The sequence below is a fragment of the Carassius auratus genome, unplaced genomic scaffold (genome assembly GCF_003368295.1).
Source record: "Carassius auratus strain Wakin unplaced genomic scaffold, ASM336829v1 scaf_tig00009852, whole genome shotgun sequence".
NCBI classification, from domain to species: Eukaryota; Metazoa; Chordata; class Actinopteri; order Cypriniformes; family Cyprinidae; genus Carassius; species Carassius auratus.
The window spans coordinates 431-72,519 of record NW_020524082.1 but is presented as its reverse complement, the minus strand read 5'-3'; the positions used below and the strand labels follow the sequence as shown (position 1 = coordinate 72,519).

Sequence of the window (72,089 nt, the reverse complement as noted above, 5' to 3'; positions counted from 1 at the left end):
TCTAACCCTAACTCTAACCCTCTAACCTAACCCTAACTCTAACCCTAACCCTAACCTAACCCTAACCCCTAACCCTAACTCTAACCCTAACCCTAACCCTAACCTAACCCTAACCTAACCCTAACCCTAACTCTAACCCTAACCCTAACTCTACTCTAACCCTAACCTAACCCTAAACCTAACCCTAACCCTAACCCTAACCCTAACCCTAACCCTAACCCTAACCCTAACCTAAACCTAACCTAACCCTAAACCTAACCTAACCCTAACCCTACCTAACCCTAAACCTAACCCTAACCCTAACCCTAACCCTAACCCTAACCCTAACCCTAAACTCTAACCCTAACCCTAACCCTAACTCTAACCCTAACCCTAACCTAACCTAACCCTAACCTAACCTAACCCTAACCTAACTCTAACCCTAACCCTAACCCTAACTCTAACCCTAACCCTAACCCTAACTCTAACTCTAACTCTAACTCTAACCCTAACCCTAACCCTAACCCTAACTCTCCTCTAACTCTAACCCTAACCCTAACCCTAACCTAACCCTAACCTAACCTAACCTAACCTTCTAACTCTAACCCTAACTCTAACCCTAACTCTAACCCTAACTCTAACCCTCTAACCCTAACCCTAACCTAACCCTAACTCTAACCCTAACCCTACCCTAACCCTAACCCTAACCCTAACTCTAACCCTAACTCTAACCCTAACCCTAACCCCTAACCTCTAACCCCTAACCCTAACCCTAACCCTAACCCTACCCTAACCCTAACCCTAACCCTAACCTAACCCTAAACCTAACCCCTCACCACATCTAAACCTTAACCTACCATCGGTTTTTCTTCACACACCCCCTGAGAAAAACAGCCCGTGTGGGCTGTAGCCCGGGTTTGGGATTTTTTACAGAGCCTAAAAAAAATATTTTAGACTGGCGTTGGCTTTCTGTGGGGAAGTGTTGGCTGTTGTGTGTGATTTGGGGGTGTGCTTGTGACTCTTGGCGGCCGGTGGGACTCAGGACCGTGCACAACCGTTTTCGAATCCTTCGGGATTCGGATTCTGGATTTTCCTTCACCTAACTCTAACCCTAACCCTAACCCTAACTCTAACCCTAACCTAACCTAACCCTAACCCTAACCCTAACCTAACCTAACCCTAACCCTAACTCTAATCCTAACTCTAACCCTAACCTAACCCTAACTCTAACCCTAACCTCTAACCTAACTCTAACCCTAACCCTAACCCTCCACCGGACCTTGGACGTTTCATTCCTCTAACCTAACCCTAACCCTAACTCTAACCCTAACCCTAACCCTAACCCTAACCCTAACCCTAACTCGCTGGCCAGGAACAAGTTCAGTCAAGAACTTCACATTCATAAAATCTTGCTGGGTCTAAATCGAGCCGTGGACATACCCACGCACAAAAACCTAACCTATGGACCATATATCTTCTGAACTGGCACTTAATAAATCCAACCCAGTACTGAAAATTAACTCCTAAGGAGGGATGTATACATGATAGATTTTCAATGGAATGTGATGCTGGGCCAGGATTACTGGATTGTGACCTTTTCGGGTTGCGGTCTGGTTCGCTGGCCTAGAACAAGTTTAACCAAGAACTTCGCATTCCTAGATCCGTTTGGATCCAAATCTAGCCTCGTTGCATACCCACGCCCAAAAACCTAACCACTGTAGCCCTGTTGGCCAGACGTCTTTTGGCCTGGCTCCTTATAAAACTAGCCTAATAACAAACACTGCCCTAAAACTTAACCTCTTTGGACCTGGGGACATGTAACTGAGTTGTATCCCACCAGAAATTAAATCTGGTTTCTATACGCTGCCCTACATCCTACATTTTGTAGTCATATGGGCCAGATTTTTTATTTCTTCCACTCTTGTGCCTAGGCCTGATGCCCAGTAGGCATTTCCCAGACAGGATTTGATCAACAGCCTTGGTGGTATAATCTAACAAGCGTGGGCCCGTGCATCTCTCCTCAGTCTCCCTATTCCAAACCGGCCTAGACGAGGGGCTAGGTTGGGGGGAGCTGTTGTATTTTTCAAAATCTAACCCTAACCACACCAAAATGGATCATGACGCACCAAAAAGTGCCGATATTTAGTGTTAGAACGTGTGTGTGTGCAGACACGCCCCCTCAGAAACAGTATAAATAAGACTGAGTGACTGGAACCTTTCATTTTGTGTTCGAGCTAGCCTGAAGAAGGAAAATAAATTCCGAAACGTCGCGATAAGGCTTGAACAGTCCACTTTAAGGCCTCCATCAGTGTGGTGTATGATGTAGAGAGCCACAGAAATTTTCTAGAAGGTTCCAAAAATTGTTTTCTCCATCCAGACGATGTTGAGATCTCTTGAAGTCACAGAAACGTATTCCTCCATCCAAAACGATGTCGAGTTGTGTATAGTTAAATTACTGATTACTCTCTTGGGGGTTTAGAACGATTTCCTCCATCCATACAGATGTCGAGTTTTTTCAAAGATGTACTGCACCACACAACACCTAACCTTAACACCCATTTTGTTGTGCAAACCTAGTGGAAATAACCACAAATATTTTAGCCCCATTTTGGATTTTTTTGCATTGACTCATGGACTCGGTCTGGCTTGGATCGGTCTTTAGTGGTCAGTGGACGGATGGACCGTGCACAACCAGGTTCAGACCTCAGGTCTGGACCTTGGACGTTTCATTCCCCTAACCCTAACCGGCCAGAAGGAGTATTGAAGGACTGCGCATTACCAGAGCTGGACTGTGCTTCAGCTCTTGGATTTTTTCTAATCCTAACTAACCCTAGCGATGAAACCAAGTGCAACCGACTGGGCGTCCTCTAATTAGTATAGACACCAAATTTCAGACCTCTAACTGCAAAACAACTGGGGGTGTAATACCATATCTCAGCACCTGGTGGCGCTAGAGCTACCAAACGATCGGGCGCCATCTAAATAGTATATATTCCGAATTTCAGCCCTCTAGGACCTATAGAAACGAAGTGCACCCCACCCTATAGGGGGGTGCAATTTCGCATTTTACCCTATATACCTAACCCTAACTCTAACCTAACCTAACCTAACCCTAACCTAACCTAACCCTAACTAACCCTAACCCTAACCCTAACTCTAACCTAACCCTAACCTAACCCTAACTCTAACCCTAACCCTAACTCTAACCTAACCTAACTCTAACCCTAACCCTAACCCTAACCTAACCCTAACCCTAACCCTAACTCTAACCCTAACTAACCCTAACCCTAACCCTAACCCTAACTCTAGACCTAAGGGAAAGAGCCCTGAGTTCTCTAACCCCATTTTTGGATTTTTTGCGTCAACAGAGAGATATTTTTGGGCCCCTGGAAGTCGAGAGGTGGTGTCCGGGATAGTGGTCAGTGGACGGATGGACCGTGCACAACCAGGTTCAGACCTCAGGTCTGGACCTTGGACGTTTCATTCCTCTAACCTAACCCTAACCCTAACTCTAACCCTAACCCTAACCCTAACCCTAACCCTAACCCTAACTCGCTGGCCAGGAACAAGTTCAGTCAAGAACTTCACATTCATAAAATCTTGCTGGGTCTAAATCGAGCCGTGGACATACCCACGCACAAAAACCTAACCTATGGACCATATATCTTCTGAACTGGCACTTAATAAATCCAACCCAGTACTGAAAATTAACTCCTAAGGAGGGATGTATACATGATAGATTTTCAATGGAATGTGATGCTGGGCCAGGATTACTGGATTGTGACCTTTTCGGGTTGCGGTCTGGTTCGCTGGCCTAGAACAAGTTTAACCAAGAACTTCGCATTCCTAGATCCGTTTGGATCCAAATCTAGCCTCGTTGCATACCCACGCCCAAAAACCTAACCACTGTAGCCCTGTTGGCCAGACGTCTTTTGGCCTGGCTCCTTATAAAACTAGCCTAATAACAAACACTGCCCTAAAACTTAACCTCTTTGGACCTGGGGACATGTAACTGAGTTGTATCCCACCAGAAATTAAATCTGGTTTCTATACGCTGCCCTACATCCTACATTTTGTAGTCATATGGGCCAGATTTTTTATTTCTTCCACTCTTGTGCCTAGGCCTGATGCCCAGTAGGCATTTCCCAGACAGGATTTGATCAACAGCCTTGGTGGTATAATCTAACAAGCGTGGGCCCGTGCATCTCTCCTCAGTCTCCCTATTCCAAACCGGCCTAGACGAGGGCTAGGTTGGGGGGAGCTGTTGTATTTTTCAAAATCTAACCCTAACCACACCAAAATGGATCATGACGCACCAAAAAGTGCCGATATTTAGTGTTAGAACGTGTGTGTGTGCAGACACGCCCCCTCAGAAACAGTATAAATAAGACTGAGTGACTGGAACCTTTCATTTTGTGTTCGAGCTAGCCTGAAGAAGGAAAATAAATTCCGAAACGTCGCGATAAGGCTTGAACAGTCCACTTTAAGGCCTCCATCAGTGTGGTGTATGATGTAGAGAGCCACAGAAATTTTCTAGAAGGTTCCAAAAATTGTTTTCTCCATCCAGACGATGTTGAGATCTCTTGAAGTCACAGAAACGTATTCCTCCATCCAAAACGATGTCGAGTTGTGTATAGTTAAATTACTGATTACTCTCTTGGGGGTTTAGAACGATTTCCTCCATCCATACAGATGTCGAGTTTTTTCAAAGATGTACTGCACCACACAACACCTAACCTTAACACCCATTTTGTTGTGCAAACCTAGTGGAAATAACCACAAATATTTTAGCCCCATTTTGGATTTTTTTGCATTGACTCATGGACTCGGTCTGGCTTGGATCGGTCTTTAGTGGTCAGTGGACGGATGGACCGTGCACAACCAGGTTCAGACCTCAGGTCTGGACCTTGGACGTTTCATTCCCCTAACCCTAACCGGCCAGAAGGAGTATTGAAGGACTGCGCATTACCAGAGCTGGACTGTGCTTCAGCTCTTGGATTTTTTCTAATCCTAACTAACCCTAGCGATGAAACCAAGTGCAACCGACTGGGCGTCCTCTAATTAGTATAGACACCAAATTTCAGACCTCTAACTGCAAAACAACTGGGGGTGTAATACCATATCTCAGCACCTGGTGGCGCTAGAGCTACCAAACGATCGGGCGCCATCTAAATAGTATATATTCCGAATTTCAGCCCTCTAGGACCTATAGAAACGAAGTGCACCCCACCCTATAGGGGGGTGCAATTTCGCATTTTACCCTATATACATACATACATACATACATACATACATACATACCTAACCCTAACCCTAACCCTAATCTGGAACAAGTTCAGTCAAGAACTTTGTGTTCTCATATCTACTTATCTAGATTGAGTGCTGGAACAATTATGAACCCAGCCAATTCAACTTGAGCACTGTGAAACTTAAGGGTGAATGAATTCACAGCCTAAATTTAACCATCACAGACCCAGCGTTTAAAAACATAACTTTCACTTTTTTAGGCCCAAGACAAGACCAGCACCTAAACCGGAGATGATCTCACGTGATATGGTATAGTCTGACAAGCAGTTTTGTAGTCGAGACCAGCTCATTCGAGTCCGAGTCCAGAGAGGGTCGAGTCCGAGTCAAGACCGAGTTCAGAAAGGGTCGAGTCCGAGTCAAGACCGAGTTCAGAAAGGGTCGAGTCCGAGTCAAGACCGAGACCAGAGAGATTGGGTCTGAGACAAGACCTAAAGAAATCTTCAAGAGTATGTCAAATGTTTGGTGGAAACAATAAAGGTTAAAATGGCCACATAGTATGTGGTGTAAAGGTAATTTTATTAGTATTATGAAGTGTTACTTGTCAATATTAAGTGCTCATTTTCACATAACATCGTTGTACCACTATACACATCCATATAACCTTTCTAGTACACATAATATTACTGTACGACTCTATATTGTAATTCTATATAACCTTTCTAGTACAAGTAACATTGCTGTACCACTATACCTGTAAATGTTCAACTGTAACAGCTTTTACATAACTTTTAACCTTGAAGCTTAACTAATGACTGCTAATATCCTTACAATGTCTTGGATTATGTGCACTTTAGATGTTGTGAAGATTACAGATGGGCATAATTACTTTTCAAAAAAATAAGTGAGGAGACCATCCAGCTACCCAACCAAGCACGATGTGGTCTCATGATCAATCCACCCCGACTAAAAACACTCTCTACTGGTGCAGAGGAAGCGGGGACTGACAACAGTTACCATTTTATCACTTTCTGTAACAGCAACGGATAATCTAATGCTAATTTCCCTGGATGGTGCGTTTTAATGCAGGGTAAAATACACACTAGTCGAAGTTTTTTTTAGTTACGGAGGCAGGAGGGTAACTTAAGGCCGGTGACACACTGGCTGCGTAGCGTCTCTACTGCGTGCCAGAAACGTGGTGGCTGCTTCGCGTTTTCTGTGTCTTTACACACCAGAAGCGTGCCTGCACGCGGCGCTTGGCGCGCTGCAGCGGCTGTAGGTGACATAGAGGGAGGCCGCCAAAAAACCAGGCTCTTTATTTTTTTTTATTACAATATCAAATTTATTTTTTTATTTTTTTACACACCTACTGATAAGACACCGTCAACAGTATTGACGGCATAGAGTATGTTTGACAGGTGCAATATTTGAAAATCGATCATTATTAATTTATTTTTAAAATTACATTTATATCTGAATTTATGTCAACCTATAGACTTTCAAATATCAAAATGTCATGAATTAATATGTATTTGTGTACAAAATGACATATATACATATTTTCCTAGTATATTTTGCCTGGAAACGCTTCCCACATGCACGCGTGTCGCGTGAAAAATAGGCGTCGGTTCTATTTCTAGCATGCGCGCGTTTTCCGCGCGTCTCACGCAGGCAGTCTGCAAGATCTAACCTGTTAACATGGGAGCCGAATTAAAAACAGACACGCCACGCAGCTGAGGCGCTTGCGCCACGCATCCAGTGTGTTGCTGGCCTAACGTCTCACGTTGGGGGGGGGGGTTATAAGCAGCAAGAAAACCAGAATCAAACGATGTAACAAATGCTGCTTTAACCTTTTAACTTTTCATTTGCTCTTTCTTTGGACCAGGACCATTGTCCGACCCACTGATTTTCAGTTATGAGCGCAACTCCTCTGTGGAGCTCAGGTGCTCTGTGGTTTCGGGATCATTGTTGACGTTCAGCTGGGATAGAGGGGGCTCCACTCTGCATAATGACACCAAGTACCAGCTGATGGAGGACTACAGCACTATCACTTTCACCCTCACAATACGCAACCTACAGAAGTCCGACTGTGGGAGCTACAAATGCAGAGTATCAAACCCGGTATCTGTGAAGGAAAGGTCTTATGACTTGTCCAGTGGTAAGTGTCTGGTTTTTAGTAGCGGTATGCGGTTAACCGAATAAAAAAAAAAAAAGAAAAGAAAAGAAAACGACACCGAATTGGAGCCTTAAAGGACAAGTTCGGTATTTTACACCTAAAGCCCTGTTTACAGATCGTATCTGATGAAATAGAACGGTTAAGATTAAAATTTGGACACATGCTCCTGTCCCGGGAATTTAAGGTTTATCTCGCTTCCCCCCCAACCCCCACAATGGTTGTATAGGTGCACTGCTAAATTCCTTCCTAAAACACATTAAACTTTCGTTTACAAAGTCGTGAAACTCACCGAGTGGTCAGGGGTGTTCACTGGTATGCACACTCAAAAATCACTGAAAAAGATGCATTCCAGCAGGTGTTTTACCATTAGTTGTAAAACTGTGGAGCTATTTTTCCAAAAGCGTCACACCTGTGATTCTTCCGTTGAGAGCTTGAATAATAGACACTCCAGCCCAGTTGGTGGCGATAATGCACCTTTGCCAATTGCAAGCAAACCACGGGCATATACACAGAAGAAGAAGAAGATTGCTGTCTTCAGCTGTGTTCACACTACAAGCGACTACACACGTTACCATTCATTTCCATGGGTATAGCTGGCGTTTTCCGGTGACACGCGCAATCGCGGCCGTTGGCGACTGGACGGGGCGTGTCTGGCGACGCGACAAATTGAGATCTTTTTAACTTTATGCAAATGAAGAGCGACTTTCGCGAGCGACAACCAATAGGAGTGAAGACAGTGGAGCGCGCGTGATCCGTCAGTCTTCAGTGCTGCTGACTCTGTCCGAGGCAAGTTGAATGAGAAGCTCATTTTAGCACCCAGAAACTGTCCGATAATTTATGATATCTGTTTACATACAGTGGTATTTGGCGTGCTGACTCCGAGCCTGAATGGTTTCATGAGCCCAGATAGACCGATATTTACCCGTTTGCTGCAGTTAAATAGCCGCGATGGCAAAGAGCACTCGCTGTTTCTCGTTCATCTTTAATATTATGCATTATATGTACTGATTCAATTTATCTTTAGACGTTTCCTTCCAAAATATCTGTTTGTAGCAGCATGAAAACGGATTTGTTGTCTACAGTCACTCACAAACATTACTAGGCAACCAGTAGTGGGAACGCCCACTAGCGACCTCACCACCAGCCACTGGCGACCTTAGTGTGTACGTACCTTTCATTGAAAGCATTGAAAGCAAGTTACGTTTCCCGCGGCGGAGTAATACTGTACCTCACATAGACTGTAAAAAGTCCTCACACAGCGAATCCAATACAACTCAATGGAGTTGGCCAAAAACTACGATAAAACCAGTTGGAATGCATCTTTTTCAGCGATTTTTTCAGCGAGCATACCAGTGAACATCCCTGACCACTCCGTGAGTTTCACGTCTTTGTAAATGAAAGTTTAATGTGTTTTAGGAAGGAATTTAGCAGTGCACCTAGACAGCCATTGTGGGGGTGGGTTAGAGAACTTTTCAGTGTACAAAACTTTTCGAACCAGTGTTTACACTTAGTACTGCATGTTCACAGGGGGTACAGAACAACACAGACTGAGGCGACTGTTGGTTTGAATAGAACAGCACCTGCAGGAGTTCCTGGCAAAAGAGAGACTAAACCCTGAAAACCCGATCCGTTCATTCAGTAGCCCTTATTTCTTCCCTTCTTCCCTGCTGACTAATCAACACACCAAGTTCTGCAGCCATTCCTCAATCGCAAAAGTCAGCCCTCAGTGTTGTTCTCTCAAAAAAATACTAATCGAATACGCAAAATTCCGTTTCCAAAGGGTTCAAAATTTAAAAACTCGACAACCGTAAAAAAAACGGACATCGGTGCTACTTACCCAGGACTTGCAGGAGGATGGTTCTTGTCTTGGTTACAGCGCCCTGCACTGCCAAGGTGTAGTTGCCTTCGTCACTGTACTGTAAGACCTTAATGAGCACTGATGCATTGGGGGGGGGAAACTGAATCCGGTTCTTGTACATGGGACTGATGTTGGCTTCCGCACTTCCAATGACATAATCCAGAATAGCCGCGCTGGTCTTACGGCTGGAGAATTGCCAGTTTAAATGTCCACTCGTTTCCAAACCACTGAATCCGGGAACAATTACAGAAGACTGCCCCTCTCCATACACCAGAAATTCACCTGCTTTGCACAGTGCTGTGAATAAAACTAAAGAAAAAGTCTGAAAAGTGCATGATCAACAAAGACAACGAGGAACAAGGAACTGGCAAGGCAAACAGGCACCAACTTTATTTAGGTATTTTACAGGTTTGTCTTTCTGCCCAAATTTCAAAATGGTTAGCGGACTCATTTTGGAAACATGAGACTCGAGCTGATGTTAGAAGGGTTTATTTTAGTAATCTATAAATTGAACTTGCGATTGACGGTTTCTTTTCCTGTCACTTTAAGAATCTGCTTCGAAACAGCTGTCAGCACTAATGTAGTTATCAGACGACATTAAAATATCCCCCCTTGGATTCCCTTATGTAGCTTTTTAGACTGGATAAAGCACTGAAATAAATAAATAAGAAAATCTGACTCCTTTTTAACAACCAGGTCAGCTAAACCAGACTAAACCTTCCTCTCCTACCTGCCCAACGAGGTCAGCTAAACCAGACTAAGCCTTCCTCTCCTACTTGCCCAACGAGGTCAGCTAAACTAGACTAAACCTTCCTCTCCTACTTGCCCAATGAGGTCAGCTAAACCAGACTAAACCTTCCTCTCCTACTTGCCAAATGAGGTCAGCTAAACCAGACTAAACCAGACGCAGCCGGTAGTTTCACTGTGCGCTGTGTGCACTCTGGGATTAGTGCAAGGGGAGAATAAAAGAACAAGATTGTTTTCTTCTGATGTAGGCTTATTAATTAATGTTTTGTACTTAATTACTGAAAGGAGAAATTTGAATTCGGAAAAGTAACAATCTATTAACAATAACCACCGAGAAGGTTCAGAAAAAAAAAAAGATGCTCCAGTTCAAATTAGTTATTAATTAAAACTATAGCGTCTTTTTCATGCAAACAGTTGAAGACTCTCAAACTGTGGCGGGCAGAGGATTGATATGAAACAGGTAATCAATTCCGTATATCTATGATGTGTACAGGAGGCCTGCAGATTTTCCGTTTTAACCTTTGTATGGAATGTGAGTTGTTACAAAACACCCGAGTCATGAGACTCACTCACTGAGACCAGAACAGAGGAGCAAAGTCTCACACTAAAGTCTGTCCCACCAAATTTAGAGTAGAGATGACATTAGAAACTCTAATTCATTTATTTACTACTTTAATTAATAAAAATGAGGTGGTTTCAAAATCTAGATCAAGCTTAAAGGGCAGACAGAACACTAAGAGTTAAAGCCGGAAGATAAAACCCCTTATTATAGCTGAAGACACACATTTACATTCCATCACGGTATTTTTGTGTTTGTTATCATGTTCAATAGGTGTGCAGCTATAAGTCGATACTACCATATTACTTCAGTTATGGACTGAAATTACTAATAAGAGATGAGTTCTTAGTGTGTTCCTTGTTAATTCTAATTCCCATTCTAATGTTCCTCTCTTGCTGACAATGGATTATGCCATTATATGTGATAATTCCTTGATCTCTTGCAATTACCCTATTCTGATTGACATCTGTAAAAGAGGTTTATCTGGCATCAAACCTGTTAGCCAGAAAAACTGCCTTTCCCTTGGCACTGGAAGGAAAACTCCTGGTGAGAGAGCAATAAGTAGTTAAATCCAGAAACCTATTATACTTATTATAGTTAATATTCTTTTTTTTTGTTGTTTAGTTTTTTTTACCATGTTCAAGGCGTGTTACAAAAACTTTAACATTCTTTTAAAAATCTGTGGACTTGGAGAAACGAGCCATAATAACACGTAAGAAAACGAGGGATATTAGAGAGACTATTTTCTCGATCTGATCGGCTCAATCTGCGCGAGGTTGCAAAAAAAAACAAAAAACAGTGCAACGTGTGGTGATCTAACTTATGTGAGCTAATGATGTGTGTGGACACACCGAGCCTTATGAGACAAGTCTTTTTTTGTTTGGATGCTCCGAGATGGACTGTAAAGTATTTTGGAAGCGTAAACACAACGGGCGTGGGCCTCCTGGCAGGAATTATAAACCCCTGATCTACAGCCACAGAATGGAAAAAAAAACACTGACTTTATTTAAGTTCTATTCTAAATTACTGTGCCAGAATAAAATCAGCAGAAATGTTCCATATCCGGTCACATAGCACAACCTGGAAGCTGGCAGTTTCTCAACGTATAAACGCTGCACCCCCCCCCACCTCCTATTAAGGTAAAAGTTTTATTTTTTTAATGATCTTAAAATAAGTAGTGTCAATCATAAATAAAACAGTGTATGAAGGTGTTTGCTGCGAGGCTGTTCCCGTGCACCCAGTGACTGTCGGGATAAGCTCCGACCCACCGTGACCCTGTACTGGATGAAGCGCTTACGAGAAGTGAGTGAGTGATGCTCGTTTTCCCTCCAGATTTAGAGTTTTTTCCCCCTTGCTCAGGTAACAATTTAACAAAGGTTTTTTTAAAGGTAAATCTGGAGTTTTTTTCTTAATTAAAAATGCTCAAATTTAAGATGAATTAAACCCCTCCCAAACATTCCCTTTACAAATATATGGCAGACGTAGTGGTAGAAGTATGACGCGCCAATATGGGAAAAAACGCTTCAATCCCAGCTGAAGATCCACTGGGCGGGGGGGGGGGGGGGGGATTAACCTGCGGGCACGGGTTGTCTCTGTCTAGTTCTTTACTGCACATCGCATTGGCTCATCCGTACAAGCAGAAATACACTCAAGCTTGAGAAGCTGAAGATGCTTTCAAAGGAGAATGAAAATCTTATCCGTTATATTTGATTTAATGATCAAATTGTGATTATTAATTTTGTTCATGATACCGCTGGAATAAAAAATCCTGTTTATTTTTAACATTCTTACTGTAGTCCGGTTGTGCAGAGCCTAGTTTCACAAATACAGGCCTTCGCCACATGGTAACAGGCCTAAGCCTTTACCACAACAATGGGGTATGGTACACTTAACTCACATACTCAAAGACTCAACATTCTGCCAAATTTACCCTCATTATCATGTTGATTTAAAAAAAACAATTGCGGGTTATGAAGAAATCCATCTATTATCAATAAGCGCTTAATCCTTTACAAGGTTGCGGTGAGCCGGAGCCTAACCCAACAGACACAGGGCGCAAGGCGAGACTACACGCTGGACGGGACACCAGTCCATCACACACACAAACAGGGCAATTTAGAGTAACCAATCAACCTGAACAGCATGTCTTTGGACAATGAACTTTGTTACAGCCAATCACAGGTATGCTTATTTGCATATTATTGAAATTTGTTAAATACAGTAGGGAATGCTGACTACTACTAGACACTGAGTCACAGCCCTCGGGTCTGACAGTAATGCTGCTCCCTAATAGATCATCACTGGCATCGAAGAACAAGTGCACGGCTAAATCTGTTCATAACTACGCGACCGGGATATATGCGGAACATGCCTTGTAATGTCCGAGACAGATTGAAACCGCGGACAAGTATTTAACAAAGTCAGTACCAGTGTACGGTTTCCATTCCTACCAACGTTTAGAAAGTTTCAGTGAAATAATAAAAGTTATGGTAACCATCACCTTTTCAGACAATGGTAGATCTCGAACTCTCTCTATATTATTGAATAAGCCAACATTCACCTGATTACTCTACAACTAAATGAGCAGCTAATGTTATTCAGACAGGCTATTTACATCTTAACTTGTGTCATCTTTCAAGAGGGCGTCTAAAACAATTAAACGTACCTAAGAGGTTAGTTACAATGTCCATGTTCGGCATGCAGTGATTAAAGACATTCAATGTCGCTTTCAAAAAAAAAAAGTAATAATTTTTTAAAGCACTTTAAATTATATACTGCGACACAGCCCATGTTTCATGACTCAGCTGTGCAGCATTGCAATGTAAACGATTTGTACAATAAATGTTGTTTGTATCCCCAGACAAGTGTAAGGTACACCCTGTTTCATTAGTATCTGTTGAAGTACGTCACTTGCCCCGTTATAAAGTTGACTTGTGCTCATGTTTTGGGCTTTTCGCTTGAATTATAATACCCCGCAAGAACGTTTCCAGCAATATTGCGAAAGTAAGGGGGAATGAGTGACTCGACAACCGTTTAAAATAGTCCAAAAGAAACGTGTAAGATAAACACACATTATTATCATCACATACAATGCTGCTGCTGTTGTTATTGAACAGGTACCTGTGAGTGCTGAGAGCACGAATAACCGGATCCCACGCTTGTAGCACTCCTCAGCCATGATGAGGGTGTGTGCTGGAGCAGTGGTAGCTGATCATCTAAGATACTTCAATTAGAGAGCTAGAGATACTAAGAGTTTAATGACGTGAGTCTGCGGCGCGCATACACTGTCCGAGCAACGCAAACTGCTTGCCCGCCGCAGAGCCTGCGCATCAGATTCTAAAAGGGTTACTGCGCAGGAGCAGACCTGTCCTAAAAACAATGGAAGAGCGCCACCAGTGCAAGAGGGCGTAGAGAACCACATGCAGGATTAGTGAACGTGGTAGCGCCACCTAGGATTAGTACAATAATTGCTTCTTTCCAAATTTTTGGTAATTTTCCTTTTTTCCATATTATATTATAAATTTCCAATAATTTCAATTTCATTTGTTTCCCTATCTGCTTTAGCATTATATAACATACTTGATCTTTTCCTGGACTTGTCATACCAGTTTTTGCTAATGCACGTTCTAACTCAAACAAAGAAAAAAACCATATCCATAGTACTTTTAATATTAACTTCCTCACATCCTCCCTCTTCCATTTCATTTTTCCTCCTAGTTGCTTCTCTCCTTTCTCTTCTTTCTTCTGATAAATTATCCGTACTATGGATTTTAACAAATGTTTTAACAAGTACTTCTACTTTCTCCTTATTTGTTATAGCTAATTCATCTCCTACTTTTAACACTGGAAAATTCCATTCTCTCCTTATTCCTTTTCATTTTTCTTATCATTCCCCAAACATTACTTATTGGAGTAGTTCTCCCAATCTTTCCACAAAAATTTCTCCAACTTTCCCTTTTTTGCTTTTTTAACAACTCTTCTCACCTCCGCTTGCAACTTTTTATATTTTAGTAAATTTTCCACATAATGGGTTTTCCTTAATATTTTTAAGCTTTTATTTCTTGCTTTAATTGCTTTTCACAGATTTCAGACCACCATGGTACATTTTTGCTCTCCCTTATATTTCTTTTAGTTTTTGGTATTGTCAACTCTGCAGCCTCAATCATCACACTTCTAAAAACTTCTTCTATTTCCTCTACTTTATTTGATATCATTACTTTTGAACTCCATTCTTCACAAATATTTCTAAAAAGATCCCATTTAGCTCTTTTAAAAATCCACCTCCCTTCCCTTCCTTCCTTTATCATCCCTCTAGTCTCAAACATTTTTGTTAGAATTAGACAGTGATCACTTCCTATTGTATCTTCTAGTACCTCCCACTCACTTATTCCTGCCAACTCACTAGATACTAATGTTATGTCTAATGCTGACATTTTACCTGTATATACATTAATTCGAGTTCCTCTCCCATCATTAATGCATACCAAATTTGCCTCCTCCATAATTTGTTCCATTATTTCCCCATTCATATCTGTTTAATCACCGCTGTTTTTCCACTGTCTTACATTAATAATATTAAGATGTTCTGGACACTCACTATACATACATTTCACAGTGAGCCAAAAGAGGGGTTGTACTACATACTACAAAAATCTGTCAAACTTTTTAAAGACTTAACAAAAAAATATAGGAAGGTTTTACAAGAGCAAAACTTCATAATCAGGAAACAATTGCATAAAATCATGAATTTTTTTGGTCATCATCTGTCTTTTTCGTGTTCGTAAGGTCTGCTTGACGGCCGACCTCCCAAAAGCTGTCCGCGCTCCGTCCACACAGACCCTGACGTCACACGTAAACTTTTTAGGAGTAACGCGAATGCAGCCAGTATCGCTGACAGAACTCTACAGCTGTCCCGCCCCGTACCTACGAGCTCGCCGAATCCCAGGCATGTAAGCAAACACAACCTGCATGTCTAGGACTGGGCGATCATGGCTTGACTGGCAGCACACATTTGGCGCACAACATTGCAACAACTCCCGCCAGAACATTACAGAACAAGATGTACAACAACACAGATTTAACTCTTTACATGCGCGACCCCAGGATCGCTACAATATTTTGTGTAGTTAGTGCGGGAATGGTGGCATACATTGAGTGTATCGCCATGCGGTTGGATGGTCAGCAGTACAAAACAATTCAGCAATATATTATCATAATATTACTGATAACCGTCATTTTTCAAACAGTTCGCAAAAAAAAAAACACTTTGGGCTCTATACTCAAAAGTGTCGGTATTATAGTGGTGTGGAAAATATTTTTCCAAAATTTGTTTTTTACCACTTTATCGGAAAATCGACGCGATACTCAAATGAAATCCACTGAAATAAGGAAATTTGGTGAGCCCACATTGTACCGAAGGATTTAAGGATGAATCAATTAGGATTCCATCAGTGAAAACAAAGTGTATAATTGACATTCAGGCCAGGTTTAAGGCCAAGAACCGTAAGAAAATGCATTTTGATTGGTCCAGCTCTGCAGGAGGCTAACGTCACATAGAGAAGGGGGAGCACGGAGAGAGGATTTTAATGTTGCGATATATGGAGATACCTAAACCTGCTATAACCTTTTTTATTTTTATTTTCACTTCCAAACAGCGTATAGCAGTCACCTCATCTGCTAGTTTATATCCTGTTCAGTGTGTAGATTTTAGGAAATATTCATTGTATCTTTAGGTTTTATTATTTTTTTTATATCAGACGTCAGCTAACTCCTCAGCGGTTGTCTGTGTTGTACAGTATTGTCATTGATAATAATAATAATGATAATAATACATTTAGTGCATTCTTATAACTCACTGCTTTTTGATCAAGTTGCTTCGGCATGGGAAGCCCAGAACACAATGTAGGCTGGTTCTGGTTCCCAAGGTTGTTTCTGCAAGGCAATGCGAACCGGTCTTTCAGCCTTATTATTATTATTATTATTATTAGTAGTATTAGTAGTAGTCGTAGTCGTAGTATGCGACATAACAGTTACATGTTATATTGATATTTATTCATTCATTGTTCATTATGTTGAATACACTTTTGCAGTGGTGTTTTTCTTGTCACACTAGCATGAGTGGTGTAATAAACCCCCCATCCCCTTTCTTCACCCTACCCTTCCAAAGAAAATTTGAAAGGCAATGTACTTGAATGTGCACTTATTTATGATTATAGCCCACATAGGCTACAGTTAATATGGCCAACCACAGACCGAATGTACTGAAGCACAATTCTTGATTGATTTTCTTGTTAAAACATATTTATTAAAGTAAATGCTGCATTTATTCTTTTTGGTAAAAGCCATCTGAAATCTTCTTGTTGTTTATGTGCTGTGGGCTCATGGTGCAAAAGCTGAACTAGAGCAATACCAATGGCAACAGCGGCAGCATCACCCATCATGCCATAACACCAGCGCATCCATGTTTTACGCTGACGAAATGGCAGTTCCTATGGTGAACGCTAAGCTTATATGCTTTAAGGGCAGACCAGAACTGTCGGTAAATATTCACTGTAAAAAATCTCCTTAAACACTACTAAAACTTTTGTGTATCACTTTGAGCTCCTACATGACCAGTTAATGAGGTGATAACAAGCCAAACAGTCAGAATTTTGCCAATATTCGGTATTTGTTACGCCTGTGGTATCTCTTTCCTTAAAGTGTGGGAAGGTGTGCAAATACTCCTTAAGCGTTCATTAAACGTTCCTTATTAAGAAATGTTGGAACCAACACTTTTGCGTATAGCGCCCACTGAGAGTAAAACAAATTAAAACAATTTGTAAATTATTAAAAATTCCAAGTGTGTCTTCAGATAGATTCAAGCTGATTTTCAAAGTAAAAACTAGAACTTTGTAATGATTTTGAAGGCCTGATTAATGTAAATCAATAACTATTTCGATATTTAAAATGTTATATAGGTGGCTACACAATGTATTTGAAATAAATTACTTGAAAGCTGCTTTTTCGAGTGACCCAAAAAAATGTTTTTTTGTCAGTTACATTTAAGCAAAGTTCTTTTTTTGTCTAGGATATCAGACTGATTGTGTTTCTGAAATAATTATGCCTGGAAACGGGCATTTCATATTCAAATTCCAAAATGTTAAGATGGTATGTTACACCAGTACAGTAACAACGTTATACTTAAACAGAATAATAATAATAATAATAATAATAATAATAATAATAATAGGTTACAGGGAAGTCTTGGTTGGAGAAATTGTTATTTAAAATGCTGTGGTGCGAGTGCAGTCATTGTTTTACAAACACTTTTTGATAAGCGCTGTACAAATTTAAGGAGACAGCAATCATTTTGTGTGTGAGTGTGTGTGTGTGTGTGTGTGTGTGTGTGAGAGAGAGAGATTTGTGTTTTGATTGCTGAGTGAGATCCCCGATGGGTGATAAGTACGCAAGTGCCACGTCAGATCTCGTTCCTCCTTTTGCAGATGTGCATTTTGTGACACATTTTGCCAACTGGATGACCATCACATATTATATAAGGCTACCATCAGTATCTTTTTCTGAAGGCGAAGAATCGACACTCTGCTTCGGCCGTTATGCGTAACTTCAAATGACTATCGTTTTCAACGATTCATCCCTATATCGCTTCATCGCTCGCTCCTTCCTTCCTCCAATCTCTTATCTCTCCCTATATCCACTCTCGCCCTCTGTGATCCTCTTCTGCAGGCTAACTTGTTGTGCCTTCCTTCCAAACGAGCAAGATGGGCTGAATGGCCTCCTCTCGTTTGTAAACTTTCCTATGTTCTTACTGCTAGTGCTCGCTCCTTTTCCTCTTCTGCCCCCCTCCCCCAATAGTGGAACCAGCTGCCAGAGACAATCAGGCCTACAACATGCCTCACCACATTCTGGATCTTCCTCAAAACTGATTACATTCAATTTGGAGATGCAGCAAAACTTCTCTTCCACCTTTTTGATCCGTCTTCATATATTATTTCTTTATTTTGAATCTCCAATGTTCAATGTGGTTGAATTTGCTAAGCAATGTTGATTTTCGTTGTTGTTGTTTATTACATTAGTAGTAGGGGAGAGTGGGGTGATTTGTGCCGGGGGGGGGGGGGTGGGGGATGGGGGATGGGGGGAGTAGGGGGGAGTAGTTGCACCCCTTGTTCTGGAAAACCATAGAATAATTTGTGACCACATCAAAAAAAAGCAAAATGAAAAGCAATCAATTTTACTCATCCTCCAAAGAAGAGAGATACATGGCATGAGAGTTAAGCACATTTTAGTGCAAAAAACTGTTTTTTCCCTTTCAAAGTAAATTTTCTATGATTAAGGTTTTTTGATTGTAGTGTCTGAAAAATTATAGACAAGTTTGAAAACATTTCACACATGTTTTAGTGCTTTAGTAGGCTACACAATGAGTCTATACAGTTAGCATGATGTTAGCTCTTAACTGCTGGATCATGCTAATTGTTCAAACTTGTGGGTCGGGGGCAGTGTTGTGGGTGTTGTGGGTAACTCTACCCACTCTAGAGTACTCTAATTACTTTTTTCCTGAAATGTGTAACTTAACGCGTTAGTTTCGTGCGGAAGTAATCAGTAATTTCGTTATTTTTTTAAAAGTAATCCGTTATTTTAAGGAAAGGAAAATCCCGACTGCAGCCTGCTTTTTGTCAGACAGTAGGCCTAGGTCTACTGTGCCACCTGCGGATGTATCAGCAGAGCCGAAGCTCTGTGATCGTAAAGTCAATGGCTGTGATACGTCTGTGCCCTGCCCCTGACCCTGTGTGTGTGTGTTTTTTTTTTTTTCGAACTCCCGTCTAGATGGCAGAGAGGACAGCGTTTCGTTTATGGAAGTACGCACATTATTTTCAATTTGTCAACGAAAAAGAAAAGAACATAACGGTAAAATGCAAACTCTGTGAGTGACACTTTAGTAATAATTAGTTCGGCTATTAAGCGATTTGTCATTTGCATGTGTGGCAGTGAAGGATTTAATTTGGTCGGTTTGTTATCATTTTTGTTTGACAGGCAGCTGTTAATTTCTGTTAGATCGTTGGCTGGCTGGTTGTTCATCATTTCTAAATGGATTTAAATCTGCAAGCCTGTTTAAGGTTGTGTTTACACGTAAGCATACTTGTACTTTGATAACTGCATTATTTAAAGTTAAAGAAAAATCAGGAGTTATCTTCTGGTGCTCATAATATACAGTAGCCTAGGCTACCCAGGCTGGGTAGGTGCGAATTTTGATTAATAATATGTTCTGTGATAATAAATAAATAAAACGCCATGTGGAATAGCCTATTGCTGACTGTCTTTCCTGTTATTGTTATCCTGCAGTGTTAATTAAGTCGGATGACTGACGTTATTCATTGTCGGGAGTCACGACTTTTAGGTGCATTTAAAGGGGCTGGGGGCTGTGTCTGTCATGTGTGAGCCGCTGCGAACTGCTTTTAATTTTTGGTAACGCATGAGTACTCTAACGCGTTACTTTTATGAATAGGTAACGCTGTATCATAACTGATTACTTTTAATTGATGGTAACGTTGTAACCTAACTAACTACTTTCCAAAGTAACTATACCCAACACTGGTCGGGGGTGATTTGTTCCAAAGGGCATGGGGTAAGTTGTGCAAGATCCAGACCACCTGGAGACCTACATACTCACAGGGGATAATCCTGAGAAGTGAGGAGATGGGCATGCCTATTCAGTGGTTGACTTAGGCCTGTCTGCTATTTGTTTAATTTAGCGAACACTGATTTCAGTTTTGAGTTTGCACTATGTTATTAAAGAGAAGTTTTATTCAGTTTTTAAGTGGCCTAAGTCACAATAGGATGTTTAGAAATTAGCCTAGTCACTTTATTCTTATGTTACATAATTGACAGCAGCGTTCTGTCAACAGGCATCTATTGCCAAAGTCTTTATTGAATGAAATGATTCACAAATATCATATATTGTGTTGTTATGGTGCTCTAAATGGTTGCTAGGGTGTAGCTTGATAGCTTCACAATGATCCTGAGAGACTGATTGGTCGTCTGAGTAAAATGAGCCCGCCCCCTTGTCTCTATGACACTGTGATCCAGAGTTATGTTCAATACAAAATCCCTATGCAATTGACCATAGCAGGAAAAACGCATGCTATGGTATTCCAGGCTGACAATATCTAATAAACATTAAATTAGTCATTTTGTATTGAATTAGTCTTGCTTTCATATAGCATTACGGTTCATAACATTAAAATGTTCTGTTTTACTTCAGAAAGCACTGGCACAATTTACCCCAAATATATTCCCCCAAAGGCACAACTTACCCCGCACCAGGGGCAAGTTGTGCCATTAGACCACTTTTTTCCCAAAGGCTATATTTCTGAAACAATTTATTTCAGATCCAAAGTTATTATTCTCAGGGATGCACAATACATAGATATGTATTTTGCCTATTACACATCCAATTGAAACACATCAAATCATATCAATACAAAACATCAAATTCTCAAAGATGAATCTAAAAGTAAAATATGCATACCTGACCTTAGAAAATACATAGTATGAAGTGAAGAGACACACAACACACTACGGGCTTTCTGGCTACAGAAAACGCCCTGATCCTCTTGCTGCAATCGTTTAAATACCTCAGACCAAGACAACATCCCCCGAAATGGAGACAGGAACTAACAATTGGAATTTGCATTAACTCAGGTCCCAAGCCTGGGTGGTTTTACAACTCAATGGGAACAGGGAGTAATTTACATGGAGGGCCCTAGGAAAGGGCACTCCCATCACAGTAATCAAGATATCTCTTGACTCTTCAGATCTGTATTATCTTCTAATCTACTTTTGTGAGAGTGAGACCATTGTACCAGTTGCACTGAGACATTTCCAATGATACTAGACATGAGTGTTAGTTCACTTGCATTGACATTTTCATGTAATCATTTTGAGCAGACTGAGTAGAAGGAAGAATGGGTGAAGGGATTTAAAATGAAACAAATGGCCGGAAGGGTAGGAGGTCTCCTGCTCCTCCACTCTGTGGGGTGTCTCAAAGATGCCCGTGTATGTTTGTATTGTCTGTTTCTCAGGAGATCAAAGTATCTCAGGTTCTTTCGTCCTTACATCTGCTTAAAAGTAACGAAACGAAATGATCTTACCAGGGCTGTTGCCGCGCTCTCTTATTGCGACATCATATGTTAATGCAGCGGTAGAGTTACACTCACAGGACACTTCACTTATTCGCAAAAGTTAATTATTTGCTCGTGCTTTAAAGCTTTGCCGGGTAAATATTTCATTGGCGTACTGTTCTGACATGATGTACAATTTCTGAGTGCGTGCACACTGTCAAACAGCGCCAAACTGAACTTTATATTTTGTGTCTGATTTGTGTTGGGTCAGACCATCTGCTAGCGATGGGGAGGTCAAGACTGGGAGAACTTACATGGAGCTACATGGAAAAATATGCACCAAACAAGCCACTTTGAAAGTTTGCTGTTATCATGCATACAAAAGTTAGGTGACCCTTCCCCGCTAGACTAAATTTTTTTGGATGACCCTCCCCTCAACAAAAAATAAAAGGCATGACCCTCCCCTATTTTCCTCCCGTGGTCCATTCCATAAATACCGGTCCCTTAGTTATTTTTCTTAATTTTTCTTAAACTTTAATAAAGTTACCGCATCTTATGCCGCGTTCCAGGCAACCTGTAACCCGTGTTTTTCCGACCTTATACCCGTGAAAGTGCACTGGAACGGCAGTCACCCGTGAACTCGTACAAGATCGATGTACTCCCAGTTACGAGCTCTGACGTCTGAGCCCGCGAAACCATACAAAACAACAAGTTTCTGCAGGCGGTACACGGTAGTTTGGCGTGACTGGCCTGGAAGGCTACAAAGTCGTGAGTCGTGAAGTGATTTACGTGCTCAAAAACCTGCCTGGAACGCAGCAATACTCCCTTGCCTTTCTCTCTACTTGCCCAAATATGGATAACAAACCTGTGCACCCCCATGTGCAGGGCTGATATTCCATGTGGCGTAAACGACTGTTAAGTGTCGTTCTGGGGTCTCTATTTTCCCTATTACCTGACGACCCTGCCACATATGCAATGTTTAATATAGCAGGAGTGTACTGACTAATGTTAGTAGATGGCACCACAGCTGTAAAAACATATATCAGAACCCACAAGTTAAAAAAATGCACCACACATTAAGCAGTGCATTTCACATTATCTTATTTCCCTGAAAAGCAACATCCATGACTCACTTTGATTTATTTTTGCTTTGGTCTTTATTTTTATTGACAAAGCTATTAATAGAAAGACAAATGTATTAAGAAGGACTACTGTATTCCTTTCAAATGGCTACACTGTTGTCCACATTTTTGGGGTTCAGATAGGTGTAGGGAAGCTCCAGCTTCTTGTTCCGCTTTTCGATGAGATCGGACAACTCCCTCAGATCCTTTTGAAAATCTTCAATGAGCTTGCAGGGGACCTCCTCATCATACAGATTTTCTGGGAAATGTCCCAGAGGGTACTACGGACAGGGTATCAAGATTGTAATCGTAAATAACATGTTGATAAGAAACATGTATATGACAATGTTTAACACACTTTGTATGACCGCACACTAATAATCTGTAATAGCCCACTGCAACACTATGCTTACAGTTTGCTAAATCTCCTTTGTAATGTAACACTCAAGTAATGCAAACTAGAGGAATGAAAGCAGTGTAAGTAAGCCATTGTCATCCAGAGTAAAATGATGGCATATGCAAGAACACCATTCAGATTTTTCACTTTTTCACAGGAAAATTTAATTGCAGTCTTTTAACATGTTCCCTGATGGTGTAAAAACTCACATGGTCTGCAGAGTCCTGGCTCAGCAGTGTCAGGACAGCCATCCCATTCACCGTCGTGCTCACATCAGGTAGGGTCTCCAGTATTGTGTCCTCAGTGGTCTGGCCTTTCTCCTTGGGAGGGGGCTTTCTGAGGGCAGTGGGGTAGTTAGGCATCCAGCCACCAAAGTCAAACTGGGGGGAAAGGATTGGTGGAAAATGTGGTATGTAAGCCAAATATTCATAAAGAATAACAAGAGCACATAATTAACATTACTTAGGCCATGGGAAGTGGATATGGACAGGGATTTTTTTTGTTGTCATGGGCTACTTGCTCTAGGGCAGTGGTTCTAAAACTTTTTTTAGTCATGCCCCCCTTAAACACTGAACAAATCTTGTGACAAGTCAACAGTCTTAAGAAAAACAATTGAGTGGAATTGGTGTTCGGTGCTGCTTTATCAATGCAGAGTGCCAACCACTATTCACTAATATTTCTATTTTTCTGCTGATCTCCTTCACCCACTCTGCAGTGTCCATGCACCCCACACTTTAGAGAACCACTGCCCTAGGGGGTTAAAGCTTCTTGAGGAAATGTTACTAACAGAAAACAGTTTAAAGCAGAGTCTCCAAATATGGGTTTGTGAAAGGTTGTTGACATTTGAGCTCAATAGCAAATCAAATGAAACATCCCCTTCAGGCTGCTTAAGCTTGATTGGCTGGGATTGTTTATGGCTCGGTCCAAACCACTATGTTTGTTTCCCGTTCACAGATCCAGGACAACAGAGGGTTTTTTGAGCTCTGAATGTCACTGTAAGTTGCAGTAGAGATTAAACAAGATCTAAGTGCAGCAGTCTTTCTTCACATAACAGAATGTCATGAACAGGAACAAGCTCAGGAGCAGAACAACCAACTAAATAAGACATTAGACCTGACAACTGGATAGGACAAAACATGGCTTAAGTACACCACAAACAGAGGAATTGATGAGACTAATTAACAAGACCCACCTGAACTAAGGACTAATCAAATTTATAACCAAGGAGACAAACAGGCAGGGAACGAGGAAGACTGAAGTAATTAAAGGCAGGTGCACACTGTGCGATTTATAATAGTCCTTTACGGTTGTTGCTTGTCAGGTGTTGTAAATGTCAATCATCAGGGCAATTCTAGTGTCTGGCCGGATGTGCGCTCGTTTATGCCCGCTGAGTTCATCCTTGAAACCAATCATCACTAGATGGGGAGTTTCCTTTGTCCGAGTGTCCACCTCGCATAAGCATCGTTCGTCAAAGGCGGAAGGGTATGAGCTGGTTAGTGACTGGGTAAGGATGGCGGGCTCGTGGTATGAGGATGAGGAAATGGATAGGGAGGAATTGGTGGCGGTAGGAGAAGAAAAAGGCACAATGAAGCGTATAGAAACAAAACTAACAAAGTTAGAAAAGGGGTGCACTGCAAGCATTGGGACAGTTTGCAGCCGAGTGTGAAGCGGCTGGGATGAGAATCAGCACCTCCAAGTCCGAGGCCATGGTTCTCAATCGGAAAAGGGTGGCTTGCCCGCTTCAGGTTGATGGAGAGTTCCTGCCTCAAGTGGAGAAGTATCTTGGGGTCTTGAGATTTCTTTCTTCTGCTGAACAGAAAGGAATATATTAGATGAATGTCAGTAACCAGACTGTTTTTGGTACCATTGACTTCCATAGTATATATATTTTTTCCTACTATGGTACCAAAAACAGTCTGGTTACTGACATTCATCTAAATATATTCCTTTCTGTTCAGCAGAAGAAAGAAATTCATACAGGTTTGAAACAACATGAGGGTGAGTAAATGATGACAGAATTTTCATTTTAGAGTGGAGTATCCCTTTAACTCACAATTAATCGCACATTTTTAATCGCACATAATAAAGTTGTTGTTGCTTGTCAGACTGTACCAACATGATCCTCGCTGTAAGCCATGTCACACTGTATGATCTCAGTTGTCATAAATATCAGACTGTACGACAATCAAGACGTGTTAAAAACGGATGAATGTAAGAAAACTCGTCAGGAGTTTTTCATCAATCAATGACACGTTCGGTGACAGTGAGCTGCGTTACACGGAGGATTGAACAACTACAAAGAAATCTTTAACGTTAATTTTGGTCATGACTTGTCTTGAAAAACAAAGACAATTTGACGGTCGTCGTTGGAGAAGTCACTGCAGGACTGAGAGGCAAATCTTCTGACACTGCCAGAATACCATCAGAGGTCAAATGTGATCGCAACAGTCATTAATGGAATAGTGCCAAAGATAGAGAATAGAGCAAGACCAGAAAAGCAGGACAACAGAAGAGCGAGAAAGATCCAACAACTGAGGAAGGAGATCAAAACCTTGAGGAAGCAATTCAAATAGGCAAGCACAGTGAAAAAGGAAGGAAAGAGCTGACAGCCAGCCTCCGCGAGTAGCTTATCAGAACAAGAAGAGCTGAAAGGGTCAAGCAGAGGCAGAAGAAGCAGGAAGGTGCAAGAGCCCAGTTTATAAAGGACCCCTACCACTTCACAAAATCACTTCTGGGGAGGCGAGGTCTGGGACTCTAACAAGTTCCAAAGAGGAGTCGGAGCAGTCAGTAGAGGAGGCATTTAGTGATCCTACAAGAGACAAAGCTCTTGGAGGAAATCATGGGCTTATTAACATCGACCCACCTACCACATCCCTCAGCACAGAGTGTCCATCATGGAGCGAGGTGCAAGAGATAGTCAAGCATGCAAGATCATCTTCTGCTCCAGGTCGCAGCGGTATACCGTACAAAGTATACAAAAAATGCCCTAAGCTCCTCCGAAGGCTATGGACGCTTATGCGGGTAATTTGGTTCAAGGGAACCATTCCAACAAGCTGGAGAAGGGTGGAAGGGTGCTTTGTCCCCAAAGAACAGGGATCCACACAGATCAGCCAGTTACGAACTATCTCCCTATTTAGTGTGGAGGGACAGATTTTCTTTGCTGTGCTTGCAAAGAGAATGAGCACTTACATGACCCAGAATGGATATATTAACACCTCTATCCAGAAGGGTGGTGTAGAAGGGTTCTCCGGGAGCTTGGAGCATAAAGGGGTCCTCAGCCAACTCATCCAAGAAGCAAAGGAGAAGAAAGGCAGCCTAACAGTAGTCTGGCTTGAGTTTACAAATGCATATGGGTCGATCCCCCATAGCTTGATCCAAGTTGCTTTGGACTACTACCCCATCCCATATAACATCCAGGGCATGAACACCAGTTACCTGAGAGACATCAAGCTACGATTGTATACAACAAAGTGGCAGCCAGTGGAGAAGGGGATAGTGACAGGATACACAATCTCTCCCATCTTGTTCATCATGGGAATGAACCTGATCATCTCTGCAGCGAGCACAAAGTCAAGAGGGCCAAAGACCGCAGCAGGATGTCAACAGCCAGCAATCAGGGCATTTATGGATGACCTTACAGTGATAACACCAACTCACGAGCAGGCAAGATGGGTCCTGGAAGAACTGGATCGTATGGCCACGTGGGCAAAAATGGTCTTCAAGCCCAAGAAATCAAGGAGACTGGTGATCCAAAAGGGCAAAACAACTGGAAGGTTCAAGCTACTTGTTCAAGGGGAAGTGATCCCGAACATCCAGGGGAACCCAATTAAAAGCCTTGGAAAGTGGTATGATGATTCCCTGTCAGATCGGAACAGCATCTCCAGCACCAGAAAACTTGATATCTAGCTTGGTAGAATATCAGATATCTTGCTTGATAGTGTCCTTGCAGATAGAAAGCTTGATATCTAATAGCACTAGTTAGAAGAAGCAATTTGAACTGCAGGAGAGATCGCCAGTCTGTGAGTGTTTTTGAATTTTCTGAGTAGATTTAACGTGTGTCTTTGTTGCTAAGAAACTTATTTTGATTACTGTGTTTGTACTCTGGTAAAAGTGCGAGATCACGTGACCCTTTGTTGTTTGTGTGTGTGTCGAGACTTGGGTTTCACGTGGCTAATTAGGGCATGGCCTGCTGTATTCAAGAAACGAGGCATTAGGCGTGTATAAATAGGTTAAGGCACCGCGGCAGCGGTCGTGGCAGCTGTAGTGTGAAGCCCTCATCGTGTGAAGCCTGAAGAGGGTAAAGACCAACGACTCTACCTGTGCGATTCCACCGAGCAAGGACACCTACAAGGCACTTGAGTATTCTTTTCTTGTTATTTGTTTTATCTCTGTTTCCTCTTTCACCATGTGTTTTATAATCCCTACTATTACTAACATGCGTAGATCTAACGTCACACATCGGAGACGGTACAATCCTTGCAACCTGCGTACCCTCCCGATGTCTTCTAGTGCTATTTTCTCTTTTCCTATTGGTCTCTGGAATTGCCAATCTGCGGTAAACAAAGCTGATTTCATCACATCTATTTCTAGTCATTCAGGTCTCAAACTTTTGACCCTCACTGAGACCTGGATCAGACCAGAAGACACTGCCACACCGGCTGCGCTCTCCACTAACTTCACTTTCTCACACACTCCTCGTCTGACTGGGAGGGGTGGAAGTACTGGTCTCATCATCTCAAATGACTGGAAATTTAATCACTTACCACCCATGTGTAACAATAGCTCATTTGAATCACATTCTATTTCCATCACTATTCCTATTAACCCCTTACTAGTAACCCCCCTTTTTTGGCATGGAGACCGAAATTACATACCCAAAATAAAAAGGTTTCTGCTCATGATTCTTTCTGACTAGATACATAATCAACCTTTGTTCACAAAGCTGACACTTTAAAGTTTACTGTTCAGGAATCAGAATCACTCAGACTGTTATGATAATAGAGATATATAAGCTCAAACATAAAAACAAAAATAAAAATATTAAAAACATATGTTTTAAATGTATTTTAAAAAATTTTGATGTAGGAAATGAGTTTGAAAACACAGTGTAGCTAAGGCCACAAGTCTTCCAAGACTTCATAAAAAATTTCATAATCGAATCTGTAAAACTGTGAATTTTATGAAATATTTTCTAAGGCCATGTCATGTGTGTTTTTAGAGAAGGCTAATCAGATTGATTTATGGCCCTTGTCATCTCTGTAAGATCTCACATGTAAACTCTCCTGTGCTCTTTGTGTATGTTTCACTGTTGAAAACTGCCCGAATCATGATTGTATCGTTCTCACCAAACGGTTCTTTCACACCTCCGCCAAGTATGACACATTATCCGCATTATTCTTTTATCATTATTCTTTTGTTTTTATTCCACCTTTATTAGCCTTGATTGTGGTTTTTCAGGCTTTACAAAGCAACAAAGCAGCGATCTCACTTCAGTCTCTCTTTGCATTTAGCCCTTATTTATCAAAAGTCTTACTATAAAAATACAACAAAACATTTTCTTACGACCTTACGTGAATTATTGAGACAAAAATGCATTATGAAGAAGAAAAGCACCTGCTATTAGTAGCATTGGTGCTAACGTTAGCATCAAGCTACATCTGACAATTTATGAAATTATTAGTACACTTTTACTCAAAACTCACTTTAAACCCCGATCGAGTGTTTATAATAACTTCCTTTAGCGATCAGGGGTGGAATTTGGTCGTTTACTGTTGTAAAAATATGTTATTTGTAGCCTTTTTCATCGCTGCACAAGTTAGCATTTCCGATGTACATTTTCGATTTTTTTTATAAAAACGCCCCAGATCTCAAGAAATTCTCATACCAAGCTTTACTATCGTAATCGCGGGTTTATTATTCGGATATTTTGTGTGTACAGAGGTGTTTCAGTGTTGTTTTGGCCAGATAACTACCAGGAAGTGTGCAGGAAGCATGTGACACGATGGGGCGGTGTCCAGATATGAAACTCTAAGATTGACGTTTGAAAGACCCAATCAGAGTCTGAGTCACACACCGCACGAGCTGTGACTACTGCATGCACACACAGATCGCTGGGAGAGGCTGTTTATCATCTGATCGCGTAAATCCGTGGAAAATGAATAGAAATGACGATTCTGTCTGAAGAAATATGAAGTAAACATCAGTAAATATATCCATATATCTCCGCAGATATGCATCTTTGGTCTATAAATCCTTATTGACGCTGTTCAGTGAGTCTATGTGAACACAAATAAACCGCTCTTGACGTGACTGAATATGAGTGAGTTGTGAATTTCTATTCAAAATGTGGCATAATACGGATTTATTATTTTGCACTCCTGACATAAATCACTAAATATCTGTCACTGCAACAATGTTTTATCAAAATATTGGTCAAATATCGAAGCTTGAGTCTTTAAACTTTCCATTGATGCACAGTTTGTCCAGATGAAGTAAGACAGTGATGTTTAATGTGCTGTGAAAGTGAAACAATAATAAACTGGGGCCGTCAGCGATGTTTGCACGCAAAGGGGTTAAAATCCATTGTGTAGTTATATATCGTCCCCCAGGTCAGCTTGGCAGTTTCTTAGAGGAGCTTGATGTGCTACTCTCATCCTTCCCCGAGGATGGTACTCCTCTCATAGTTCTTGAAGACTTCAACATCCACATTGAAAAACCTCAAGCTGCTGGCTTCCACACTCTGCTTGCTTCATTCGACCTCAAATGAGTATCCACTGCGGCTACTCACAAATCAGGTAACAAACTGGACCTAATCTACACAAGCTACTGCTCCTCTGACCATACTCTAGTCACTCCACTGCGCACCTCAGATCACTTCCTCCTCACTCTCGACCTCAACCTGCCTCAGAACACAACACATACCCCTCCACAGGTTTTCCTCTCTTCTTAATCCTCCTCCTCCCTCATCAACCCTAACAGCTGATGATTTTGCCACATTCTTCATAAATAAAACAACCACCATCAGCGGACAATTTACCACTCCACAAACTGACACACACACTTTACCAGAGAAGGAAGTCTCCAAACTCCTCCTTTCCAATCCCCCTACTACCTGTCCGCTTGATCCTATTCCCACTAACCTGCTTCAAGCTATTTCTCCCTCGGTTATACCAGCACTCACACACATCATAAACACCTCTCTTCACACTGGTACATTTCCCACCGTATTCAAGCAGGCTCGAGTAACTCCACTGCTTAAGAAACCCACTCTAAATCCAGCACATCTAGATAATTACAGACCGGTATCTCTTCTTCCTTTCATTGCAAAAACACTTAAACAAGTTGTTTTCAACCAGATCTCCTCCTTTCTTACGCAGAACAACCTCCTAGACAACAATCAGTCTGGCTTCAAAAGTGTACACTCAACTGAGACTGCTCTGCTCTCAGTAATTGAATCTCTGAGACTGGCAAGAGCAGCTTCCAAATCCTCAGTTCTCATCCTGCTGGACCTGTCTGCTGCCTTTGACACAGTTAACCACCAGATCCTCCTGTCAATCCTACAGATGAAGGGCATCTCGGGAACCGCACTCATGTGGTTCAAGTCTTACCTCTCAGGTAGGTCTTTCAGAGTGTCGTGGAGGGGTGAGGTGTCTGAGACCCAACATCTAGCTACTGGTGTGCCTCAGGGCTCAGTGCTTGGACCACTTCTCTTCTCCATCTATATGACTTCACTAGGATCTATGATTCAGAAACATGGCTTTTCCTATCACTGCTACGCTGATGACACACAACTCTACCTCTCATTCCTGCCTGATGATCCAACAGTAGCCGCTCGCATCTCAGCCTGCCTGTCAGACATCTCTGGCTGGATGAAGGAGCACCACCTTCAACTAAACCTTGCGAAGACAGAGCAGCACTTCATCACAACTTCACCATTCAGCTAGGCTCGTCATCCATAACTCCATCAAGATCAGCCAGAAACCTTGGAGTGCTAATTGATGATCAATTGAACTTCACAGACCACATTGCTAGCACTGCCCGGTCATGCAGATTTTCCTTGTACAACATCAGAAGGATCAGGCCATTCCTATCAGAGCATGCTACACAACTCCTTGTTCAGGCCCTTGTTCTATCCAGACTGGACTATTGTAATGCTCTCCTGGCTGGTCTCCCAGCCTGCACTGTTAAACATCTGCAACTGATCCAGAATGCCGCAGCAAGAGTGGTCTTTAACGAATCGAAGAGAGCACACGTCACTCCCCTCCTCACAAACCTGCACTGGTTGCCGATTCCCGCACGCATCAAATTCAAATCACTGACTTTTGCGTACAGAACAACCACTGGCTCCACTCCCTCGTACCTGAACTCACTACTTCAGACTTTTGTGCCATCCAGAAACTTGCAATCTGCAAGCGAACGGCGTCTTGTGGTGCAATCTCAAAAAGGCACAAAAACTCTTTCTCGGACCTTTACCATGACTGTTCCTGCTGGAGGAATGACCTCTGACCTTTACCATGACTGTTCCCTACTGGTGGAATGACCTCTGACCTTTACCATGACTGTTCCCTACTGGTGGAATGACCTCTGACCTTTACCATGACTGTTCCCTACTGGTGGAATGAACTGCCTAACTCAACAAGAGCTGCTGAGTCGGTAGCCATTTTCAAGAAACTGCTGAAGACGTATATTTTTTTGGCAGCACTTGATCCAGTAATACTAACAGAAGAATACTAACGAAGCCAGAGGAGATAAATGCATTATCCGCATAGAACAACAATGAAAAACTTATCTAAGCGGTCTAATTTGGCAAAATCACATCACGTTCAGTTGCAGGGTTTTTTCTAAAGTTCACCTTACCAAGAGGCAGATAGACATTGTATTGACGCAAAGAAATTACAATAGGGAACGTTCTGCACTAATAGCCTATGCACACATCTGTAACGTAATGGCCTACCTAGGGAGAAAATTAGCTTTATTTGTCATTCAAATATGACGATGAGGACCCCAACGATTGGCCTTCCTTTCCTTCTCAAACAAACTAACTGCATCTTTAACAGCCCAAGTTTAAAAATTTCACGGGGGAGAAACCCCCGGACCGCCGTTAAAATAAAAGACTCAACATGAAGGGCTAAATCACTGACACCACTGATCGATTGCTCGTGTCTGCCTTGCTGCAACTCTGAGTTGGTTTGCGTCTGTAATTCTCCGTATCTCCGTATATCTTTCTGTTTTGAAACTTTGTTTTATCATCATTCGCCATTGTTTATACTACTAAATATAACTTACTCAACATCACATATCCACCTGTGATCGCTAGCTTCAATCTAATTAATTACTAGCACAAAACGCTATTTCACTAGCCTGTTAGCGTGCCGTCCGTGCGCTCTATTTACATCTCCCTCGCGCGCCCGTGTCTTTTCAAATCCATCAAACAACTGCGGTAAGTAGAATCATTCAACAAACTCTGTAAGTCATGTCTAATCCTCTTATTGTCACTTGCACCTCATGTAACATGCATAGTATAGCTCTCTCCGTCTGCATAGGATTTACATGTGATAAATGTAGGGAGATAGTCAGGCTGACGGAGAAGATCTCAGAACTAGAAACACGCATCCAAACTTTAATTGAGGATAGTGAGAGTGCAAGGGCCTTAGATACTGCTTTGGATGCGACTAGCATAGAAAACACTGTAGTACACGGTTCGGTCCCGGTCGTAGAGCCCGTGCAGCAGGTTTGGGTAACGGTGAGACGGCATAGTCGCGGGACAAAACACCACTCTTCCATTCCGATTACAACATTAAACAGGTTCTCCCCACTAAGTAAAACACCCACTGAGAATCCTGCTGCATGTGCCCTAGTTATTGGCGATTCTATTACACGGAACGTGAAAATAGAGACACCAGCCACCATAGTCACATGTTTGCCGGGAGCCAGAGCGCCTGACAACAAAGCAAATTTAAAAGTGCTGGCTAATGCTAAACGTAAATTCTCTAAAATTATTATTCACGTCGGCACTAATGATGTTCGACTTTGCTAGTCGGAGATCACCAAAATTAATGTTAAAGAGGTGTGTGAACTTGCAAGTACGATGTCAGGCACTGTAATTTGCTCTGGCCCCCTTCCTGTTCACAGGAGTGATGAGAGAGTTAGCAGACTGTCATCACTAAATGGCTGGTTGTCTAAGTGGTGTCCGCAAAATAATATAGAATTCATAGACAATTGGAAAAGTTTTTGGGGCAGACCTGACCTGTTGAAAAGAGATGGTATTCATCCCTCCTGGGATGGTGCCGCTCTTCTCTCTAGTAATATGGCTAATAGTCTTAGAGCACAACCATGACAATATGGGGCTCAGGTCAGGAAGCAGACAGACTGGCTTAACCGACCGTCTGCTAGCTGTCTCCCGTCACCAAGGTCAGATAAATCTCATCACCTAGAGACTCTTTCACTTAGATATCATCATATAGAGACTGTGTCTGTTCCCCGAATAATGAAATATAAAACATTTCCAAACCCATCTAAGGGGAAAAATTTAATCGATGTTCAACAATTAAAAAAACGATATACAAATGAACAAATTATAAAGCTTGGGTTGCTGAATATTCGATCTCTTACTTCAAAAGCACTTATTGTTAATGATATGATTACAGACCATAACCTAGATGCGCTGTGTTTGACAGAAACCTGGCTAAAAACAAAACGATTACATTACTTTAAATGAGTCCACCCCCAAAGAATTCGGTCATAAACATGAACCTCATCAAAAAAGCAAGGACGGAGGTGTTGCTGTTATTTATAGTAATATTTTCAAAATTACTAAGAAGTCTAGTTTCAAATATAATTCTTTTGAAGTTCTGGTGCTTAATATAACAGTATCCAGCGTAAAAGATAAAACGCGTTTGAGTATTGTGCTGGCTACTGTATACAGGCCACCAGGGCACCATACAGACTTTATCAAAGAATTTGCTGATATTCTATCAGAGTTAGTTCCTGGCTGCAGATAAAGCCCTAATTGTTGGTGATTTTAATATACATGTAGATAACGAAAAATATGCATTAGGATTGGCATTTAAGGACATTCTTAACTCTATTGGTGTTAGACAACACGTATCAGGACCAACTCATTGTCGTAATCATACTTTAGATTTAATATTATCAAATGGAACAAATGTCGATGGCGTTGAAATTCTGCAGCAGAGCGATTCATCTCAGATCATTATCTAGTCTCGTGTAAACTTCGTTTAGCTAAAGCTGCAAAGCCGACTCCGTATTACAAATATGTTAGAACGATCACTTCTGCCACTAAAGATTGCTTTATTAATACCCTTCCTGATCAGTTTCATCATCTCAGCATCCCAGATAGCTTGGATGAACTTGATATTGCGACAGAAACTTTAAACTCTCTCTTTTCCAGCACTTTAGACACAGTTGCTCCTTTGCGTTTAAAGAAGATTAAAGAAAATAGTCCAACGCCGTGATACAATGAGCACACTCAGGCCCTTAAGAGAGCAGCCAGAAAAATGGAGCGCAACTGGAAGAAAACAAAACTAGAGGTATTTCACATTGCATGGAAAGAGAGCTCGATCTTATACAGAGAGGTATTAAAAGCTGCTAGATCTGCTTATTTTTCAACCCTATTCTAAGAAAACAAACACAACCCTAGGTATTTATTTGAAACAGTGGCAAAACTAACGAAAAATAAAACTCCTAGCCCAGACGTTACCATGCTGCACAGCAGTAATGACTTTATGAACTTCTTTACTTACAAGATTGATAATTTCAGGGAGAAAATTAGAACTATGCAACCGTCTATTACAGTATTGCACCAGGCAGTGCATTGTAGTCTTCCTGATGAAAATGATGAACATTTTGATTCATTCATTGCTATAGGAGAGGAAGAATTTTCTAAATTCGTTAAATCATCTAAACCGACAACATGCATGTTAGACCCTATACCGACTAAGCTAATGAAAGAGATGCTTCCTGAGGTCATAGATCCTCTTCTTAATATCATTAATTCATCTTTGTCATTAGGATACGTACCAAAAGCTTTTAAGCTGGCTATGATTAAACTGCTTGTTAAAAAACCACAACTTGATCCTACAGAATTAGTCAACTACAGGCCGATCTCCAATCTACCTTTTCTGTCAAAGATACTAGAAAAGGCTGTAGAGTCACAAATGATTTGCTCTTATCATCCGATCGTGGTTGTATCTCTCTATTAGTGTTTCTCGATCTTAGTGCTGCATTTGACACTATTGACCACAACATCCTTTTAAATAGACTTGAAAAATATGTTGGCATTAGTGGAATTGCACTAGCATAGTTTAAATCATACCTATCTGACCGTTATCAGTTTGTAGCAGTAAATAAAGAGATGTCTTATCGATCAAAAGTTCAGTACGGTGTACCACAAGGCTCAGTACTAGGACCGCTGCTTTTCACTCTGTACATGCTACCATTAGGAGATATAATTAAGAAGCATGGCATTAGTTTTCACTGTTATGCTGATGATACTCAGCTCTATATTTCTTCACACCCAGATGAAACTTACCAATTCACAAAATTATCGGAATGCATAGCAGATATAAAAAACTGGATGATTAGCAACTTCCTACTACTTAATTCTGAAAAAACAGAGATTCTAATAATTGGACAAAAAACTTCCTCACAAAATAACTTAGAATACTGTCTAACACTCGATGTCTGTTCTGTCAAGTCCTCGTCGTCGGTTAGAAACCTGGGTGTGCTCTTTGATACCAATCTTTCTTTTGAAAGTCACGTGTCAAGTATCTGTAAAACCGCATTCTTCCATCTTAAAAATATATCTAAATTACGTCATATGCTCTCAATGAAAAATGCAGAACAATTAGTTCACGCATTCATGACCTCAAGGTTAAATTATTGTAATGCTTTACTGGGTGGTTGCTCGTCACGCTTAATAAACAAACTACAGCTGGTCCAAAATGCAGCAGCTCGAGTTCTTACCCGGACCAGGAAGTATGACCATATTAGCCCAGTTCTGTCAACACTACATTGGCTCCCTACTAAACATCGTATACATTTTAAAATATTACTGATTACTTACAAATCACTAAATGGTTTAGCTCCCCAGTACTTGAACGAGCTCTTAACGCACTATTCCTTCGCGTCCACTGCAATCTCAAAATTCCGGCCAGTTGATAATACCTAGAATATCAAAATCGACTGCGGGCGGCAGATCCTTTTCCTATTTAGCACCAAAACTTTGGAACAGTCTTCCTAACATTGTCCGGGAAGCAGACACACTCTGTCACTTCAAATCTAGACTAAAAACACATCTCTTTGACCTAGCATACACATAAAACATTATAGACTTCTATAATTCAATGTTAGGCTGCATAGTTTAGATCAGCCGGGACCGGGAACACTTCCCGTAAAACCCGATGTACTTGGTACATCATAATAAGGATGGCGTCTACGCTAATATCAGTCTCTCTGTTTATCCCGAGGTTTACCGCTGTCCACCTGAACCAGGCCGTATCCAGATCTGATGAAGGACCAGCGCCTGGACACGACGACACCGCTGTCCTGAAGTGTCCACTAGTCTCTCCCCCTCTCCTCTCCGACTCCAATCAGCTGGAACTGGACAAATATTCTGATTCATTTTGACTTTGACCTGTAATGCTGCCATCATAATCATTCACTGTTAGACATATTTTATTTGTTATTTATACTAGTAGCCTATTGTGATGATTTTTCACGACCCAGATTTTTTGGTGCCCCCCCAAGCACTTGGTGCAATACACGCAGTAGGGTTGGATTGAGAGGCCACTTGAGGAAAGCAGCCGTTCGTTGGGAGAAGTGTCAGAGAGTACCTCCTGTTGGCTCTGGCACAAGAGAGGAAACAAGCTGGAAGCCTGGAGAAGAGGGGCAGTGACCTGGCCAGTCACTGCTGACCCGCCAACTGGAGGGTGTAGTGGTTAAGGGTCGAAACACCCAGTGAAGGTTGAGGACCACCTGATGACCTCTCTTCCAGGCCAATGCTTCATCCATTAGAAATAGGTGTATGCTAGCATCGTAGATGTATTATATAACTTATATAAATGAAAATGGGCTATCGGTGAACATGTCAAACTAATGTAGCCCCCCAGAAGGGCTATGGCAATGCTAACTACACCACCCCTTGGACCAAACCCGTAATGGCAAGGGGATTCGGTTACAAAAAGAGCACACGCACAGGCTTTGTTTAGCAAAGTAGAAAAGTACAATCTTTATTTTTTTTCTTGAATTAAAATTCAGTCGCTTTTGGTTATCAGTAAATAAAAAATAAAAAAAATATACATAATTTGACAAAGGGATAAGTCATAGGAGGGCGGGCCCCGGGTTACAAGCTGGACCAAGCCTAGGTTTCAATACCACAAGTGAACTAAAGCACACCACTCTTATGGTAGAACCAACACTACAAACTCAGCCTACATAACCACAGCAATCATGCCACTTGATACACACATCACAGCACTACACTGCACACATCAGTTCGAAATGGGTGAAACACTAAGGAAACCAGACTAGAACCTAATAAGCCTGTCTATCCTATGGGCCCAATCTACCCCAAGACTATGAATAGGGAGGGGGAAGGAACAAAACAACAACAGAAAAAAAAAGGGAACCCGCTAGCCGGTGGTCACAATCAGTTCACTAACATCAATCTTTTACAATCCACCAGGTAGCGGGAGAAAAAAATAAATAAAAAAAATAAATAAAGAGTCGGAAACGTGCCTAACAAAAAAAAACACAGCACCTGTACATTCATACACATTTACACACATTCGAGAGAACAGCAGCCGACAATCGGATTGTGGCAGCCCCTTAAAATACAAACAAAGAAAACTCAGTTAAGAGCTCCATGCCCCCCTAAAATTCATAATAAGTCAGTCTATTACATATAGCTATAAAACACACGCACCCACACCGATAACATTACTGAGAGATAAAGTCCTCTACCCTTACCCCTTTCAGCAAAGATCATAAAACACTGCATTACACATTTAACCAAATACATAATCATAACCATCACATAATAATCACATCTAGCGATTGGGTGAACAGACCGTGTTCCGGTACGTCACAATCTCCCCAAGGTCACGGAGCACTCCTCTGCGCTCGTCAGTCTAGGCATTCCAAACATGTTGTTTCGAAAGAGTGCACCCACACAAACAATAGCGCCGTTGGCAAGCACTCTACAACCCCTTAACCCATCAAAACAATAAGATCTCGCTCAGTGCACTGAACCCAAATAATAATTAGTCATACAACACATTGTTTGGACATACCTTGCGCTACAAACAGCACCCCAAAGCACTGCTGCACTCTGACACGTTAGCAGCTAACTACAATGTATCGCTCCCGGCATGAGGACCCCAGGTGCCTATAAACCTGCCTGTTCCCAATTTCTGACCACTCCCACCCACATTAGGTACCATAGCAACCCGAGAGGGAGTGAAAGTGATCGAAAGCAGTGAAAGAGGGAAAAGAGAGAGGGCAACATAGAATGCCTCGAATTCACAGGCTACACTAATGAACAAAGACTTTAGAATTTAGCCAAAGATCAGATGAATCTTTTAGGATTTGCTAAATTTGTCTCAGACGGCCAAATTTTGGTCAAAATCCCAGTGTGTGCTCAACACACAGGTCTCAAAACGTTGGAACAGAACTATACCCACGAACGTACAGCTAAATAAATGTGTGGAGCAATTCGCTGGATTTGAGGAAATGTGTGTGAGATTAGAACCACAGACTGCAGCTTTAATGGCTCTGTGGGATTGGAATTTAATTTACTTGTTCTAACTGACCTGTCCATTGTTTACAGCGGCATGTTGGGCTGATGCAGTGAAGATCACCATGGTGACAAACTTGATAAGTTCTTTCACAGTCTGAAAAGATGATGGTGTTCCTGGGAAGAAGAATGAAAGGTTATTTCTGTGAGGAACTCAATTTAGGGTTAGGGTTAGGATCAGGATGTTTATACAAGCAAGCACACACACACACACACACACACAATCTGAAATGGAAAGTCGAGTCATAAACCAAACTCATTTTGACTATTGATCTGGTTCAATTATTTTCCATAAAAAAGTTTTACAAAAGAGGTTGTGCCTCAAAGCAAATATGTCTATCTTAGTGAAGTCACCTTCATTTATAAAGCGCTTTTAACAGTATGGATTGTTTCAAAGCAGCTTTACAGTGATAATAGAAATTACCGTAACAGTGAAGTTGCGAAAATGCAGACAGGCGTACATGCACATTACGTGTTCGGTCGATAGGTATGGGCGTTTGAATATATATGTGTGCAGGTGTGTAGACCTTCTTCACAAATCAACCCTCAACAAACTACTTGTTAGGCCTTAAACATTTATAATACAGAATTTTTTTCGCGTAACCAGAATTTTCCTGACAACATTGTATCTGTATAGAGGTAAAGGGAAGTGAAAGGAGGCCTTCACAGGGGAGAGACTAGTGGACACTACAGGACAGTGGTGTTGTCGTGTCCTGGCACTGGTCCTTCATCAGATCTGGATACGGGCTGGATCCGGCGGACTGCGGTAAACCTTAAAATAAAAAATTAGCGTAGACGCCATCCTTCTTATGATGTACCAAGTACATCAGGATTTTCGGCAAGTGTTCCCAGTCCCGGCTGGTCTAAACTTTGCAGCCTAACATTGAATTAAATAAGTCTATAATGTGTTATGTGTATGCTAGGCCAAAGAGATGTGTTTTTAGTCTAGATTTGAACTGACAGTGTGTCTCCTTCCCGGACAATGTTAGGAAAACTGTTCCAGAATTCTGCTAAATAGGAAAAGGATCTACCGCCCGCAGTCGATTTTGATATTCTAGGTATTATCAACTGTCCGGAATTTTGAGATCGCAATAAACGTGAAGAACTATAGCGCGTTAAGTACTGGGGAGATAAACCATTTAGTGCTTTGTAAGTAATTAGCAATATTTTAAAATGTATACGATGTTTAATAGGGAGCCAATGCAGTGTTGACAGAACTGGGCTAATATGGTCATACTTCCTGGTTCTGGTAAGAACTCTAGCTGCTGCATTTTGGACCAGCTGTTGTTTGTTTATTAAGTGCGTCGAGCAACCACCCAGTAGAGCATTACAATAATCTAGCCTTGATGTCATGAATGTATGAACTAATTGCTCTGCATTATTCATTTAGAGCATATGACGTAATTTAGATATATTTTTTTTAGATGGAAAAATGCGGTTTTACAGATACTAGACACGTGACTTTCAAATGAACGATTGGTATCAAAGAGCACACCCAGGTTCCTAACGAGCGACGAGGACTTGACAGAGCAGCCATCGAGTATTAGACAGTATTCTAGGGAGGAAGGTTTTTGTCCAATAATTAGAATCTCTGTTTTTTCAGAATTAAGTAGTAGGAAATTCCTAGTCATCCAGTTTTCTATATCTGCTATGCATTCCGTTAATTTTGTGAATTGGTAAGTTTCATCAGGGCGTCAAGAAATGTAGAGCTGAGTATCATCAGCATAACAGTGAAAATTAACGTCATGCTTCCTGATGATATCTCCTAAGGGTAGCGTGTACAGAATGAACAGCAACGGTCCTAGTACTGAGCCTTGTGGTACACCATACTGAACTTTTGATCGGTAAGACATGTTGTCATTTACTGCTACAAACTGATAACGTTCAGATAGGTATGATTTAAACCATCCATACATCCATCCATCTTCTTCCACTTATCCGGGGCCGGGTCGTGGGGACAGCAGTCTAAGCAAAGATGCCCAGACTTCCCTCTCCCTAGACACTTCCTCCAGCTCTTCCGGGGGGACACCGAGGCGTTCCCAGGCCAGCCGGGAGACATAGTCCCTCCAGCGTGTCCTAGGTCTTCCCCGGGGTCTCCTCCCGGTGGGACGCGCCCAGAACACCTTCCCGGGAAGGCATCCAGGAGACATCCGGAACAGATGCCCGAGCCACCTCAGCGGACCCCTCTCGATGTGGAGGAGCAGCGGATCTACTCTGCGCTCCTCCCGAGGGACCGAGCTTCTCACCCTATCTCTAAGGGATCGCCCAGCCACCCTGCGAAGAAAGCTCATTTTGGCCACCTGTATCCGGGATCTTGTCCTTTCGGTCATGACCCAAAGCTCATGACCATAGGTAAGAGTAGGAACGTAGATTGACCGGTAAATCAAGAGCCTTGCCTTGCGGCTTAGCTCCTTCTTCACCATGACAGACCGGTACATCGACCGCATTACTGCAGAAGCTGCACTGATCCGTCTGTCAGTCTCCCGTTCCATCCTTCCCTCACTCTTGAACAAGACCCCAAGATACTTGAACTCCTCCACTTGAGGCAGGAACTCTCCACCAACCTGAAGTGGGCAAGCCACCCTTTTCCGACTGAGGACCATGGCCTCGGATTTGGAGGTGCTGATTCTCATACCAGCCACTTCACACTCTGCTTCAAACCGTCCCAGTGCACGCTGAAGGTCCTCGTCTGAAGGGGCCAACATGACAACATCATCCGCAAAGAGCAGCAACGAAATCGTGTGGTCCGCAAACCTGACACCCTCCGGCCCCTGGCTGCGCCTAGAAATTCTGTCCATAAAAATTATGAACAGTACCGGCGACAAAGGGCAGCCCTGCCGGAGTCCAACATGCACCGGGAACAAGTCTGACTTACTGACGGCAATGCGAACCAAGCTCCTGCTCCGGTCGTACAGGGACCGGACGGCTCTTAGCAAAGGACCCCATACTCCTGGAGCACCCTCCACAGGATGCCCCGAGGGACACAGCCGAATGCCTTCTGCAAATCCACAAAGCACAAGTGGATTGGTTGGGCAAACTCCCATGAACCCTCCAGCACCCTGGAGAGGGTATAGAGCTGGTCCAGTGTTCCACGACCGGGGCGAAAACCGCACTGTTCCTCCTGAATCCGAGGTTCGACTATCAGCCGTATTCTCTTTCCAGTACCCTGGCATAGACTTTCCCAGGGAGGCTGATCCCCCTGTAGTTGGAGCACACCCTCCGGTCCCTCTTCTTAAAAAGAGGGACCACCACCCCGGTCTGCCATCCCAGAGGTACTGTCCCCGACCACCACGCAATGCTGCAGAGACGTGTCAGCCAAGACAGCCCCACAACATCCAGAGACATGAGGTACTCAGGGCGGATCTCATCCACCCCCGGTGCCTTGCCACCGAGGAGTTTCTTGACTACCTCGGAGACTTCAGCGCGGGTGATGGAGGAGGCCACCTCTGAGCCCTCAGCCTCTGCTTCCCCGATGGAAGACGTGACGGCAGGATTAAGGAGATCCTCGAAGTATTCCTTCCACCGTCCGACGACATCCCCAGTTGATGATTTAAACCATGCTAGTGCAATTCCACTATTGCCAACATAATTTTCAAGTCTATTTAAAAGGATGTTGTGGTCAATAGTATCAAATGCAGCACTGAGATCGAGTAACACTAATAGAGAGATCTAACCACGATCGGATGAGAAGAGAAAATCATTTGTGACTCTAATGAGAGCTGTCTCTGTACTATGGTACGGTCTAAATCCTGACTGAAAATCCTCGCAGATATCATTTCTTTCTAAAAAGGAACATATGTCAGGAAGTGGTTGCAGGGAGGCAGGCGGAGACAATGCTGAACATACCATACTCAGGTTTAATGGGAATTAAACTCAGAACAGGACAGGCAGCAACACACTCTACATACAACGACGTTTAGAACTGACAAAGAACAAGGAAACACACAGGGCTTAAATACACACAGAGAACAGATCAGGGAAACGAGACACAGCTGGGACAAATGAACTAATAATGACAGTAATGAACAAGACAGGTGACCGGGATGAAATCAAAGAAACACGTGGGCAAACATAACATGAACAAAACACTAAACGTGACAACATAATTGTGAAGATACTGCCTTTTTTAGTATCTTTGACAGAAAAGGTAGATTGGAGATCGGCCTGTAATTGACTAATTCTGTAGGATCAAGTTGTGGTTTTTTAACAAGCTGTTTAATCATAGCCAGCTTAAAAGCTTTTGGTACGTATCCTAATGACAAAGATGAATTAATGATATTAAGAAGAGGATCTATGACCTCAGGAAGCATTTCTTTCATTAGCTTAGTTGGTATATGGTCTAACTTACATGTTGTCGGTTTACATGATTTAACGAGTTTAGATAAGTCTTCCTCTCCTATAGAAATTAATGAATCGAATTTTTAGTCACGGAGACTACAATGGACTGCCTGATGCAATACTGTAGTAGACGGTTGCATAGTTATAATTTTCTCCGTGATATTATCAATCTTGTAAGTAAAGAAGTTCATAAAGTCATTACTGCTGTGCAGCATGGTAACGTCTGGGTTAGGAGTTTTATTTTTTGTTAGTTTTGACACTGTTTCAAATAAATACCTAGGGTTTTGTTTATTTTCTTCGAATAGGGTTGAAAAATAAGCAGAACTAGCTTTGAATGCCTCTCTGTATGAAATTGTGCTCTCTTTCCATGCAATGCAAAATACCTCTAGTTTTGTTTTCTTCTAGTCGCGCTCCATTTTTCTGGCTGCTCTCTTAAGGGCCTGAGTGTGCTCATTGTACCACAGCGTTGGACTATTTTCTTTAATCTTCTTTAAGCGCAAAGGAGCAACTGTGTCTAAAGTGCTGGAAAAGAGAGAGTTTAAAGTTTCTAAAGTTTAAAGTTTCACAGCACTAAATCTTATGCTGTGCAAATACTGATCTGAACACGCACTCAAAAAAGAAAATAAACCTTTGTTGGATTAAATGTCCTAATATGGCAACAATTCCTTATTAGTCTAGACACATTTTTATTCCACCAGAAATCACACTTGCAGCATATTCAAATGCAACAGCCCTGATGCAACAGACCTGAGGAATCTCTTCCCAGGAAGCCATTGGTGAATATCTCACTGATCCAACACTGCAGCTCTGTGTCCTTCTTCACGTCTGCATCATGTTGATAGTAGTGTGACAAGAAAGCTGCAACAAACCTGTAAGCAACCTCACAGTCAGATGTTTTCCAGGTTTACATATTTACAGCTTACCTTTTTTGTAGATTTGCTTTGCATTTATTTCTTAAAGGGTTCATATCATGCTTTTAAATCATTCCTTTTTACATATAAATCATACATTTGGGGTCTATATAAAGCAGAACTGCAATGCTTGGGTCTGAATTCATCATAATTATAGCTCCACAGGTCTCTTTTCTACCCCCTTTCTGATGTGCGTCTGAGATCAACTCGTTTTGTTGCGTTCTCTTTAAATCCAATAGAGACACTTGATACCCTGCCCTCTCTCCAAGTTGCAGAGGTTCAATTCCACCCTGTTCGGCCATTTTTGTAATTTGATAGCAGAGATATGATCCTCAAGAAACTGGTCTTCCGACCTTTTACCACCGTGTCGATTTATTTTGATTAATATGTGTGAGGGAGAGAGAGCACGACAGTGCCTAGTTTGGAGACGGTGAATTCTTGTTTACACTTTCGCCTGATGCACACGTGTGACCGTGTCTCTCTCTCATGCGCCCTGTTACAAGCTCGGCAGTTCACAGATGTGGGTACATTTCCGTGAAAAATAAAACTCAACCAGGCACTTTGAAGAGGTTCTGGTGCTGGGAGACGGTGTAATGAAGCGTGTGGGTTACTACATCCAACAACCCAACATTTGGACGTACCCTCTCGTAACTTTTGCATCCTCGAACTTGGACTACAAAATCGCAGCTAGAAATCATAATGGCGGTTTGCTCGAAGTGTTGGGCCGGAAGTCAGTGTCCTGACGCAGCGCATCTGTGTTGTACGTCACACGCATCACACACATGACCAGCTTTAGCCAATAGTGAGCCTACGTGGTGACGTGCAACACAGACGCACTACACTATTATACTACGTAAACTCACTCAAGCCTCATAGAGAATGAAACGAATAGTGGAATAAAGTCGTTATTTTTGTTTGTTTTTGCGCACGAAAAGTATTCTCGTCGCTTGATAAACTTAAGATGGAGCCACTGTAGTCACTTGGACTATATTAACGATCTCTTTGATAACTTTTCTGACCCAGCAAGATTCATTCCCTCTGAAAGCCTATGGAGGAGTGAGACAGCTCTCAGATTTCATCAAAAATATCCTAAATTGTGTTCTGAAGATTAACGAAGCTCTTACGGGGTTGGAACAACATGAGGGTGAGTAATTACTGACAGAATTATCAAATTTGGGTGAACTATCCCTTTAACTCTCATGCCATGTATCTCTCTTCTTTGGAGGATGAGTAAAATTGATTGCTTTTCAAAAATATGTAGTCACATGACCACTCTCCCCTATTTGTTGAAATTTGAATCAGAAATTCCACCAGGATGTATTAGTCAGCCCTAAAAACTAGGCGTATTATGTAACACATACACTAGAACGCATAATGCCTATCAATAAAACACTGGACTAAACTCCACTGGTAGTCTTACTTGTTGATGATATCCCACAGTTTCATCCCATCATCTCTGTAGTAGTAGTGGGGTACAGTCTCCAGGCCTCTCTCAGATATGTTATTGGGAAGACAGAGGGCGCTGTAGGTCAGGGCGGCAGTAGCACGCTTCATCAACCTTACCAATGACTCTCCACCTACTCCTGCATACTAAGAGTGGTATCATTAACGGAGAGAAGACATGACATAAAGTTAGGTTAATGGCTACTGTATAAACTAAGTTCTGTCACCACAAATCCCATAATAATTTCCCTCAAATTTAAATAAGAATTTTTTTTTTAGTAAAATAGTAGATTGTTCAAGAAGTCAGGTCATCACAGATAACATTTAAGAGCCATTATGTTTTTTTTTTTTTTTTTAACAATCTTACAAGATATGTTTGCAGGTTCATAGGATAGTGAACGGAATACAACAAAAAGTGTATTGGATTACAATTTAAGACCTTTAGTGCCTCTTTAACCATGACATATGCATACCTTTGTAATGGCCCCATCCTCGGATATCAGCTGACTCCGTGCCATGACGTTGATCTGGAGCGTGTATCGGATATGGGGAAAGAGGAGCTACGGAAGGAAAGAGGTTGACTATTATTTACTTTTTCATTATTTTTCATCTTAAAAAGGTGCTCTAAGTGATCTCACGCGCTTTTTAGGCCAAAACATTTTTTGTCACATACGGCAAACATCTCCTTACTATCCGCTAGCTGCCTGTGCCCTGAACACACTGTAAAAAACGCTGTCTCTGGAGACACCCCAGGCTCCACAAACGGCAACAAAAACAAACTGGTCTTACCCGCACTGCCGCACCATGAAATATAACAAACAGTGTTCCAGCTAATAACCAACAAGAAAGATTTGGGGGTGGGGTTTGGGGGGTTAGTGCGCGGATGAGGAGGAGGGAGGGTCTAGCTAGCCTCCATTTTGTTTGACAAAAGTTTTAATGTCATCAAGAAGTGACGTCACCCAGGATCACGTAGAGAACCTTTAAGTTGAGGTTAGGTTAAGTTGTTTTTGGGATGTGTTGGGATGGCATCTTTCCCAAACGGGGGAGAGTCACTGCCACCTGTGTGTTTGCATAATGGAGTCAAGTGTGTCCCTGCGTAATGGAGTCAGATGTGTTCCTGCGTAATGGAGTCAGGTGTGTTCCTGCGTAATGGTGTCAGGTGTGTTCCTGCGTAATGGAGTCAGGTGTGTTCCTGCGTAATGGAGTCAGGTGTGTCCCTGCGTAATGGAGTCAGGTTTGTTACTGCATAATGGAGTCAGATGTGTTCCTGTGTAATGTAAAACATCCACGTTTGTATCGCCTGTAGCCTACTACAGGGTTCATTTTCAGATGTGTTCCTGTTTAATGTAAAACATCCACGTTTGTATCGCCTGTAGCCTACTACAGGGTTCATTTGCAAAACGTAAATATAAGAAACTTATCCAAGATTATTATGAAGATGATTAGCCTAATATTACTTAAATTATGATTGCAAATGCATTTATTTTAATGTATTTCTATCCGCCGGGACGATATTATTGACGTCATTACGTGATGACGTAAAAGAACTGGTGAACCGGTTTTTTGAACAGGTTCATTGAAACGAACTGTCCGAAATAACCGGTTTGCGGAAAAGAACCGAACTTCCCATTACTAATGTCTGCGTAAAAGAGTCAGATGTGTCCCTGGGTAATGGAGTCAAGTGTGTCCTTGCGTAATGGAGTCAGATGTGTTCCTGCGTAATGGAGTCAGGTGTGTCCCTGCGTAATGGAGTCAAGTGTATGCCTGTGTAACACCAATGAGCGGATGGTATTCAACCATCTGTTCCATATTAATGAATCCTGACCCTTTTGACACATTCTACACTCAAAGACCAGAACGTGAGTTAAAGAAAAAACAAGGACTTTCGTTTTACAACCCTCTTACAACATAACTCACCACCCTGGGCACCGCCATGACGGCAACGTCCTGGCGTGGATGAGAGTTATAACACCTCTGAGACTATCCAGAGATGCGATATCGAACTTCAAAAGGGAAGACAAACACCCCCCCTTCTTGATCGCACATTCCAGTGAAACAGACGCACACACATTCATGAGACGCACACACACTCAAAAACAGTTGGCTAGCCCATGGACCTTTTTACTTAAACTACCTCTAAATGTATTTTAATGTCTCCCTTTTTGTGCTCAAATGTATGTATGCGGCATAATGGAATATATGAATGTTACTGTGTGTTTAATGCAAACTTTATATGCATTTAGTTAAGAATAACTCTGTACCTCTGTATACGGGATTGGTAAAATCATAGTTCTTGGTGTCTGTATAATCGTAAAAACACGACTGTAACGAATCTTGATAGCAAATTACAAAAAGATGCATTGTTTCAGAGGAACGATCTTGCTTAAGAAAAATGTTTAATCTTGTCATTGCCATAAATTAGACCAGTGGGCGGAGATCAGCAAACAAAGAAGATTTTTCCCGCCTCAGTTTGTTTACACTTCATTGGCTCATACTGAAAAATAGGTGTAAACCTGGTTTTACGTAAAAGCTCAGGGAAACCTGTATTCTGGGCATTCTGCCAGAGAGAAAAGAGGGTTCCCAGCTTTGAAACCGGACTTCAAGAAGTTCTCCGTTTATTCTTCTTTACTTTTCGTTTCATTCTAGTTTTTCTTTATTGTCTTCGGATATTTGACTTCGTTCAATTGTCTTCACGAGCCAAACGAACTTAAGTCTAGTCATCTTTTGGCAAAGTTTACCTTCGCGTTAACCATCGAGCTCGCGCATCATCTGCTCTGGAAAGAACCACGCTGAGGCCGCACAGACCGGACAATTTGAGCGCAGCTACACACAAGAGCCAGATCAAAGCAAGTACTTTCTTATATCGCAACTAAAATTGCTGTTTAAGGTTGTCTAGGCTATTCCATATTTGTGAAATTATTCAATGACTTGGGGTCTCTTGCAAAGTTAACTGTTTGAAATTGTCACGCTGAGATTGGTTCTCACTTTCACTTTCTCTCCCCCCCTCTCTCTCTCTCTCTCTCTCTTTATCTCTCTCTTTCATTTATCTCATTATTATTCTTGTTCGTTTACCTTGTTTAAATTGTATTTTCGTTTTTAGCTATATACTCATATTTACTCTGTGTGAATTGTAGTTATGTACTCTTTAGTCTGTTTTTATTAAATCCTATAATTTGCTTGAATTGAATTGTTTTATTGCTCATTGAGATCGAAGTCCCTGAATCGTGTGATCTATGCTACGAGCTTTGTTTTATATGAATTAATTTCAGTAATCTTAGTAGTACAGACACCGAAAATATAGTTTTTTCCTGATCAGAAGATTAATATTTCTTGGAGTTTGTAAGAAGGGTATTTTTATTGAATTTTGATAAGGAAGTCTAGCTTCCAGTTCGCTGGACGAACAGATTGTCTAGATTAACTTAAATTAATTCTAGTAAAGGTTACCTTTAAATGATTAAATATTCCCTCTTTGGGTAATTTAATATTTGTAAGCAATAAGCACGTTATATTCATAGACTCATGAATATTCACTTCATTTGAGTTAATTATTCCCCAGAAAGTGATTGTTGCTACACCTGCGTAATGGAGTCAAGTGTGTCCTTGCGTAATGGAGTCAGGTGTGTGGAGTGTCCCTGCGTAATGGAGTCAAGTGTGTCCCTGCGTAATGGAGTCAGATGTGTTCCTGCATAATGGAGTCAGGTGTGTCCCTGCGTAGTGGAGTCAGGTGTGTCCCTGCGTAATGGAGTCATTTGTGTCCCTGCGTAATGGAGTCAGGTGTGTTCCTGCATAATGGAGTCAGATGTGTTCCTGTGTAATGTAAAACATCCACGTTTGTATCGCCTGTAGCCTACTACAGGGTTCATTTGCAAAACGTAAATATAAGAAACTTATCCAAGATTATTATGAAGATGATTAGCCTAATATTACTTAAATTATGATTGCAAATGCCTTTATTTTAATGTATTTCTATCCGCCGGGACGATATTATTGACGTCATTACGTGATGACGTAAAAGAACTGGTGAACCGGTTTTTTGAACAGGTTCATTGAAACGAACTGTCTGAAAGAACCGGTTTGCGGAAAAGAACCGAACTTCCCATCACTAATGCCTGCGTAATTGAGTCAGATGTGTCCCTGCGTAATGGAGTCAAGTGTGTCCTTGCGTAATGAAGTCAGATGTGTTCCTGCGTAATGGAGTCAGGTGTGTCCCTGCGTAATGGAGTCAAGTGTATGCCTGTGTAATGGAGTCAGGTGTGTGGAGTGTCCCTGCGTAATGGAGTCAAGTGTGTCCCTGCGTAATGGAGTCAGATGTGTTCCTGCGTAATGGAGTCAGATGTGTTCCTGCGTAATGGAGTCAGGTGTGTCCCTGCGTAATGGATTCCGGTGTGTCCCTGCGTAATGGAGTCAGGTGTGTCCCTGCGTAATGGAGTCAATTGTGTCCCTGCGTAATGGAGTCAGGTGTGTCCCTGCGTAATGGAGTCAGGTGTGTCCCTGCGTAATGGAGTCAGGTGTGTCCCTGCGTAATGGAGTCAGGTGTGTCCCTGCGTAATGGACTCAGGTGTGTCCTTGCGTAATGGAGTCAATTGTGTCTCTGTGTAATGGAGTCAATTGTGTCTCTGCGTAATGGAGTCAAGTGTGTCTAGGGATGGGTACCGAAACCCGGTATTAAACGGGCCCCGGGGCTGAATTTTGAAAGACCGCTGTATCAATAAGCTCGGACGTTAACGGTTCTGCTGTCGGTACTGGAGAAATTACACATACTATTTATTATTGCTATAAAGACCTTATTTTATTTTTTATTTATTTTTTATCTCGCCAGCCATTTCTATGTATAATAATATTAAATCATTTGTCTGTAATGCATTTTTGGTATTGCGGCCCGAGAGAGAGAGAGACGAGCCACAGCGCGCTGCGCGCACAACACGACAGCACTGTAATGAGCGACGTGTGGTTACACTTTAGATCTGTGATATTAGTCTGATTTTATTTTAGATTTCTGCTTCCAAAGATTCTAAAAATTATATATTGAGGTAAAACCATTAAAAACTATAAGCCACATTTGGTCTAGCGCAACTTCCTTCCCTTCACAGCAGTAGCCTATGTCATTAATCCCTAAAACTCAAACTTAACGACAGAATCAGCACGTTCGGTGATTGTTGTAAAATGCAGTTGCTAAATTGCGGGATGCGTTTAATAATAAAAAGAGCTATAAAAAGCACACAGATCTGTGCAAGAGATGTAATTCACAAGGCGGAGCGCGCTCCTAAACAGACCGCAACGAGACAAGCAACTTTGGGTTTCATGTGTGCGTCTAAATCAAATGTACACAAAAAATATGTCAAAATGACCTGCTTGGAGATTCACTCAAACACCTTTTATGTCTTAAATGGACGTAGTTATGGAAATTTTTGGGAGAAAATCTGTTTCAGATCAGTACTCGGTTTTAAATTGGCCGCAGTCTAATAAACATGACAAAATAACTGCAAATCAAACAACAAATGGCAAAGAGAAAATCACTCACAGGTCTTGAATAAATAACTTCAGCTTTAATAAACATTAATCCACCTATGATAAACTATGCAGTGTTATTTTACATTTGATTACTTTATTAGATTTATTTTTAGACCATACCTGAACAGTAATGTTAGTAGACCTTACAAAGCACTGTGCAGGCCTATATAATGTGTATCTTTGTTTAATAGTTCATCTTTTGTTTATCTATTGTTTATCTTTGTAAAAAAAAAAATATATATATATATATATGTATGTATGTATGTATGTATGTATGTATGTATGTATGTATGTGTGTGTGTGTGTGTGTGTGTGTGTATGTATATGTACAGTCAGGTCCATAAATATTGGGACATCGACACAATTCTAATCTTTTTGGCTCTATACACCACCACAATGGATTTGAAATGAAACTAACAAGATGTGCTTTAGCTGCAGACGTTCAGCTTTAATTTGAGGGTATTTAAATCTAAATCAGGTGAACGGTGTAGGAATTACAACAGTTTGTGTATGTACATCCCACTTTTTAAGGGAGCAAAATGAAGTGTTTTAAGTGTGGCGATGTGGGCCATAAAAGGATGGCGTGTCCACATAAACCTCAGAACAGTGAGGAGGCTGCAGGCCCTAGTGATGCTATTGATCTGAGACCGCATCTCTTGGCGGCTCTGATGGATTTTTGGAGCTCATATCGGGAATGCTTGTATTCCACGATATCTCCTGTCGTAAAGGCTGTACACCGGTTTCTAATTTTGATGCGCACATCCGCATTGAACCAAGGCTTCTGATTAGGAAGCACTCTAATAGTTCTGGAGGTGATGCAGAAAGTCTGATCATAACCTGGTTCTGCTCACGCCACAGTACAAACCACAGATCCAGAGACAGCCCACGACCAAACGCTCCTTCAGGAAATGGTCTCCTGAGGAAGCGGAGGCTCTGAGAGATTTTGAGTGTACTGATTTGAGCATTCTGCAGGAAGCATATGGCGAGGACATCGAGGGGGTCACTCACTGCACTACTGACTACCTGAACTTCTGCATGGACTTGTGGTCCCCATTAGAACTGTACTCTGCTTCCCTAATAACAAGCCGTGGATCACCAGTAATGTCAAGGACATCCTGAATAGGAAGAAGAAAGCATTCAAGACCACATAGACTACACACACCCTCCACACATATGGACAGTTCAACACCCCTATCCATCACCATTACCAAGGATCAGGTGAGCAGAGAGCTGAGGAGGCTCTGACCAAGGAAAGCAGTGGGCCCGGATGGAGTGTGTCCAAGGATGCTTAAAGCATGTTCTGCTGAACTGGGGGAGCCAATCCAGCATGTCTGTAATCTGAGTCTGCAGCTGGGGAGGGTCCCAGTGCTCTGGAAGACCTCATGTCTAATCCCGGTTCCCAAGAAAAAACACCCCAGGGAGCCGGGTGACTTTAGACCGGTAGCACTGACATCACACATCATGAAGACCTTCGAACGGTTGCTGCTCCATGTCCTCAGACCTCAGGTTCACCATGCACAAGATCCACTGCAGTTTGGATACCAGGAGAAGATGAGCGTGGAGGATGCTATCCTCTATCTGCTCCACAGGGCCTACTCACATCTGGACCAGGAGAGGGCGCTGTGAGGATATCTGTTTTTGATTTCTCCAGCGCCTTCGACACCATCCAGCTGCTCCTGTTGAGAGACAAGCTTACAGAGATGAGGGTGGACCCACTCCTGGTGACATGGATTACGGACTACCTCACGGAGAGACCACAGTACGTAAGACTGAATAGCTGCATGTCAGACACTGTGGTCAGCAGCACCGGAGCACCAAAGGGGACGTGCTCTCTCCTGTCCTCTTCACCTTGTATACATCTGACTTCCAGTAGAACTCTGGGCTCTGCCATATGCAGAAATACTCAGATGATACTGTGATAGTTGGCTGTATCAAGGATGAAAAGGATGGGGAGTATAGGAGCCTAGTTGAGGACTTCGTGAGGTGGTGCAGGACCAATCATCTGCAGCTGAACTCGTCCAAGACCAAGGAAATGGTGGTGGACTTCAGAAGGAAGAAACCACATTTCCAGCCTGTGTACATCGAGGGGGTTGATGTGGAGGTGGTCAGGACCTATAAATATCTGGGGCTTCAATTAGATGACAAGCTGGATTGGACAGCAAATATGGACTCTCTCTGCAGGAAAGGGCAGAGCCATCTGTATTTCCTGAGAAGGCAGGGGTCTGCAAACTACTGCAGATGTTTTACCAGTCTGTGGTGGCCAGCGTCCTCTTTTATGCTGCAGTTTGTTGGGGAGGAAGCAGCAAGAAGAGAGACGCTGGTAGACTGGACCGACTCGTAATGAGAGCTGGCTCAGTAGTGGGTTCAGAACTGGACTATCTGGTGACAGTGGCAGAAAGAAGGACCCTGGACAAACTGCTGTCCATTCTGGACAACGCCCACCACCCTCTGCATAGCACCTTCATCGGACAGAGGAGTGTGTTTAGTGGCAGACTGCTGTCCCAGCTCCACTAACAGACTTAAAAACTCTTTCGTCCCACTGGCCATCAGACTGCACAACAGATCAAAGTCAGGGCAATGTGGACAATAGACAAATTGACTTGATCATTTTTACCTTCCTCTGCACTCTCTATCTTGTACTTTTCATTGTTTTTGTTTATTGTGGTTACCGTGTTAAAAGTTAAGTTATTTTTTATTTTAATTTTATGGCTATTGTGTTATACGTTAAGTTAATTTATTTAAATTGTATTTTTATAGGTTAAATGTATGCATGTATGTTTTCATATGTTTTTTTCGGATGCTACTGGATATTTGAAAATCCCTCGGGATAAATAAAGTATATATCATCATCATCATCATCATCATCATCATTGATCCTCAAGGACACTGGGTCACTGAAGAACCCTAGTTTTTTAATTCAATTATCCAGACAAGGATGTTATCTTCTTTGAGTATATGAACATGCTTACTAAGGGATAACATTGTAAATCTAGGGCACCTCTTGGACAATAATGGATGGAGATCAGCAAAGACCCTCAGAGAGGTGAACGGATTACAGTCACTAAGAGTCATAAGTACATTTTTAATGTAATACCAAGCAGCTACAGAGAGATCATCGCAAGGGAGGAAAACGATGAGAAAGGATTCCCAAAGATAAATAAAACTTTTTGAGTCTACATCAAAGAAGGCCATATATTACATCACAGTGAAGGTCATACATCAAGAATCACTCAGTAGAGTAAAAGCCTCTGGGTGGCCAGGACTGTTGACACCAGAGTTCCTCGTGGGGGACAGATGGAGAGCACTGTATAGACCTCCAGTGGAGAAGCGAACAGCTGATCTACAATGGAGGATTATTCACAGGGCAATAGCTACAGACATACATGTGGCTCACTCGAATCCAGCAGTGGGTGGGGAATGTAGGTTTTGTGGTGAAGAGGAGGATTTGGAACATTTGTTTTTAAGAGGTGCAAGACTACTAAGTCTCTTTAAACATCTTAAGAAATGGTTCAGGGAATTTAACAAGGATTTTCCGAATAAAGGGTTCATTGGAGGGTTAAAGTGTGGATTTTTGATGAGGAAGAAAGTGTGTTTATTGAGATATCTGATTTGGGACTGCAAAATCGTCAGTGTGGAAGACTAGGAAGAACAAAGCGTTAACCTAACCCTAACACAAAGGCTTACAACTTGCATCTACGGATCCTGAAATTATGTTTAGGAGATTAGTGGCAGGAAGGCTTAAACTGGAGTATGCGTATTATAATATTGTAAATGATGTCAGGAGTTTTATTGAAATATGGTGTGTTAATGAGGTTTTATGCACCATTTATGATGATGTGATGGTTCTGAATTTAATTTTTTTCTTATATACATATGTGGGTTTATATGTTCTAATTTTATTATGTAATGATTGAATGTGAGTGTATGAATGTAAGTTTTGAAATGTAAATTTTTTTGACTCTCTCTCTCTCTCAAAGATGGCCCTGTTTTTCTATGCATGATGCTGTTCACATGTGAATTCACTGTTCACATGTCAAACCAACTCATGCGGGACAGATTCAGTACCTTGTAGAGAGGGTGTGGAGAGGGAAGATTGCGCAGCGTGGCCACGGTGAACACCTCCGCCAGCAGGTGAGTTCTCAGCAGGTGAAAGTCAACCTCGTGAACGCCAAACTCTGCGTTTCGGACGAAGATCTTGGCCAGTTTCCAGTCGGCCTTTGAATCCGTTGGGAGGAAGATGGGATTGTCTTTGCTGGGCTTTTGCCTTAACTGTGCAGATTAAATTTGAACATCCGTGAAAATGGTACAAACAGTGTCTTTCACACCTAGGTCCCCAGGTACTTCTCTTTCGGTCGAAGCACTTCGACATCACCCTGAGATATCGCTTCTTGAGCATTTCCCAGCTGAAGACCTTTTTTAATCCCTCTACATGCTCAAGGAACAATATCCCATACAGGGGGATGTCTTGTGTTCTCCCTCAAAGAGCCGAGGTTATATTCATAACCCCTGGATTTCTACACTTCGGATGCAAGATACGCACCTGAATGGCGATGGGCAGCATCATGCTGTGAGGGTTGCAGTACAGCAGGACCAGGGGAGCTGTGAGATACTGCTGCCTGCCACTGACAACATTTCCCACCAGTCCATCCAACATCTTATAGTCAGACAAGAAGATGTTCCCTTTCTGGGTATGGGGGTGGATCACACCAAATAATGAAGAAACCCAGGAAATTAGGCAAAACCAAAGCAATCCAGACCAAATTATTGCCAGTAGCAAGTAGCGTACCTTCATCTCCTGCTGCAAGCTGCTGCCTCTTAGGCTGTTTTTGACCATGTCTTCTGTGACGGGGAAATTCTCAGGCAGATTTGAGCAGCGCTGGACCATCATGGGATTGAGGCCATTCAGAAACTGGTAGCCAAAGAACTCGTCCTCATCCCAGTGCTTCTGAATGTATTCTGCAAAGCATGCTGTGTCAGAACATATGCTACAGTACAGACAGTACTTTATTTGTAATACAGTCATTTTGAACCGTTCATTCATTTAAGATGAGTACCAATGGTTTTCACTCTGTTTTCACAAATGATTGCTTCCAGTTGGCTGATGCTTTCCCACGATTTTCTGCAGTTAGCTAATCCAGTTAGCTTCAGAGCAGCTAACCTGCACAAAAAAGAATACACAGGTACATAGTGCAAACATTAATAGCGTAACTAGCCTTAATATACTACCTATGGTCCATCCTAGCTTTAGTTGTTAGCATCTTTGTAGTTACTATTAGATATTATATTATTTGTCTTCGAGAAGACAAAGCTATTTTGTGAATACCATTCACTTCCATGCAAAATACACTGAAAATCCATGAATCATGTTATTAAACCTCCTCGCCCAGCTCCTCGCCCACCTCCTCGCCCACCTCCTCGCCCTCCTCCTCGCCCACCTCCTCGCCCAGCTCCTCGCCCACCTCCTCGCCCTCCTCCTCGCCCAGCTCCTCGCCCAGCTCCTCGCCCAACTCCTCGCCCTCCTCCTCGCCCACCTCCTCGCCCACCTCCTCGCCCAGCTCCTCGCCCACCTCCTCCCCACCTCCTCGCCCAGCTCCTCGCCCACCTCGCCCAGTGAATGAATCAGAATATTTGACCAGTTCTAGCTGATTGGAGTCGGAGACTCCATTTTCATTAGTCACATGTTTTCCTTTGTTCAGATTTCCTGCCACTCCTTTGTTACCATGGTCACCATCATTGAGTTCAATTGGTTCAGCCGTGTTTGATTAATCATCCTCATTTGTGCTTGCTGTATAAGCTGGTCCCTCACATCCATTATGTCAGATCACCATTTAGTGTGTGCGTGCGCGTGTGTGTGTGTGTGCGCGTGTGCGTGTGTGTGTGATGGGTAGGTTTAGGGATAGGGTTAGTGTAAGGGGATAGAATATACAGTTTGTACAGTATAAAAACCATTACGTCTATGGAAAGTCCCACACACACACACACGCGCACGCACACACACACACACACACAGACACACAAACACAAACACGGGGCAGGTTTGGCCAGGATGCCGGTGTTACACACACACTCTTTGAACACCACAGGGTTAGGTTAGAACATGGCTTGTCCACTCACTGCTTTCCTGCACCGGAGTAAAACTCGGCCTCTTTAGTGAAAGAGAATCGGACCTCAGCTGGCAGAGTGAGGGGATTGTCGCAGTCGATGACCTGAGGCGTACCTTCCGCGTACACACACCACCTGGGGGAGAATATTCAGCTGTGTATCAATGGAAGGGGTTTAATTTCAGTGTATTTATTATAATATAAAGCAGACACTTCACTCTCACACACGACAAACCTGAATAGCTTCTGCTGCTCCTCCAGCTGCCTCATCCTCTGCCTCTGGGATATCGGGTTGGTGTCCTGGAACACAAGTGAAGCTGAAATGCAAATGACAACATTAATTCACAATCTAAATTTGTTTATGTTTGCAACCGAAATAAAAAATAGGCTACAGTATATTTTGTATATATCGTTTCTTGATCATAGATAAATGACTTGTCATCCATGTAAAAAAAATGTTTATCATAGACACTTTAATTTGATTTCAAATGTGCTTTATTTTAAAAAGGCTGATGGTATCATTAAGCTATAGCTAACCCATACATAAGATACATAAAAAATCAAACTACAGTACATCTTGTTATTAGAGCATCTGACACTGCATCATATGAAGACACAAACGTTATTATTCAGCAATACACGTGTGTGTGCGCGTGCGCGTGTGCGTGTGTGCGTGCGTGTGCGTGCGTGTACATGTGTGTGTATAAATGGGAGGGCCTACCTTTAGCAGGCCGTAAGACGAGCCTCTCGTTGCAGTCCAGCCAGCAGTAACAGGGAAACAGGACCTTGTCTCCTTCGGGCGTGTTGACCGAGATCTTATCGCAGAACCACTGGTTGTAAAGTAGACCCATAAACGGCTTGGAGTAAAGCTTGACCGCTATGAGCTCTCCCAGAGACGCTTTACAGTGTATCTTAAATGCTCGCTCCTGCACAGACAGATGTGGCGTATTAGGGCCGTTGTAGGTAAATAATAATAATAATAATAATAATATGCCGTTGGCGGAGTGCGTTAAAATTCAGAGAAGAAATTCAGAATTTCCATGAAGAAACAGATATTCTGTGATTATAAAACCACAAGTTTGCATGAAAAAAAGATTGCACTAAAAAAGAAGAATATTCTGTGATTTATAAAGTCCCAAATGTGAAGAATAAACTCTGAAAAATAGGAACCACATCTCTTTATATTGCGAGGATGTCGCCTACCTCATCACACCACAGACGCCAGATCCCACAGACACACGTTATATCAATCACCTTTATTTATATAGTGCTTTAAACAAAATACATTGCGCCAAAGCACTGAACAACATTCATTTGGAAAACAGTGTCTCAATAATGCAAAATGATAGTTAAAGGCAGTTCATCATTGAATTCATTGATGTCATCTCTGTTCAGTTGAAATAGTGTCTGTTTTAATTTGCAATCAAGTCAACGATATCGCTGTAGATGAAGTGACCCCAACTAAGCAAGCCAGAGGCGACAGCGGCAAGGAACCGAAACTCCATCGGTGACAGAATGGAGAAAAAAACCTTGGGAGAAACCAGGCTCAGTTGGGGGGCCAGTTCTCCTCTGACCAGACGAAACCAGTAGTTCAATTCCAGGCTGCAGCAAAGTCAGATTGTGCAGAAGAATCATCTGTTTCCTGTGGTCTTGTCCTGGTGCTCCTCTGAGACAAGGTCTTTACAGGGGATCTGTATCTGGGGCTCTAGTTGTCCTGGTCTCCGCTGTCTTTCAGGGCAGTAGAGGTCCTTTCTAGGTGCTGATCCACCATCTGGTCTGGATACGTACTGGATCCGGGTGACTGCAGTGACCCTCTGATCTGGACACAGACTGGATCTGGTAGCTACAGTGACCTCGGAACAAGAGAGAAACAGACAAATATTAGCGTAGATGCCATTCTTCTAATGATGTAGAAAGTACGGTGTTATGTGAAGTGTTCCGGTTCCAGTTTACCTAATTAATGCAGCCTAAAAATCCTTTAACGGATTTGGATATTAAAAGCATATTAGTATGTTATGTGTATGCCAGGTTAAAGAGATGGGTCTTTAATCTAGATTTAAACTGCAAGAGTGTGTCTGCCTCCCGAACAATGTTAGGTAGGTTATTCCAGAGTTTAGGCGCCAAATAGGAAAAGGATCTGCCGCCCGCAGTTGATTTTGATATTCTAGGTATTATCAAATTGCCTGAGTTTTGAGAACGTAGCGGACATAGAGGAGTATAATGTAAAAGGAGCTCATTCAAATACTGAGGTGCTAAACCATTCAGGGCTTTATAAGTAATAAGCAATATTTTAAAATCTATACGATGTTTGATAGGGAGCCAGTGCAGTGTGGACAGGACCGGGCTAATATGGTCATACTTCCTGGTTCTAGTAAGAACTCTTGCTGCTGCATTTTGGACTAGCTGTAGTTTGTTTACCAAGCGTGCAGAACAACCACCCAATAAAGCATTACAGTAGTCTAACCTTGAAGTCATAAATGCATGGATTAACATTTCTGCATTTGACATTGAGAGCATAGGCCGTAATTTAGATATATTTTTGAGATGGAAAAATGCAGTTTTACAAATGCTAGAAACGTGGCTTTCTAAGGAAAGATTGCGATCAAGTAGCACACCTAGGTTCCTAACTGATGACGAAGAATTGACAGAGCAACCATCAAGTCTTAGACAGTGTTCTAGATTATTACAAGTAGAGTTTTTAGGCCCTATGATTAACACCTCTGTTTTTTCTGAATTTAGCAGTAAGAAATTAATCGTCATCCAATTTTTTATATCGACTATGCATTCCATTAGTTTTTCAAATTGGTGTGTTTCACCGGGCTGCGAGGAAATATAGAGCTGCGTATCATCAGCATAACAGTGAAAGCTAACACCATGTTTCCTGATGATATCTCCCAAGGGTAACATATAAAGCGTGAAGAGTAGCGGCCCTAGTACTGAGCCTTGAGGTACTCCATACTGCACTTGTGATCGATATGATACATCTTCATTCACTGCTACGAACTGATGGCGGTCATATAAGTACGATTTAAACCATGCTAATGCACTTCCACTGATGCCAACAAAGTGTTCAAGTCTATGCAAAAGAATGTTGTGGTCAATTGTGTCAAACGCAGCACTAAGATCCAATAAAACTAATAGAGAGATACACCCACGATCAGATGATAAGAGCAGATCATTTGTAACTCTAAGGAGAGCAGTTTCAGTACTATGATACGGTCTAAATCCTGACTGGAAATCCTCACATATACCATTTTTCTCTAAGAAGGAATATAATTGTGAGGATACCACCTTTTCTAGTATCTTGGACAGAAAAGGGAGATTCGAGATTGGTCTATAATTAACTAGTTCTCTGGGGTCAAGTTGTGGCTTTTTTATGAGAGGCTTAATAACAGCCAGTTTGAAGGTTTTGGGGACATGTCCTAATAACAATGAGGAATTAATAATAGTCAGAAGAGGACCTATGACTTCTGGAAGCACCTCTTTTAAGAGCTTAGATGGTATAGGGTCTAACATACATGTTGTAAGTTTAGATGATTTAACAAGTTTATACAATTCTTCCTCTCCTATAGTAGAGAATGAGTGGAACTGTTCCTCAGGGGGTCTATAGTGCACTGTCTGATGCGAAACTGTAGCTGACGGCTGAATGGTTGCAATTTTATCTCTAATAGTATCGATTTTAGAAGTAAAGTAGTTCATAAAGTCATTACTGCTGTGGTGTTGGGAAATGTCAACACTTGTTGAGGCTTTATTTTTCGTTAATTTAGCCACTGTATTGAATAAATACCTGGGGTTATGTTTGTTTTCTTCTAAAAGAGAAGAAAAGTAATCAGATCTAGCAGTTTTTAATGCTTTTCGGTAGGATATGCTACTTTCCCGCCAAGCAATACGAAATACCTCTAGTTTTGTTTTCCTCCAGCTGTGCTCCATTTTTCGGGCTGCTCTCTTTAGGGTGCGAGTATGCTCATTATACCATGGTGTCAAACTGTTTTCCTTAACCTTTCTTAAGCGTAAAGGAGCAACTGTATTTAAAGTGCTAGAAAAGAGAGAGTCCATAGTTTCTGTTACATCATCAAGTTGTTCTGAGGTTTTGGATATGCTAAGGAATTCGGATACATCAGGAAGATAACTTAAAAAGCAGTCTTTTGTGGTAGAAGTGATGGTTCTTCGATACTTGTAACAAGAAGTAGAATTTACAATTTTGGCTATATGAAGTTTACACAGAACTAAATAATGATCTGAGATATCATCACTTGGCTGAATAATTTCAACACTATCAACATCAATTCCATGTGACAGTATTAAATCTAGAGTATGATTTCGACAATGAGTAGGTCCTGAAACGTGTTGTCTAACACCAATAGAGTTCAGAATGTCTATAAATGCTGATCCCAATACATCTTTTTCATTATCGACATGGATATTAAAATCACCAACTATTAAGACTTTATCTGCAGCCAGAACTAACTCGGATGTAAAATCACCAAACTCTTTAATAAAGTCTGTATGGTGCCCTGGTGGCCTGTATACAGTAGCCAGTACAAACATAACAGGGGATTTATCATTAACATTGGTTTCTCTGGATAATGCTATATGAAGCACCATTACTTCAAACGAGTTATACTTGAAGCCTGCCCTCTGAGAAATCCTGAAAACGTTATTATAAATTGAAGCAACACCTCCCCCTTTGCCTTTTAGATGCGGCTCGTGTTTATAACAATAATCTTGGGGGGTGGACTCATTTAAAATAATGTAATCATCAGGTTTTAGCCAGGTTTCTGTCAAGCAGAGCACATCTATATTATGATCAGTTATCATATTATTTACAAAAAGTGTTTTCGTAGAAATGGATCTGATATTCAATAAGCCAATCTTTATCATTTGTTTATCCATATTGCATTTGTTTTTTATTTGTTGAACCTCAATTAAATTGTTAACCTTAACTTGGTTTGGACGTTTTTTGTATTTTCTAGTTCGGGGAACAGACACAGTCTCTATAGTGTGATATCTAGGTGAAAGAGTCTCTATGTGCTGAGAATTAACTGACCTCTGTGACGGGAGGCAGCTAGCAGACGGTCGGTTTAGCCAGTCTGTCTGCTTCCTGACCTGGGCCCCAGTTAGTCAAGTATAAACACTAAGACTATTTGCCATATTTCTAGACAGAAGAGTGGCGCCACCCCAGGAGGGATGAAGACCATCTCTTTTAAACAGGTCAGGTCTGCCCCAAAAGCTCGTCCAATTGTCTATATAACCTATGTTATTCTGTGGGCACCACTTAGACATCCAGCCATTGAGTGATGACAATCTGCTATGCATCTCGTCACCACGGTAAGCAGGGAGGGGACCAGAGCATATTACAGTGTCTGACATCGTGCTTGCAAGTTCACACACCTCTTTAAAGTTATTTTTAGTGATCTCCGACTGGCGAAGTCGAACATCATTAGCGCCGGCATGAATAACAATCTTACTGTATTTACGTTTAGCATTAGCCAGCACTTTTAAATTTGCCAAGATGTCAGGCGCTCTGGCTCCCGGTAAACATTTGACTATGGTGGCTGGTGTCTCTATATTCACGTTCCGTACAATAGAATCGCCAATAACTAGAGCACTTTCATCAGGTTTCTCAGTGGGTGCATCACTGAGTGGGGAGAACCTGTTTAATGTTTTGATCGGAACAGAAGAGCGGTGTTTTGACCCACGACTACGCTGCCTCACCGTCACCCAGTTGCCCTGCTGCAGGGGCTCTGCTGGAACCGGACAATGTACAGGAATCCCTGAGCTAGACGCATCCAAAGCCATATCTAGAGCCCTAACATTCTTACTGTCCTCAATTAAAGTTTGGATGCGTGTCTCTAATTCTGAAATCTTCTCTGTCAGCCTAACTGTTTCCCTGCATTTATCACATGTGAATCCCTCATCAGCGACAGAGATAGATAAACTGTACATGTGGCAAGAGGTGCAAATAACAATTGTAGGAGAAGCCATTACTCACCGTGCTTGATGAAATATTCTTACTGCGGTTGTTTGATGAGCTTGTGGAAAACTGCAGCGTGATGCTGTGTTCACACCAAACGCGAATAGAGCGTCTGGCGCGAATGATTTCAATGTTAAGTCAATGCAAAGGCGCGTTTACGCGCGTCTGGAGGTCTCGCGGCGCGAATGGGGCGTTAAGCGCGGCGCGGAAGACGCGAATTCGCCTCATTCGCGCGTCTAGTTCGCGCGAATGACGCGAATTGACGCGCGAATAGAGCGCTTCGCGCGAAACGCGCGTTAAGCGCGAATGGTGCTTTTTGTGCATTTAGCGTTTGACGCGAATTCGCGTCTGCCGCCCGAGTTGAAAAATTCCCAGATAGCAAACATATCCGGGCCTCATCTGGGCCAACTATGGCACATCTGGCTCAGTTCTGGCAGCGGCAGAGGTTATATGGGCCATCTCTGGCCCACACACATCAAGCCGGTTTTAGTTTGAGTTGTGGCATGCTGTTTATGGGCCAGATCCGGCCCGTGTGTAACAAACCGGCTTTAATTTGAGTCGTGGCTTGCTGTGTGTGGGCCAGATCTGGCCCGTGTGTGACAAACCGGCTTTAATTTGAGTCGTGGCTTGCTGTGTGTGGGCCAGATCCGGCCCGTGTGCGACAAACCGGCTTTAATTTGAGTCGTGGTTTGCTGTGTGTGGGCCAGATCTGGCCCGTGTGCGACAAACCGGCTTTAATTTGAGTCGTGGCTTGCTGTGTGTGGGCCAGATCTGGCCCGTGTGCGACAAACCGGCTTTAATTTGAGTCGTGGCTTGCTGTGTGTGGGCCAGATCTGGCCCGTGTGCGACAAACCGGCTTTAATTTGAGTCGTGGTTTGCTGTGTGTGGGCCAGATCTGGCCCGTGTGTGACAAACCGGTTTTAGGTTGAGTTCTGGCTTGTTGTATGTGGGCCAGATATGGCCTATACCAGGTGACCAGATGTGCCATTTTCTGAAGACACGTCCTGGCAGATCACCTTACTTTACCAGTCAGTGGTTCTAAAACTATTTTGAGTACTGGACGCCCATAATATTTCAGGACACGTAATATAAATACATACACACATTTATTTGACCTACACGGACCTTTTATGAAGCTGCAATGTTATTCGATTTTTTTTACATTTTTGTACCATGTCCTCTGGTGTGACACCATGTCCTTTGAACTTTTTCGGAACCACTACAAATGTTTTATGCTTTGTTGTGCATTAATATGACACCGCTAAATTATATATTTTTTAAATTAAAAAGTGCATGTTAAGATACATAATCCTAGAAAATTTAGCAAATGTGTCTTGCTTGCCACTAATGACAGGTTAGCTTGGAACAGCAAGGTCATTATTTGACAGAAAAGGCTGAAACGTCCTTAGGTGTGATAAAAAATAAAAAAAAAAGTCCTCCATTGTGACACTTGTACTGTCACACCACAGGACAAAGTTTCTTTAAAAATCATTTTAAATAATTAAATAATATTTGTTTAACTCCTTTTTTTACTTTTAAATGTAATAATTACATTCATTAAATTAAGCTCTAATCATCAAAAAAAAAAAAAAAAATGAATCTTTAGAATATATGAAAATTTCACTTTTTAATAAAAAAAGTTACAAAAAATGAACTTTTTTCATGATATTCACATTTCTTCAAGATGCACCTTTTACACACACACACACACACACACACACACACACACACACACACACACACACACACATATATATATATATATATATATATATATATATATGAGTGTTCGTAAAAGTAATAATACAAAATCTTAAACTATAAAAGTGCCACTTTGTCCCACTATTATGTGCAGGCCTGGCATTTTGCACTGGGCTATAGAACTACAAAATGAATTTTAAATTAGAAATATCATAATTGAATGACATTTTGAATTATGTAGTGATCTAATTCTATCCACCAAACAATTGCATTTGAATGTGTGAGACTTATGGTCATGGTTATAGGGAAATAACAAGAAGAACAAAGTGCAGTAAACGGTAAAACTGTTTGCACTACAAACCAGTACGTTCATAATTAAGACAATACATTAAAAATAACATGGTAATACAGCAGTTTGCAACAGTAAACAGCAAAACAAGCTGTTTGTACAGCTAATATAGCTGGAATGACACCGAAAGCCAGACACATTAAATCTACAAATGGCCGCGGCCCCTCTTACAGAAAAAAATAAGGGGCATATGTTTATTCATATGTTTATTTATGTAACGTAAGCGTGTGACTTTTAATTCGTCACGTGCTTTCATGGGCGTGCGCGCGGACCGGATGGAGTTGCCATGGAAACGGAGCGAAACACTGCAAATGTCACGAGGAAACACCCCGTTTCTCGCTGATTTCACTGTTTTCAGGTGAGTTAAGTCCATAAAATCACACAAATATTACTTATAATTTGACTCGCTTCTGTTGTTTATTTACTTTATAGGAATGGTTTAATGTCTTCGAAGAAGTCCGTTAGCGTTTCTACCGTTTTCAGACGACGTATCGTCAGGTATGATAACTCTATTGTGCTCTTATTTATGAAAGTTTGGGCTTTTAATCAAATCTTCATCTGTAGATGATAGCTTTTGACTGTAATCTTTCAATGGATAATTGGAAATTGCTTAATTTATTTAACCTTAACATTTACACTTTACTGTTGATCGATGACGTCACGTTATCAAGGAGCGCGAAAATTGGCAGAAAACTAAAGTTGTTTTGATCTTTTATGGTAAACATAAAACTGTTCTGCGATTTCAAGAGTGACAAAATAATCCTTCTACAACAGAAGGGAGTTTCCAAGATTTCAATATTTCTGAAGGGAGCTGCTGACAGAGATGTAGGAAGCGCTGAAAAGGTTAAGTAACCTAATATGCATTTTTTTCACAACATATATCGCAATGAATTTGTTATTTTATTTATTTATTTTTTGCATTTCACCTGCTCTAGCTTGTTTCCATCTAATAAACCTGTAACTGCAGACTAAATATTGTTGGCTCTGTGTCAAATTGCTTGTTTTGTTCCTAGATTCTCCAGTGCTGATGGCCTGCTGCATCCAGCAGAGTCGGAGTGAACCTACTGTAAGACAACATCTCCAAGATGCTATTGACCACAAGACTAGTACAGTAAGTCAAACCTCAAATATACAGTACACTAGTGTTCAAAAGCTTGAAGTTGATACAATTTGTAATAATTATCTTCTGCTCACCTCTGTAGTAATTATTTGATTAAAATATGTAAAAAGATTAATATTGTGAAATATTATTACAATTTAAAATAGCTGTTTTCTATGTGAATACATTATAAACTAATTTATTCCTGTGATGTGCAGCTGTATTTTCAGCATCATTCCTCCAGTCTTCAGTGTCACATGGATCCCTCAGAAATGCTGATTTGCTGCTCAAGAAACTTATTATCAGCGTTGAAACAGTTGTGCTGCTTCCATTTTTTTGTAGAAACCGTGATGCATTTTATTTTTCAGGATTCACAGATGAATACAAAGTTCAAAAGACCTGCATTTATTTATGCAGACGCTTTTATCCAAAGCGACTTACAGCGCATTCAGGCTATCAATTTTTACATATCATGTGTTCCCGGGGAATCAAACCCCCAACCTTGCGCTTGCTTGCTTGCTAGCACAGTGCTCTACCAGTTGAGCTACAGGAACACTATTTGAAACAGATGATTTTGAACAATTTGATGCATGTAACACTAACATTAAAATGTTTAGAGTCTATGTAACAATGAATCCAACAACAAAAAAATTCAGCACATCTGTATTTTAACATTGATCATAATCAGAAATGTTTCTTGAGCAGTAAATCATCATATTAGAATGATTTCTGAAGATTTGTCACTGAAGACTGGAGTAATGATGCTGAAAATTCAGCTTTGATCAAAGGAATAAATGACATTTTAACATAATATTCACATAGAAAAGAGTTGTTTTGAATTCTAATAGTCACAGTGTTACTATTTTACTGTAATTTGATACAATAAATGGAGCCGTGGTGAGCATAAGAGATTTTTTATAAAGGCATAAAATATCTTACAGACCCCAAACTCTTGAATGGTTGTGTAAATTACAGTTATGATGTTCCTCCCAGTTAAACTTTATTAAATGTATTAAATGTTACTCTGGCATATGCAGTCCATTCTGTAGAGATTGTGTCTGTTCCCCAAAAACAGACAACAAATAATATGTTTATTAAGGGATCTAGAAAAATTATTTCAGTTTAAACCTACTAGATTAAAAATAGTACTCAATGTACTCCATTGATGAAATAGTAAAAAGTGCACATTGCCTGAAATGATATGAACAGCAGCTATGCTAATCTTTCTGTTTCTGCAAATGTCCATCCCAGGGTTATTAGAAACTGCACAGCACAGGACTTGTGAGGACTTGTGAGGACTTGTGAGGACTTCAGATGATACCAGTACTCAAAAGACCTTAGATGATGGCAACTACCGCCACTGCAAAAAAGGTAATGTTAATTTGAAAGAGCTGTGTCACAGTAGCCGTGTTTCCACTATCGAGCTAAGACCGGGCGTGCTAGTGCGTGCCAGGGCCAGTCGCGTTTCCACAGTCACTTCCGGGGCTTGATCGTGCCTCGCCGGGGCTTCCTCGGGGCCAACGGCCAGGGTTTTTTGGCCCGACGAAAACCTTGGGCCAAAGCGGGCCAGCTGGGGCTAGAGGAGGGGTTATGAACAAAGGCAGGGTTTCTCCGTGTCTAGAGAGCGTCAGCGCGGATCATTTCAGAAAGATAACAGCTTTAACACCAGCATTAAAGACGTTTTAAAATCAGTTGAGCTCAAAACTCACTCTTAGTTAGCAGCAAGTGTTTGAAATAACTTGATCCAATGTGGATTATAATCACTAAACAAAGCAGAAATATGTATAAGCGATGTAAAAGACTATGCACGCTAAACATTAACTTTACCATAGTAAACATGTTAAATATGACCGCTTGGAGAAATCAGACGTCAGCTTCTTATTCTCTATCAAAATTGTGTATTTATTACGTAACATTTTATCTGTCGTCTCGTTTCAAGAGTTTAGCTCCACGTTGCATATCACCAAAATATAAAAATGATTTTTGTTTGTGAGCTTTTATAAAAATAGCGAGTCTGCGCTGCGGATCATTTCAGAAAGATAATAGCTTTAACACCAGCATTAAACACTTTTTTAAATAAATCAAGCTCAAAACTCTTTCAGTCAGCAGCGAGTGTTTGAAATAACTTGATCCAATGTGGATTATAATCACTATGCAAGGCAGAAATATGTATAAGCGATGAAAAAGATATGCACGCTAAACATATTACCATAGTAAACATGGTAAAATAAGACCGCTTGAAGAAATCAGACGTCAGCTTCTTATTCTCTATCACAATCGAGTATTTATTAAGTAACTTATATTATCTGTCACAAGCCTCGTCTCGAGAGTTTATCTCACGTTGCCTATCATAAAAGAATATAGCCTAATAATGTTTTTTTGTTCGGGAGCTTTTATAAAAATAAGATATATTATCATTCATTATAAATATGACAGCTATACTGTGGCTAATAAACAGAAACAGACTCGACTGAATAAGCAGGCTATTTTCATAAGCGTTAAAAATAAATAAATAAATAAAATAGAAATAAGTGTGTTTATGTGTGATTAATTTTGCATGACGTTGTTCTGAGAGGCGTGTAAAGGGAGTGTTTTAGTGACGTGCAGCGGTGCTTCAAGCTCCACTGTGGAAACCCTGCGCTATTCTGGCCCGGGGCTATGAGCCCCGCCCGACCCGCTTTAAGCCCTGGCTCGCACTGGCCCGACAGTGGAAATGCGGCTAGTATCAAGGGCTCCCTTATCAGTTCTGCTTTCAGTATTGGAGAGTAAAAGATACATTTTTTTTTGTTTGATGTTTTATTAGTACATATACGTTATCTTGCACATTTTATCTCCCCAACAGATTCTAATTTGAAAGAAGTTTATAATGCATGTTAGCTACTCCCAATTCAGAAGACTGAATCAGCCTGTGTATCTGAATGTTTCTCATACTCACTCCTCTCTGCCGCGTCTGAATTTAGCTGTCAGTTATAAACATCAAAATTAAAAGAAATAAACATTTGAAATATATCAGTCTGTGTGTAATGAATAAATATAATATACAAGTTTCACTTTTTGAATGGAATTAGTGAAATAAATCAACTTATGATATTCTAATTATATGACCAGCACCTGTATATCATTGCTCTTTTGTTGATTTTGATTGCTTCCATTGTCCTCATATTTAAGTTGCTTTGGATAAAAGTGTCTGCTAAATGTAAATGTAATGTTAATGTGTATTTAACTATATTTATAAATATTTATCTGTATTTTTTATTTTGTAATAATGTAAATGTATTTGTTTTATATCTATACATGCAGCTGTATTCATGTATGTATATTTATTTGTCAAATTTTTATATTTTAATAAAGCAGTTTAGACTACATGAGTGTTTTCTTTATTCTGGATGAATTACATATTCTTTTGTGTCTAGAAAGGGTTAATATGGGCCATATCTAACCCAGAAGTCAGCCACAACTGGGACGGATCTGGGCCACATGTCAGAAATGGCGTGGTTGACATCTGGGCCAGGTGTCGCCCATGCCATTTGTGAGATGCGGCATGGATCTGGTAAAGTTGTGGCTGACTTCTGTCAGACAAAACTGGGCCAGATCTGGCCCAGATGTCACCCACACCATTTCTGAGATGTGGCCCAGATCTGGTTCAGTTGTGGCTGACATATGTCAGCCAGACTCAGGTTGAGTCATCGCCGTCATTCCGCGCGGTATGTGGGCCAGAAGAATATGGGAGATGTGGGCCAGAACTGGGCCACATGTCATTTGCTATCTGGGTTTGAACTTTGGCGTCAATTCGCGCCGCGTTAACCAATCAGGAGCCTGCTAGGATTCACTCATTCAACAGTATGTTCCTGCAGCCTCGGGTTGTGCAGGAATACTCTTCTCCACTCATTCAACAAGGAGGAACGACTGATGTCGTCAGTGAGCAGTCAACCGGAGCTATATGACAAAAGTTCATATTTCTATAGAGACCGGAATAAAAAGGACCTATTTATATATATAAAACATATTAATAGATAAATTGAATAAAGGCCAAAGATAAGAAACGTTTCATTTTACCCCAAACGAATTATATTTTATCTTGAACCGCTAAAGAGACATCAGAGCCAGCGGCAAATGTCAGAAGATCTAGCCGAGGAAAGGCTACTCTCGGCGGATACATGATGACGGAGCTCCCGTTGATCGCATGGAGCTCATCTCTGAGATCGGCGAAACACATTTTTTAAATAGACGCTGTCATTATAAATAAACCGCATATTTGAGTTTAAAACAACTACATTCTCGCCTGAAATACTTTTAAAACTACATTTCATGACACAATAACAGTAATATTTTGGAAAATTATCCGAATAAAAATGGCGGTTGAAAATGCTCCGTGGACTCAGCTGGCAGAAGCCCCCCATGACGCGAATTCGCGTCTGTTGTGAAGTTAATTTCACGCGCGAATCAAGCGAATTACTCGCGCGAATGAAGCGAATGATCTCAAAATGGTCAAGCGGCAAACTAGGCGCGGTAGACGCGAATTTGACGCTCTATTCGCGTTTGGTGTGAACACAGCATGAGAGAGGAGAGGAGAGGAGAAAAGAAAACGCTAATGACAAGCTAACGAGTGCTAACGCTTTGCAGGTGTACTGCACTCACGGAAGAGTGAACGATCAAAGTTTAATCTGATAAGATTGATCGGTAATATCAGAAATATGGTGTGAATTAAGTTATATTTTACAATTAAAAAAAACAAACAAACAGACAGTGATAGTAAGAAAGATTATAGAGAAAAAATATAAAAATAAAAACAGCTACATGGAGCTATGATTAGCTACAGAAGGCCAACAGGAAGTAGAGAAAACACTGTCCAACAGCGACACCAAACAGGCACCAGATCACAGAAAGTTTTTATAGGAAACTTTCCTGGCCAATAACAACAATTATAATCACAGTAATAACAACAATCTACAGAGACATTCTTAATATTACAGGAAAACAGGACACAGGTTTAGCTCATTTGAAGTGCTTGTGCTAAATGTTACGCTCTCAGATATAAGAAAAACAATCCCTCCTCTTGCTTTTGCTGCCGTATACACACCTCCAGGGCCCTAGAAGATTGCAGAACAGAGTTTGCGGATTTTCTCAGATCTATTGGTCAACGTCAATAAAACATTGTTGGAGATTTTAACATTCACGTAGATAACACAAATGATGCGTTAGGGGCTGCGTTTACAGATTTACTAAATTCATTTGGGGTCAAGCAAAATGTCACTAGACCCACCCATCATTTTAATCATATACACTAGATATAAATTATATCACATGGAAACCAATCCTATAATATAGATATTAAACCGCAAAGTGATGATGTCACTGATCACTACCTTGTAACTTGCACACTGCGTACTGCTGAAATCTGCCATGTCGCGCCGCGGCTAACAATTCTCCCAAACACTCTCGATAGATTCACAAATAACCTGCCGCACACACACACACACACACACACACACACGAGTAGAGGAAAGACTAGCAGTATTAAGCAACCTTTTCTCTAGTACATTTAGAAACTGTTGAACCGATCAGATTAGAAAGGGTTAGAGGGAAGAGTACTGCACCTTGGTACAGCAGTATTACTCACGCCATCAAGAGAGAAACGCGTAGCGTAGAGCAC

At 41.5% G+C, this 72,089-nt stretch overlaps 1 protein-coding gene across 1 annotated transcript; it reads right to left on the bottom strand.

Annotated features, from left to right (window-relative positions):
* Positions 1 to 22,815: 22,815 nt before the first annotated feature.
* LOC113072679 (hydroperoxide isomerase ALOXE3) lies at positions 22,816 to 58,326 on the bottom strand (the record flags this gene model as incomplete). Its single annotated transcript, XM_026245652.1, has 13 exons — positions 22,816 to 23,079; positions 23,405 to 23,575; positions 39,026 to 39,126; positions 44,095 to 44,216; positions 45,679 to 45,848; positions 46,175 to 46,261; positions 55,278 to 55,481; positions 55,753 to 55,896; positions 55,999 to 56,168; positions 56,267 to 56,370; positions 57,327 to 57,449; positions 57,549 to 57,630; positions 58,035 to 58,326. Coding segments are annotated over 13 exons (1,950 nt in total), but the record flags the coding sequence as incomplete, so codon positions are not given.
* Between the last annotated feature and the right edge of the window lie 13,763 nt (positions 58,327 to 72,089).